The 69,857-nt window shown below is 53.9% G+C and overlaps 2 protein-coding genes across 2 annotated transcripts in view; both read left to right on the top strand.

Annotated features, from left to right (window-relative positions):
• Positions 1 to 10,427, top strand: part of PRDM15 (PR/SET domain 15) — a 46,813-nt gene extending 36,386 nt beyond the window's left edge. The window contains exons 17-22 of the mRNA XM_035028891.1: positions 1,067 to 1,198; positions 2,568 to 2,651; positions 3,051 to 3,226; positions 5,484 to 5,564; positions 6,818 to 7,027; positions 8,003 to 10,427. Coding sequence (XP_034884782.1) covers positions 1,067 to 1,198; positions 2,568 to 2,651; positions 3,051 to 3,226; positions 5,484 to 5,564; positions 6,818 to 7,027; positions 8,003 to 8,545 — 1,226 coding nt within the window. The 3' untranslated portion in view covers positions 8,546 to 10,427. The remainder of the gene's footprint in view (positions 1 to 1,066; positions 1,199 to 2,567; positions 2,652 to 3,050; positions 3,227 to 5,483; positions 5,565 to 6,817; positions 7,028 to 8,002) is intronic.
• A 28,056-nt stretch (positions 10,428 to 38,483) lies between these two features.
• RIPK4 (receptor interacting serine/threonine kinase 4) lies at positions 38,484 to 63,652 on the top strand. The gene is made up of 8 exons (XM_035028847.1): positions 38,484 to 38,665; positions 48,643 to 48,934; positions 53,861 to 54,009; positions 55,539 to 55,588; positions 57,822 to 57,980; positions 58,684 to 58,787; positions 60,066 to 60,324; positions 62,120 to 63,652. Exons 1-8 carry the CDS (start codon positions 38,484 to 38,486, stop codon positions 63,277 to 63,279), a joined length of 2,355 nt encoding a protein of 784 aa, XP_034884738.1. The 3' UTR covers positions 63,280 to 63,652.
• Positions 63,653 to 69,857: the final 6,205 nt, after the last annotated feature.

Genomic DNA, 69,857 nt, shown 5'->3' with positions numbered 1-69,857 from the left:
GCTGTCTAGACATGGACAGTAAACCCCTAAGGTCCTCTGAGGGCATAAGTGCCCATCTTGCCACTGGTGGAGGGGGCCCTCTAGGAGATTCACCCCCACGCCCTGACCTCCCCCAGTTCTCTTGTTCTGCACCCACCAAGGCCTGTCCCTGCCCGAGCGTCCAGGTCACGGCCCCTGTGGGGGGTTGAGGCACCGGGTGGGGGGGCTGTGGGTACTGTGGGGGGGTGATCTAGGTATGGGGGCACTGTGGGTACTGTGGGGGGGTGTCCTGGCCCAGGGTAGGGGATCAGGCACTGTTGCAGGTCTGGGTCGTGGGCACTTCGGGGGTGTTAGGGTGCAGGCACTGCGGTGGGTGTCCTTGGGTCCAGGCACCATGGGGGCTCCTGGATGCAGGTATTGTGGGTGTATTGGGGTGCAAGCACTGTGGACTGTCCTGGGTGCAGGCGCCATTGGGGTATTGGGGTGCAGGCACATCGGAGGGTCCTGGATGCAGGACGTATTGGGGTAGGGGTATGATGGAGTATTGGGGTGCAGACACCATGGAGTTGTGTGGGGTGCTGGCACCGTGGGGTATTGGGGTGTGGGCACCATGGGGGTGTGCAGGGCACAGGCACCGTGGGGGTGTGCGGGGCAGGGGCACCGGGGGGTTGTGCGGGGCGTGGGCACGGGGGGGTGTGCGGGGCGCAGGCACCGTGGGGGTGTGCGGGGCGGGGCACCGGGGGGGTGTGCGGGGCGCGGGCACCGTGGGGTTGTGCGGGGCGCGGGCACCGGGGGGGTGTGCGGGGCACATGGGCACCGTGGGGATATTGGGGCGCGGGCACCGTGGGGGTATTGGGACGCGGGCACCGTGGGGGTTTGCGGGGCGGGGGCACCGGGGGGTTGTGCGGGGCGGGGGCACAGTGGGGGTGTGCGGGGCGTGGGCACCGGAGGGGTGTGCGGGGCGGGGCACCGGGGGGTTGTGCGGGGCGGGGGCACCGGGGGGGTGTGCGGGGCGGGGCACCGGGGGGGTTGTGCGGGGCGGGGGCACGGGGCGGCGGGCGGGCTGGCTCACGTGCATTGTCGGCAGGCATGAAGACCAAGCACGCGCTGCGTCACCACATGAAGCTACACAAGGGCATCAAGGAGTACGAGTGCAAGGAGTGCCACCGCAAGTTCGCGCAGAAGGTCAACATGCTCAAGCACTTCAAGCGGCACACGGGTGAGCCGGCGGCTCGGGAAGCCGGGAGATGGGCGGGGACAGAGCTGCCTGTGGCTTCCCGCTTCCTGTCGCTTGGCTCTCGGGAGCCGCCTCTGTCAGAGACGGTCCCCTCCCTGCGAGACCCGTCCCCGCGCCGCCGCCCACGCACACAGGAGCCCAGGTCCCCGCTCGGCTCACCGCCGAGGCATCTGCTGAGCTCCCCCAGGTCTGCAGGGTCTGTGCCTTGCACCCAGCCATGTGCCCGAGCGTGTGCCCACGAACCGATCACCCGAGGGCCGGCTGTCCGTCGCGGCTTTGGCTGGGGCACGAGACGCTGGAATGTCTTACGTGTCTGTGTGTCCGCGGAAAACAACAGCGCACCCGCTAAGAGTGATGATGTGTGTTAACTTACATAGAAGTTTGTGATGCAGCAGGGAAAAAACAGCCTCTAGCAACAACTATGAGCTCTTTTCTCATAAAAGACGCGTGTGTGGACAAACGCGTGTGAGAGTGAGAACCAGGGGACACGGGGACTGAGGGAAGGTTACCCCTGCTGACCGGCTGTGTCTGTGTGAAACTTCTTCCCTGCGGTTCCCTGTGTCCCCACCCCCCCCCATAACTGGGTTTTGAGAGCTGCACCACCTGGTCCAGCTTCCCTGCGTGCCCACCTCCCTCACTGCCCCCCCCGTCCCCTCCGCGTGCCGGCACCCCATCACTGGTTGACCACGGGTGTCTTCCTGGAGAAGCTCTTCCAAGACTCACGCCGCCTTTTCTGGGAAGCGTCCTCACTCCCCACGACTGGGTCCTGAGCCACCTCCCGTCCCACTCTGCACTCCACAGCCACACAGGCTGCTGGGGTGTGGTCACCTCTGTCCCTGCCTGTCCCTCCACGAGCCATGGTGAGCCCAGGGCCCCGTGCACATGGGGCTTCACACACGCTCCCAGGACCGAGCGCCGTGGGCCTCTGAAGTCACTCCTCGTTTCCATTTCTGGGGAAACCCTTGTTTATGAGGCATGCTGAGGGTCCTCTTTTTGTCTGTACAGAGGGGTGCTCCATGCGTGCTTGCCAGGCCACGGGCGACTGGGATGACCCCCCCCCCCCGCCCCGACTGAGAGACGGATGAGCTCTGGGCAGCTGCAGAAATGCAGGTGCCGAGCAAGGCTGACCACATTGGTTCTGCCCATGCGGAGTGGACAGAGGGCCCGGAGCCCGTGGCCTCGCCAGTCCCACCGCGGGAGGCGCTCGCCAAGCCGCCCGATGCTCCGGTTGAGTGTGGGAGCCAGCGCTTGCTCTCTGGGGTCCCCTGGCCATTCTCTTCCCTGTGGCTTCTGCACACACGGAGACCCTCGGCCGAGGGAGCCCCTGAGGTTAGCGCACCCTCTCCTGCAGGGATTAAAGATTTCATGTGTGAGCTGTGCGGGAAGACCTTCAGCGAGAGGAACACGATGGAGACCCACAAGCTCATCCACACAGGTAAGCGGGGCGGCAGGCCAGGCGCTCGGCCCCCTCCGCAGTCCCTGGCGCGGCGCCCCGCGTTTGCAGGAGTGGGACAGCTGTCCATCTGCTCCGCAGTGCGGGCTTCTTCAGGGCATTTGGTCTGCCCTGCCTCCACGGGTGGCCCCTTAAAAATCAGCCCACCAGGACTTTCAAATGTCCACTCCCGAATTTTCAAATGCTGGAGCAGCGTCACCCTCTGTGAGGGAGAGGCGCCGTCCTGCTCATCTCGCCCGCTCGTCCCCACCCTGCCTGACTGGGCAGACGACCCTCGCAGCGCGGCCCGAGGGCGAAGCTCCCGCTCGCCTGTCCTGTGGGCCGCGGGATGGCCCCGCCCGTGACCTCTGCTTGTGTCTTCCTCCCCACGTGTGCGGGAAGTGGGCAAGCAGTGGACGTGCTCCGTGTGCGACAAGAAGTACGTCACCGAGTACATGCTGCAGAAGCACGTGCAGCTCACCCACGACAAGGTGGAGGCGCAGAGCTGTCAGCTGTGCGGGACCAAGGTGTCCACCAGGGCCTCCATGAGCAGACATATCCGACGCAAGCACCCGGAGGTGAGCCTGGGGCGGCACGCGCGGCCCCTCCCTGCCCCCTGCCCCGCCGCTCGGAGACCGACCGCACTGGCTCGTGGACCCCCCTCTGCAGACCCAGGCTTCCTAGAAGCGGGGCCCGGGCCGTACACTCCCCCTGCCCCTGGGAGGCGCCGAGCAAATGAATGAATGAGTGAGTGAGTGAATGAATGAATGAATGAATGAATGAATGAAGAGCTTCAAACATTTTTTGCTGAAGTTACAGGTGGTTCTCGCTGGAATTACAGCAAGACAGAAGCACAACCCTGGTCCCCTCCCTCCGTCCTTCCCATTGGGGTGGCTGACCCGGGGCGCAGAACGGGGGCCTCCCAGCGCCGTGGGGGCCGAGGCTGGTCTGAGCCCCGGGGGGAGCAGTTGCCCAGAGGCAGGCTGACCCTGCCCGCCTGGGCGTGTGTTCCAGAGGAAGGTCCAGGGCACTAAATAATTCACGTACTTTAAAGAGAGGCAAAGTGAAAAACACAAGTAGAAAAACACGCGGGTCCGTAGCTATCCGATCGCTTTGGGGGCAGAAGTCACGGACAAAAGCATCCCTCAGTCTGCCTGGCAGAAAGTACCCCACTCAGGACGCTGTAGGCCCGGCGGGTGAGCAGAGGAAGCCCGGACGCAGGTGTTGGCCTTCCTGTCGGCAGCCGATCTAAGCTGCTGGGAGGAAGGGTGACAGCCGTTCGAGGAGGAGACTCGAGGAACCGAGCGTGCACACACGTGCAGAGGAAACATACAAGGTTAAAACCCAAAAAAAGCCTTCAACCTCGCCGAGGCCAGGAAACGCGAGTGCCAACCGAGGATGCCATCTGTCGTCTGGTGGATCAGACTGACGGTGCTGGCTGGCTGGGGGCGGCGCGCTGGTCACTGACGTCCTCCTGGGGGCAGCACGGCCGTGTTGGGCCCCTCCCTGCAGCAGGAGCAGTGGGCTCGGGGTTTGAGACACACGTGCGAGTGGCCGTGGTAGCGTGTCCTGCACGTTGTACGTGCATATGCGACGCTCCCCGCTATGGAGTAAGTGGTCGCGCAGGGAACAGAAGACGGCGTCGTGTGGCGGCCGGTGTTGAAATTACCCATGCCGAGCCGCCCGCCAGGCCTCCCACTCTGTCGGCCGGCCGCGACACCGGGGCTCAGGGCCCAGGGCAGGCGCTGCAGGCCCCCATGTGCTGAGTCTGCAGTTTGTGCGAGTTCTCTGTCGCTGTTTGAGTTTCGGTAGTTACCGGTATTCACAAGGAGCGTGTAAGCCAGTCCCTGCAGCCCGGACGCGTGATACGCGTGGCTGGGTGCAGAGAGGGGCCTCGGCCAGCACAGAGGTGCTCAGCGAGCGCGTCCGTCCAGCGAGTCCTGTCAGCAGGGTCGGAGAGCACTCCCTAACGGGTTGATCACTCTGCAAGGTTAGCTTCCTGTGCCTGCTGCTCAAGTGGGGGCGGCGTTCGCCACGAGCCCCCCCTGAGCATGCCCGCAGCGGGCAGAACAGGCGTGCTGGCAGGGGAGGGCTCGCAGACGAAGGGCAGAGGATACGCGGCCGTGGCTCTTCTCCGCCCTTGTTTCTCCAGGCTCCGGCCTCTTCTCCTGGGGCCGTTCCTTTGGATCCTTTCACCCTCCTTTCATTCTGTGTTGTTCAGACACACACGTACGAAGCCGCCGCTGGTGGTGAGCCCTGGGGAGCCAGCCATACAGGACGCGTCTCACCCTCCCGGACCTGACAGTCGGGGGTGGGAGACGGGGGAGAATAGGAGGTAGATGAGAGCTGAGAGTAGTTACAAGGAACACATCACATGTCACAGAGGTGACCCCGGGCAGCTGAGAAGGTGGCGGTGGGGGGCGGGGAGGGATACCTGGGCGGGCTCTGCCACGGTTGCTCACGAGGCCTGGCGCTGTGAGTGTGCGTGTGGCAGGGAGGGGGCAGGGATAGAGGTGGTGGTGCTGCTTGTGTTTATGGTGGCATTGATGATCCTGGTTGTGCTGGTAGGGTTGCTGATGGTTGTCATGGTGACGATGCACGTGGTGCTGGTGGTTATGGTTGTCATGGTGACGATGCAGGTGGAAGTGAGGTGCTGGCGACAGTGGGTGAGATCACATCAGTGGCACCTGGCCACTTTCACTCCGCGTCCTTTGCGAGCATCGCAGCGCAGGTCCTGAGCTGAGCTGGGTCGGGAACCCAGGGGTGCCCGTAAGAGATAACAAGAGTCAGTTGCCGGCGCAGCATCCTGGGCTCATCACCTGTGCTCACCCATAGGTCCTGGCCGTGCGGATTGATGACCTGGACCACCTCCCAGAGACCACCACCATCGATGCCTCCTCCATTGGCATCGTCCAGGTACGCACCGAGCAGGCCCATGGCCTGGGGCAGGGAGGCTTGGACACGTGTTGTGCGGAGCTGGAAGCAGAATTCCCTCTTCTTCAGGGACCTCAGGCTTGCTTATTAAGGCTTTCAACTGATTGGATGAGGCCCACCCACAATACGGAGGGTGATCTGCTTTGCTTAGAATCCACTGATACAATGTTAATCTCATGTAAAAAAATACCCTCACAGCATCTTTGCTGGACAGCCAAACACGTGGGCACCCGAGCCCAGCCATGTTAACACGTAAAATTAACTATCACAGGTGATTTCCATAAAAGGCCAGCATAACTAGATTGTTGTAACTAAAATAACTATTAGATGAACTTAGTTTTTAAAGAACTTTTAAGCCAATGCCTTCGTAAAAATGGTGTTTTATTGTAAAGGGACTATGCCATGCTCTCGATTACTGTAAAATCACGGTCACACCTCTGTATTTGAAACAGTGCTTTGAGCATAGTGCTCAGGTGCTGGGTTGTAGTGAGTGAGCGCGAGAAGGCCTGTTCCCCTCCTCTCTGTAGTGCCCCAGACGCCCACGGCTCACGTCCTGCCCCCACGAGGGCAATCCCATGATGGCCTCGCCCTGGCAGGCTTCCTCTGGGTCTGTCTGCTGCTGGGTGGGGTCTCACCGTGTGGGATGGCACGAGAGGCCCAGAGGCGTGCTTGGTGACCAGGATGGCCTCTGACACCCAGCCCAGGCGTGGCATCGGCCTGGTTCTGGAAACTTGGTCACGCTGCAGCAGTGTGCCCTGGACAGGCAGAGGAGTGTGCAGGGCACCTGTCTGGGGTTGCTGGGGTTGCTGGGCACGGTAGTCGTCCCCAAAGGAGATGATGTAATGTTCTTGTAGTCACACCCGTTCTGATCCAAGGCCGTTTTCTCTCATGAATTTGCTTCAGCCTGGGGACAAGAGCACAGGCATGAATGGATTTTCAGCCTCAGGCTGAGCTCACGAGAGCTGAAATGGGCGTCAAAACTGTGTCTTTAGAGATGTTCACATTCCAGCACAAATGTGGCTTTTAAAAATATGACTTATATGTAATTTCCTTCACTTTTTCAAGAAAGTGAATCCAACAGGAACATGCCCCATCTCTGGAAGCACATGTGAGCAGACTTGCTGTGGTCACTCCGATTCCTAGGGCCGTGTCCGGGGACCGTGCTGGGACCTCTGTGGCCACCCTGGGGACACAGCCCAGTGACCCGGACGTTGCCAAAACTTGTGTTCCTGCAGCCTGAACTGAGTCTGAAGCAGGAAGATCTGGCCGAGGGGAAGCACGTGAAAGCCGCCAGGAGGGCCCACAAGAGGAAGCAGAAGCCGGAGGTGGAGGCGGCGGGAGCCCCGGGGCCGGAGGAGGCCGCCTTCAGCGAGTACTCGGAGAAGGAGCCCGTGCTGTCGGGTGTGGGGGACGAAACCGACTCTGCGGTGCAGAGCATCCAGCAGGTGGTCCCCTTCCTGCGGGGGCGGGACATTGGGGGGAGCAGCTGGGGGGCGTGGGGACCTCACCCGTACCCCTGCGGATACGCTGATGCTGGCCGGGGCCCCGCGGTGGCGGGCGCTCCATGGGGCACTTCTCCCATAAGCCAGCGTCAGCGACATACTTCCCAGCTCAGATCTAGAGGTCACACTTGTCACTGTGAATCGCGGCTTGACCGTGGCGCCTGGGCGGGACAGCCGCCCCCGCCCGCGTGGGAACCGGGTGGTTTCTGGGGTTATAAGAGGCCCACGTGTGTCCCCTTAGCGTGGGAGTGGGGCCCGCTGCATCTGCCCCTGGTGAGGTCACACCTGAGGTCCCTGGAGGGTCGGCGGAAGCAGAGATGCACGTGGCCAGCCCGTCTGCTGCTTTTAATGGAAGCCTCTGATTCGCTCTCTTTGGTTTTGAGGCTCGCGATTCTCTCACCGACGTGTGTCTCGTACTTGGTTTTGGGCGCTAATCGTAACGCAGACATTCTTGCACTTATTTGGCCGTTCGTTCCTCTCCGTGGAGAAGATGCTGCTTCTCCTGGATTTTCTCAGTCCTGGTGCCGCAGATGTGGGGGTTGCTCTTTGTAGCTTGATCGCTGGGGTTTTCGTTCGCCAGCGACAAGGTGCGGGAGAGGAGCGACCGGAAAACGCAGAGCGCGCCTTCTTCTGCCTTTCTCGTCGTTACTTTCCTCTGTTTTTGTCCTGGCCCGTGAGATCTTTTGTTTTTCGCTTCAGTGAGTGGCTCCATGGTCCCGTCTGTATCTTACTGCTCTGCTTCACTAGAATCATTTTTCTGGGACAAAACTAACTTGGTTTAATCCTTCACCAAAAGACGTTTCCTCTCTTCCTTCGGGCCAGGCGGGGGGCCAGGCATGGGGTTCCTGCAGCGGAAGGCTCTGCCGTTGGCCGTTCTGCAGACTGTTAATGGTCCTGCATTGTGTGTGACCCTTGCAGGTGGTAGTGACCCTGGGTGACCCAAATGTGACCACTCCGTCGAGCTCAGTGGGCCTGACCAACATCACCGTGACCCCTATCACCACCGCCGCTGGGACTCAGTTTACCAGTCTCCAGCCCGTGGCCGTTGGGCACCTAACCACCCCAGAGCGCCAGCTGCAGCTGGACAACTCCATCCTGACCGTGACCTTTGACACCGTCAGTGGCTCCATGTTGCACAACCGCCAGAACGACATCCAGATCCACCCCCAGCCCGAGGCCTCGAACCCGCAGTCCGTGGCCCACTTCATCAATCTGACCACGCTGGTCAACTCCATCACACCCCTGGGGAACCAGCTCGGCGACCAGCACCCGCTCACGTGGCGTGCGGTGCCGCAGACGGACGTCCTGCCGCCCCCCCCCCCCCCGGCCCCCCCCCCCGCCGCAGGCGCCCCCCCCGCCGCAGGCGCCGGCCGAGCCCCAGCAGCAGATGTACAGCTACTGAGTCGCGCGACCCGGGACTCAGACAGAGACCGACACACGGGTGTTCTTTTTTATTTTTGAGATTCGTTCGCTGGGTACCAAACCGAGGAAAAAAAACCTCATGGCAATGTGAGGTTGACTTAGCTTTGCAGAACTCTCTCCAGATCCCCCGCCTGGCATCACAGTCTGTCGGCGCACCTCGAGTGACCCCCGGCAGGTGGCCGCCCGTGCCAGCCGCACGGCCCGTGCCCAGCAAGGTGGCACGTCACTGGCCCGGCCCTGCTCGCGGCGGCCGCCCCCAGCAGAACTCAGTCTGGGGGACACGGGCTCTGGGAAAGTGGGGCAAGCGGGAACAGAGAGGCGAGCGATATGTCAGGAGGAACACAGTGGCTCGCCTGCCTCCTTCAGGGCGTAGTTGCCGCAGCGGGGGACGCAGTGAGGATCCCCACGGGGCAGCGCGCCGCGAGGAAACTCCCGATTTCTCGCTTCTGGGTGTTTTTGGCGAATGAGCAGTTAGACGTTAAAGTGACGTTTATTTTCTTTGAAATTTGAGTTGAGTCAAATTTGTTATACAACTTTGGGCCGAAGATGTGTGAGAAGGCACCCTGTGGCTGCGGACGACCCTCTGGGCGCAGTCGGTCCGGGCGAGGGGTCTCTGGGGTCGCTGACTCGGGCCTCAGAGGCGTCTTTGTAACATAACGTGGATCGATGTTTTGGGTTTTTTTTTGTTTTTTTTTTTTACTTTATTTCAAGCCTATGTTATGTATTCAAGACTGTCGTGGCCACGTTGTTTTTGATTTTTAACATGCTGAAGTCGTTTGCACTGTAGGAATGTTGGTCCGCGTGCAGCTCTGCATGGCTTCTTGAGCGCAAGGGACACAGCACCATGTGTGACAAGTCCCTTCTGGCGGCTCCTGCAGAGCTGCCTGGGGATCCTCTGCCAGCCAAATATATTTATTACGGCTGAGACTCAGCCAAACCCACCGAAGAACAGGGAAGAAATTCATGTTTTCTTTCTGTCTCAACTGAATTCCAAAGGTTGACGTGTTTTAAGACCAGTGTTCTAGAAAAATGTTGAACGAGCTTGGCTCTTCACAGCAGGAAAATAGAGGTTTTTCTGAAGTACAGAGGTACTGCCATTTCCTGCCAGGCAGCAATGAAAGCAGAAAAGTTTAGTTCACGTGGAGAAGCGTGAACAGCCTTCGTGGACGAACGTGCCGAGTAACAGCCACGTCTCCGTCCCTGGGACATGCGCTTTCACGCACGTGAGCACCTGTCAGAGGTGCTGGGCCAGGCTCACGCTCTCCTGCTGCTCAGCCAGGGACACAGGGGCTCAGTGTTTACCCTCCTGATACCTTGTAACGCTGTCCACAATGACATCATAACATTTGCCTTATTCTGGCCTCCTCACTCTTTATCGTGCATCCTATATTCCTTGGGAGATCCACGTGGAGGAAAGAACGACAAGGAGTCAAGAAGTGGATACATAGGCCGGAGGAATCTTGTGTTTCCGGTGAGGCTAAGGATGATTCGTTCTGCAAAATGCAAGTTTCCTAGCACTTCACTTTATTCCGATTAGCAAGATTCTGAGGCTAGGGCTAGAATTTGTTTCGTGCAATGCATGCCTTCAGAACTGCGGAGATGCTCACACACGCAGTACGTAAGAGGGCCTCCAGACACAGCTCAGTCACACTTCTGTCTCCTACCTGGCGGTCGAATTCATAGTGGGAGATTATTTGACTTTTTAATTTATGATAATTATTTTTATGTTATTTATGTATATAATTAACTGCTTTATACACAATAGTTTCATCAAATGAACTTGGGCTAGGAGTGATATATTTTCTAAAATATTGTCTTCATTCTCCAAATATAAATGGTCTGGGTACCCACGGGATCATCAAGAGCACCAAGGTTCCTAATGTATTTTTTTAAAAAAAATCACTGACAGTTTTTTTTTTTTTTTTTTGCTCTTGCAGCATAGAAAGGGTGAATGACCAACTAAAAATACAAACACAGTTAACCCTCTGTTAGCCTTTACCTCTTACTCCTCGTCCCGGTGTAATAAAGGCCTTTTAAATCACAATTTTATTTTTTTAAAGACATTGTTTTCGTGCCTGGAGTAAGGATGCATCAAATGTTTTTAAAGCACCTCGTGTAGGCTGTGTGGCCCTGGTGTCCTCCCACTGTTCCTTCACACACACCAGTGGAACGATCCTTCGCGTAACCACCAGTTAGAACTCTGAATAAAAATCGGATTCGCTCCTGAGTTTTCTGTAGACACACTTGGTCTTAATAGGGTCACTGTGGGAGGCAAAATAGGTCCCTGTCGTCTTAAAACCATTGCTATGAATTTGCATACAAGGGACTGGGGAGCAAAAAAAAAAAAAAAAAAAGTGCCACTCAGCCAAGAGAGTCCCCGACCGTAGATTGTTCTGCACATACATCCCTGTTTACTGATGGGAAGTGTTTAAATTTTCGACCGATCCCAGGTGGACAGCTATGTGCATAGGAGTGGCCACCAAGCTCTGTGAGTCCGTGTTGGTTATTCTAAGAAATCTTGGGAACTTACTCGTGACCTGTGGATTTGTAAAGTCGTGTAGTTCCGTGTCACTTTCACGGTGTGAATCTCGCGGAGCTGGATCCAAGGCCACGGTGGCGAGGAGGGGACTGGGTCTCTGGAGCGGCGCTCGCGGGGGACGCATGGCCTGTGTCGGGCGCCACCTCACCGTGCCCAACGGGAGCCTACCTTGGAGAATCCGGGTGTGGGGGGCAGAGTCACGGACCTTACGCGTTCTTTCCAGCCACGGCGTCCGAAGGCGTAGAGCTCGTGGCTTCTCAGCCCAGGACGGCATCGTCGGTGACGTCCCGTGGGATTTTGAAAGGCATTGAGACTGTTTTGAGAAGTTGAGTGTGTTTTGTGTCCCATCAGTTTGTATAATGACAAATAAAAGGTGCAGTGACCTGTGTTTTTCACTTGCTGGCCCTCTGCCCAAACTGCCCGTCCCGTGTCGTCACACACTGGGCGTCATTTGAGGACGGTTGTGGCTCCCCCTGCCCATTGTGTCGTGTTTCCTGCCCAGCCCGGAACCCATACAGTCTTCGGGGCATTTGAAATATTCCCGGACATACTGAGCTGTCAGAAGCTTTCACAGGGGGTTAAAAAAAGGCAATGAAGAAGGTGCATGTGGGCATTTTTTGCAAAGCTTAGATCAGGGGAGAATGGACAGGGAAAGTTGGACAGCCAGAGAGGGGAGAACCGAAAAGCAGGGCATTTCTTTGGCCAGGGGCCCTGGAACGATCCCTTACGTTATCGGACAAACATTTAATTATATGTTCCGATTTGTTAGGAGCGGTCATTGTAAAGTTATGAAACGCCCGAGGTGCCATCTGCTGTTTGGGGAGTTGAGCGATGAGAGCCTGTCTTAGATCCGTTAATCGTATTTTCGGGAGCTTCGGGGGGCAGCTCTCATCTGCCCTCCGGCCCAGGAGGAGCCCCTTGCTGTGTGTGCCAGACCCTGTAGCTGTCTGTGCAGCCTTTCAGAACACTTCAAAGGAAGAAGGGGGACTGCTGCTCAGACACATGGGACTTCTCTGTGAAGTACGGATACTGAGAAGCAATTTGCTCCACTAACCGCCGCGTGGTGGGACCGAAACTAGCAACAGCAATCTGTGAATAGTCTTTCCACGCACACGGGAAACCAACTCCCGTACGATGGGGGGACCTGAGCGCACCGACATTCAGGGGCCCTGGTTCTGGAACGACGGTGGGGGAACGAGCTTGCGTGGTGGTGCAGCAGGTGCAGCAGGTAGAATAATCCAGCAGTGGCCCTAGGTGGCCCGGACAAAGAGCCAGCACCGTGGTCCCTGGGCGCAGACCACACCCGCAAGCCTGGCGCTGCATGTCCTGCTTCTTTGAGCCGAGCAGCCTCCTCTTTCCCCACCGACAAGTTTGCCTGCCCACATCCGCTCCATACAGATGGATCCCCTTCGGTGGGACGTAGACCCACCCCGTGTCCTCACAGAGAGCCCAGCCCCACACACTTCCTGTCTCTAGATCAGCAGGGCCACACTAGGAGCTTATCCCGCCTGTGCTGTGGGGGGTGCAGAGGGGCGACGCTGGCTGCTTCCTTCGCTGAAGCAAAGTGCACCAGCTCCTCTCCACGAATCGGGACGTCTCAGCACCAAGCTCGGCGCGTCTAACCTGTGGGATTTATGACCCCAAAGCTGGCCCTCTCCCGCTGCGCCCACGTAAGCCAACAGCCCCGTCATCCATCTCCTCACCCAGAGCCAACCTGGACGTGTCCCTGTGTCCCACATTTACGTCTGAGTGCTTAGGGACCTGTCTGTTAGGGACCTGTCCTTGACTGTTCCCCTCCCCAACTTGCCCCCAACAGCCCCTCCACCCCACTCCCGTCCCCAGGAGTCTGTTCTCCACGCCACCTCGACGGCCCTCTAAGGGTGCCCTTCTACTGTGTCATCCATGCACCAAGTCCAGTGTCCTCCGGTGGGTTCTGAGTGCCCTCTGGACACAAGCAGGTCCTTTCTGTGGCTCGAGGCTCCCTCCAGCCGCGCCCCTCCTGGGGTCCCTGCACCTGGTTAATGCCTGCTTGTCCTTCAGATCCCGGCTCAAATGTCCCTTCCTCAGAGAAGCCTTCCTGCATCCTCCAGAAGCTAGCATTTCCCACTCTGTGAGCAAGCTGTATGTTTTCAGCACAGCACTCACCAGTTGGGGATGACTGAGTGCTCACCAAGGAGCGTTATTTGTCCCAATCCTCGCTTCCCTGCTATTCAATCAGCTCCAGAAGGAAGGGACTGTGCTGTTTTCTTCATCATGTTGTCGTTTTCCCGGGTCCACCCAGCGCAGTGAAGCCAGATGCAAGCCAAGGTTACGAACGCTTGGAGTGAAGGGCCGTCCCTTGCCGGTCAAGTCTCACATTCGGTTTGTGTGGTTTCGTAGGACTTACTGTGGACTGAGCCCTGTGCCTCATTCTTCCTACGCTCTGTATCCGTCACATACGATGTTCTCTTCATATATTCTGTCTCGTGTAGTACTCAGAAAACCCTGTTTGGTCAGAATGGGCTATTTCATGATGCAGTAACAAACAAGCCTAAAATCTTAGCAGCTTGAAACAACAAATAACCTTATTGCTAAAGCTATCGGACTCCTGAGTGACTTCTTCAGTCACTCAGCGAACAGCCCCCCACCACCCCGGCCCATGTGCCGCTGGTTGTCCTGCCAAAGGGAAAATAACTCTGGGGTCTTGAACATGCAATTCCCTGATCAGAGCACTCCTGCTTCTGGCCAAGGGGGACTAGGGACTGGGTTTACCCTCCTGTATTGAAACTAAAAGCCAAGCGAAACACATGACACTGGGAACTCGAGCCCTTGGCATCAGGAGTGAAGGACAGGGCTCCCTGAGAGATCAAAAACCAGCAAGGCAAGCCCTGTGACTGCCCAGCTTTTAGCTGGGAGAGTTTCCAGGCTGCAGTGAGAGGGAGCCCAGGCAGAGGACAGCAGTCTCTGAACCGATGGGATGGACCTGGCGGTCCAGGAAGGCCAAAGCAGCTAGAGTTTCCTAGGCGGAGAAAAGAGAGCTGTACAGAGAGAAAAGTACTCCAGAGATCAGCAGAGCATCCCCCTCACATGTTCAGCTGAGCACTGTCAGGGCACGCATGTGAAGAGGGTAACTGTTCCCACTGTGCAGAGTGAGAAGCCTCTAACTTGGGGCCCTTGGGGCAGAGTTCTCAGAAACATTCTGTGTAAACGCCATGGGAAATCGCACTAAGCTCTGCCCTGGTCCCACCTAACAAAGCTTAAAAGCAAAACATGAAAGCTTAAAAGCAAAACAAAGCTTAAAAACAAAATCAAACTGTTTCCAAGATCCTTAACTGACTCCCAGAACAAAGCCGAAGCACTTTTTTTAAGCTTTTATTTATTTGAGAGAAAGAGAGGGAGAGGGAGCACGAGTAGGGGGAGGGGCAGAAGGAGAGGAAGAGGGGCAAGCAGATTCCCCACTGAGTGTGGAGCCCCACACGGGGCTTGCTCCTGGGACCCCGAGACCATGACCTAAGCCAAAGTTAGATGCTTAATGGACTGAGCCACCTAGGCGCTCCTGAAGCATATTTTTATAGGAACATAAAAATATCCATCCCCCAGCCATGTAACATTCATGAGGGCAGCCGATCAAAAATTACCAGACCGTGAAGAATCAGGAAAATAGGACCCATGATGAGGAACAAAATTAACTAATAAAACCCAGCTCAGAAATGATAGAATTACTAGACAGGGACATTAAAAGAGTCAATTTAACTGTTCTCCATATGTTCAAAAAGCTAGAGGGAGAATTACTCATGTTAGAGGCATGGAGGGTGTGTTTTTAAAAACAGATCTGATTGAACTCCTAGAGGAAAAACTTCAGTGATGACATGAAAACTATGCCAGATGGTGTTAACGGAAGGTCAGACTCGGCAGAAGAAAGGATCAGTGAACTGACAGCAATAAAATCTATCCAAAATGAAATATGCAGAAAAGGCGCTTGGGGGGAAAACTGAGCAAGCATCAGTGAGCTGTGGGACAACTTCAAGCAGCCCAGTATATGGGATATTCAAGTCCCTGAAGAGTCCTCAGAGCAGGGAGGGGAGAGACTGGAAAAATATCTGAGGAAATCATGACCCTAATTTTTCCAAATTGGAGGAAAACTATAAACCCACAGATTCAAGAAGCTCAATGAATCCCAAGCACAAGATCATGAAGAAAAGCATGTAAAGGCATATGATAACAAAATTGCTTAAGACCAATGATAAGGAAAAATCCTAAGAGCTTCCAGAGGAAAAAGACACATGACTCCAGGGAACAAAGACAATGTTGACCGACGACTCAGCAACATAGTGCCAACCAGAAGTGAGGCAAGCAGCATCCTTGAAGTATTGAAGGAAATGCTCAACATAAATTCTGTTTTTTTAAGATTGATTTATTTATTTTAGAGAGAGAGAGAGCTAGACCATGAGCGCGGTGGGAGGAAGCAGAGGAGGGGGAGAAGCAGACTCCCCTCTGAGCACAGAGTCCAACATGGGCCTTGATCTCACGACCCTGAGATCAGAACCTGAGCCAGAAAAACCAAGAGTTGGCTGCTTAACCAACAGAGCCACGCAGGCGCCCCCAGTCAACATAAATTTTATACCCAGCAAAAATATCTTCCAAAAGAAAAAAAAGGTAGCTAAAGAAAGACTTTTTCAAATGCAGAGAGGATGGAAGAGTGAGGTGCAGCAGATCAGCACTCCAGCAATCCTAGAGGAAGCCCTTTGGGCAGCCGGAAGACTCCAGCGGACAAGAGAGCTTTGTTATGGTAAATGATCACACAGTGGAAATCCAAAAAAATAAAGATATTTATGTGACACAATCATATAAGTCTAATGCCTAAAGTTTCAATACATTTTTGAAGACCCTGGGGTACATATCAGTGTTCAAATATATAAGCTGGTGAAGGATTTGGTTTAAAAAAAATCCTATTCCCTGGACTGCCTCCACCCATCCTGATCACTGCCTTCCAGCTTTCTAGCATCCTCCCTGTCACAGGCTATTGGAGACTCCTGATGGATGAAATGAAAGATAGAGGAAGTTTCCCATAAAGACCATAGTAAAAAAAATACCCATGTCTCATGTTTTTAGTCTCTTGGGATCCCAAGTAAAAATCTGTCTCTGCAGCAGGTTATCTTTTTGGTAGCCCGCACATGGATTTTTCTACTTCTTTAGAAATACCTGAAACGTGTGTACTAGATTTTTAGTTTTTATGTACATCTTGTAAGCATCAATAAAAATATGTAACTGAAATGAATTGTATTTCAGTATCCAGCAGACCAGTTTAGGACAAGAGTAGTAGTAGCCTGTTGTACTGACCCTTGCTTGGGCAGGGGCTCTGTGAACACGAGCTCACCTAACGCCTTTAACCTTCTGAGATGGCTGTCATCTCATCATGGGGTGATGTGGGGTTTCTCAGCCACAAGGTTCACCTCCTTGCCAGTGAAATATCATTAGACCATTTTCTTAATGTATCTGTAATGCCATATTTGTGGAATCAGGTTTCTTCCCCTGTATTTAGAACAGTGTCGGTACTTTTGGCGAAATTGTGGTATGAGAAGCTGCTAGCCCCCTACTTGGGCCAAATAATTTCTTTTAAGAAAAGAACACTGTTGGTGGGGATAACGCACACTAGGCAGACATTCCTTGGCTCCTGACTAAGAGCATCCCACCAGGATTTATCAGAATGTTCCCGAAATAACCAGCATCTGAATGTGATACCTAATAGTACAGAGACTTTTCTTTTTTAAACTAGGACCCATTTTTTTTCCTTTTTAATTTAAAAGGCTACAACAACAAAAATATTAAATGACTTCACTGGCTCCTGTTGGTTATGGCTCCCATAAGCGAGCTTTCCCACTCTGGCTATAATTAACCGCCGACCCCACCCCTGCCTCCAAGTGGAGTCAAAGCCTAAATATTTCAAGTGATTCCTCACCAGCGACAGGCAGACTTCTGACTCTCCAGGGCTCGCGGCACCTCCCGTGTACAATGCAAATGTGAGAACTTCTGTTTGGTGGACAGCTCATCCCTGGCTCCAGTGACTCAGGGCTGAGCCAAGCGTCTTTCTCCTCAACTGGGGGCCAGCTCAAGTTTTATAGCCCTTAGCTGCGATTTGGCACCACGATTTCCAACCAAGAACAGAAATCTGGCTAAACTACCCCGGACATGATTTATTTTTATTAATGAAGCAAGTGGAAGAGATTTCACAATGTCACACAACCATGTGAGTGTTCCTGTCCCCAAACACCTTCATGTTGGATAATGGAGGGTACGTCTTCTTCTGTCCTCACTAAAGGTCAAGAAGAGCGAGGAGAGTTAATGTCTCAAAACCTCTCACTTTGTAAACCCACCAACGAACTCCCTAACCAGTCCTTGTCCTTCTGCGTTTTCTCCAGACATGCTCTCCTCTCTGACTCGACTCTGAACCTTCGGGGGTTCCCAATATTGACTGTAAACTCTAAATTTTACTTATTGTAGTTAAGGGTCTTCCTGACGAGGGCTGTGTGCGTGTTGTTGAAGTCTGGCGACTTAAAAACTCTGAATCATTTCACTTAAGTTAAATGTGACAAGTGCATAGAGAGCTTCTAGAATATATTGACTAGCGTCCTGTCTCCGGCAGTAAAGATCACAGAACATCTCCGAGAGGATAATGTTTTTAAAATCCTCACTTTCCCAGGGGTGATAAAACCACGATGAGTCTGCACCACCTGCCTGTGTTCCGACGAAGGGAAACTGAGCATGCCTGAACCACCGTGGAGGCAGGAGTCCGCGTGTGGGCATGGCAAGAGGCACAACGGCCCCGAGACATCTGAACAAAGAACATTGCTCAGATGTAGAGTCCTTACCCACACCTTCATACCCGATGTGACTGCAAGGCTGGGGGGAAACTACCTGTTACTCACCGCAGGTTCTATCTTTAATCTGTGCATGAATAATAAGCTCATTTTTGCACAGGCTAAACGCCATCTCTTGTTCTTGCAAACAAACGGTTCATCATTGTGCGTTTCTGTGCCTTGCTTTTCTTTCTAGGCATGTTACTCCCTCCATACATCTTTGAACTTGATTTCTTGACTGATCAGTTTCCCAGGGGAATTTAAATTTTTGACCAATCCGGCATCCAAAGCATTGTGGTTACATCAAAGCTGAATGCGTTTTACAAACTTCAGATATTAAGCTTGTGAAGAGACTAAGTTCATTACTGTCCCATGACGCTGGGGGGGACACGAAGCTTCCCGGGCTCTCTAGCTTGTGTGGTGCTCTGTCTTCCCTTCACCTTGCCGTGCACGTGTAAACACTGCTTACGTTACCAATCTTTCCTTCGCTTTTAGGATGCCTTGCAAAGAGTAATGGTACCTCACTCACAGCCAGGAAATCATCACCCAGTTGAAGGAGCTCTTTTTATAATACACAGGACGTGCCTTTAGGGTGGGAAACATGCCCTCAGGAGAACGTTCGGCTTGTCCCTCTTGTCCAGGAACGTTTTCAAAAATGGTTAAGTTTTTGATCTCGAGAAACAATAGATTCCAGAACACAGTAAAATCAATTGCTTTTTTTTTTTTTTCTTGTTAACAAATGAAATACCCTTGCAAAATATTTTTTCTGTGGTCCGGATTTAATTAGGACAGTCGAAGTATGACATTTTGAAGGTTCCTGAATCACGGTGCTGTGCTTTAAATCGGCACTCCCTTTTGAATCTGAAGGCAGGGCATGACTGGGTGTAGAGCACGAACAGCTGTTCTGGACAGACTGGCAGGTAATTCCTAATTAATCATGGAGGTGCAGTAGGCCTTGAGTAACTTCTGAACTGAATGGGCAAGGCTGTGACGTCAGCATCACGTCATTACTCTACAGGGAAGGGTCAGCCTGGGAAAGCAGAGGAGACGGGGGTGAGGGGAGGAGATGGGGCGGTGGTTGGGGGGAGCCCCAGTAGGCCACATTCACAGACTTGCCTTCCTCCCAGCTGCCCCTGGGAAAACACTGTCTGCCAGTCTGGTCTGAGTTCTTTTTCACGTTAATTATATTTTGATTTGAAGTTCTCTTAAGAAAGGTCTAGAAAATGCATTACTTGCTGTTAAGATTCCGGGGGTGGGGGGAATGGGAGCTCAGAAATGGGAAGTTTTAGAAATGTTTAGAGTTTTTAAGAGAGAATGGCATATTTTATTGTAGTTACTGTTTTTATTCGTTTAAAGGAATTGGTCTTTTTTTTTCTCGAGAAGTCAAGTGCATGTACTTTTGGATATCCATCCAACAAATAGCTTCGTCGGGTGCAAGCTTAAGGAAAGCCATTTACCAGAAAGCTAAAGTACCTTTAAAGGTATTCGTCTTCCTAGCTTATAATTTTGGGTGACACAGACTTTTTTGGGCTTGACAGATTCGGGACGCCCTCAGACTATGTGCGGAATCAGGGTGATCCTGCTCTCCGGGGACAGCAGCAAGGGGCGAATTTCGCCTTCTTCTAATTTCTAGGAACCTCCCTAATTTTGTACAGATGTGGGGAGCCGAAGGCCCCCGCCTGGTGCAGTTACAAACCACTTAGGTCCCGGACATCTGTGATGAATTAAAATGGTCAGAAGGTGCTTGATCCTTGCCCACTCCACTTCCAAATGGGAAGCACGCATGTTGGCGCATTCTAAGATCAGGCAGCACATGGCTGGGCTCACATGACCCATGATAAAATCTGCCGTTGGCCTAATGATGCTTTCCAAATTTGAGGCCCTGTTCACAGCAGCTTTTCTTGTGGGAAATGCCAGTTGAAATAAAACATTTTCTTCCATGCAGTCTCTCAAACACACACACACACACATTCACAAATTCAACTCAAGTTCCAAGATTTTTGGCTAGCTTTTTTTTTTTTTCAAAACTTATTTTATTCATTTACATACTTTAAGTATCTCCATGCCCAATGTGGGGCTTGAACTCATGACCCCGAGATGAAGAGTCCCGTCCTCTATGGACTGAGCCAGCCCCTCGATGAGCATTTTATTTTATTTTTTTTTAATTTTTTTTAAAGATTTTATTTATTTGACGGAGACAGAGATAGCGAGAGCAGGAACACAAGCAGGGGGAGAGGGAGGAACAGGTTTCCTGCCAGGCAGGAAGAGACTCCTGATGTGGGACTCGATCCCAGGACCCTGGGATCATGACCTGAGCCGAAGGCAGACGCTTAACGACTGAGCCACCCAGGCACCCTTGATGAGCATTTTAAAATAGATTTTTTTTTTAAGGTTTTATTTATTTATTTGACAGAGAGAGACACAGCAAGAGAGGGAACACAAGCAGGGGGAGTGGGAGAGGGAGAAGCAGGCTTCCCGTGGAGCAGGGAGCCCGATGTGGGGCTCGATCCCAGGACCCTGGGATCACGACCTGAGCCGAAGGCAGACGCTTAACGACTGAGCCACCCAGGCGCCCCTTTAAAATAGATTTTTAAATATTCATTGAGTTTGTCTTTGCAAATGGGTGTTAAACATGAGTAAATTAGAGTACAGGTAGAAACGCCTTCTGAAATATTTAGGTCTGCTGATTTATTATTGCAAATCTATATTCAAACAAATTTTTGTTATTTTTAATTGTAATGTTATTTTATTTTTTTAAAGCTAGTTTAAGTTTGTTGGTCTATTATTATTTTTTAAAGTTTATTTATTTATTTATTTATTTTTGAAAGCTCTACACCCAGCTCGGGGCTCGAGCTCACAACCCCGAGATCTAGTCACAAGTTCTAGTGACAAAGCCCCTGCAGCGCTATTTTATCTGAATCTGAATCTGAAGCATTTCTATCTGTGCTTAACCTCCTGGTTCTATGTGACCCTCACTGATACTTCTATGTCACGTCGATTTTCAGGGAAACGTGTGAATGCTAGCCTTTTTAAAATCTTTTGTTAAGTTATACTTCCATGATGCGTTCAGGTGGAATTTTAGAGTGTGTGTTTGTGGAGCAAACACTTTGCCAGTGAAGGACCCCGGGGAGCCAGGAGAGAACACATGGTGAGATACGGTTCTTTGTACCTTTCCTAGAAGCACAGATCAACTTTGTGGGGATTTTCAGACTGAATACAACGAGACTAGAATAGTCCACTCTGAAGATGCTAAGAAGTCAGATTTTAAAATATGATTAATTAGAGTCTGCCCAAGCCATGGAAAGAATTACTAAGATGAATCCCCAGAGAAAGTGAACACTTAATTTTTTAAAACAACGACAGTGACTCTCTATCCTGAATTTCCCTGTAATGAGGGATTTTATTGTGCTGTTCCTTGGCTCGCGGCCCATGATTGGATGCTGAGTAGTTCAGCATAGAAACATGTATGGTTTGCACAGCAATTACTCTCTCTCTCTCTCCCTCAATTCCTATGTCTGCCCAATGGCTGTTTGCAATGCTTTGTGCCCATCTGCTGTGTGGGGCGCTCCATTCTCCCTGTGCTGGGGACTTGCCTGGGAGAGCCCCTTCCGTTCTGCTTCTGGCCTTCCCTCGGTCCACGGAAGGAAGGAATGAGGAACCCTCCAGTGGGGCCACATCACTCACCCCTGCATATTGTTGGAGAGTCAGTCCTGGAAGTACAGGCCCATCTGGGCTGGAGGCTAAAATATTTAAAAGAACGGCTTTAAAATATGCCAGAAGTACCCGGCAAGTAATTAGAGTTTATTGGAAACAGGATACATACATTTATTCAAGACAGTAGACATTACTTTAAAAATCTTTGATGCTAAAGTAGGCTTTTTAATTTTTTTTAAGATTTTTTAAAAGGTTTTATTTATTCATTTGACAGAGAGCACAAGCAGGGGGAGCGGCAGTCAGAGGTAGAAGGAGAAGTAGGCTCCCCGCTGAGCAGGGAGGCTGACGTGGGGCTCGATCCCAGGACCCCAGAGTCATGACCCAAGCTGAAGGCAGATGCTTAACCAACCGAGCCATCCAGGAGCCCCTAAAGTGGGCTTTTTAAAAAAATATTTTAGGGGCACCTGGGTGGTTCAGTCGTTAAGCGTCTGCCTTCAGCTCAGGTCATGATCCCAGGGTCCTGGGATCGAGTCCCACATCGGGCTCCCCGCTCAGCAGGAAGCCTGCTTCTCCCTCTCCCACTCCCCCTGCTTGTGTTCCTGCTTTCGCTGTCTCTCTCTGTCAGATAAATAAATAAATAGGAGAGGGAGCATGGGCAGGGGTGGGGGGGGAGGAGCAGAGGGAGAAGGTCAAACAGACTCCATGCTGAGCACGGAGCCCAAGGCGGGGCTCGATCCCATGACGCTGAGATCATGACTTGAGCCGAAACCAAGGGTCGGACACTTAACCCACTGAGCTCCCCAGGCACCATTAAAGTAGGCTTTTTAATAGGTAATACAAATGTCATAGTGGTTGCTTGCAGAGTTTTGAATCAAAGTTAGAAAAACTGTACTGTTTTAATGCTTCCCTTGATTGCTTTTTCATTCGTGGCTGGAGCCCGGTGCCCAGCGTGCGGCATGGTTTGTGCGTCTCGTCTCTGAGATGAGCGGCCCTTCAGCTGTGGTTTCTGTGATAACCGGGGAGCGTCAAGGGCAGGTCAGAAGACAGGGCACCTGCCAGCCTGTGGTTCAGGAGACTGGTGGCCAGGCTGCAGAGTGCCCATGTGGGACGAGTCTTCTCACTATCGTGCAGGAAAGTAAATAGGTGGGTTTTTACGTAACAGAGCCCAGAGCATCTGCAAGCAGGGCCTGAGGACAGGGCCCACGTCCTGGGTCTCTACCTCGGGTCCACGTCCCAGCTCCCGGGCTCGCGTCCACCTGGCCGCCCAGCTCCCTGGGCTCCGGCCCCGGCAGTGTGGACCAAGCCTCCCTCTCCTAGGTGCGCCTCTCCCCTTTCCTGCACTTGCCCATGGACACTTGCTAGTTGCGGGAAAATTCTCTTCTCAGAAAGTGAAAGTATTTCAACATTGATCTACAAGTGTGGAAAAATGAGAGCCTTTTAAAAAGTCAATCACATATTTAAAATGTTTAGTTAAGGGGCACCTGGGTGGCTCAGTCAGTTGAGCGTCTGCCTTCGGCTCAGGTCATGATCCCGGGTCCTGGGATCGAGTCCTGCATCGGGCTCCCTGCTCAGTGGGAAGCCTGCTTCTCCCTCTCCCTCTGCCTCTCTCTCTCTGTCAAATAAATAAAATCTTTAAAAATAAATAAATAAAATGTTTAGCTAAACGTTCATTAAAAATTATTAGTTAACGATCATTTATCAATATTGCTTCATAAATGGTAATAAAGCACTACATTAACACCAGATGCCAGTAATGAAGGAAGCTGGGGGGGGGGGCAGGTAGGGAGGCAGGGACAGAGGGTACAAGGGAATTCTGTGCTTTCTGCGTGATTTTTCTTTTTTTTTTTTTTAAGATTTTATTTATTTATTTGACAGAGAGAGACACAGCGAGAGAGGGAACATAAGCAGGGGGAGTGGGGGAGGGAGAAGCAGGCTCCCCGCTGAGCAGGGAGCCCGATGTGGGGCTCGATCCCAGGACCCCGGGACCACGACCTGAGCCGAACGCAGACGCTTAACGACTGAGCCACCCAGGCGCTCCTCTGTGTGATTTTTCTAAAACATCAAAACAAAAACCTAAAATTGCTCTGAAAATGAAGTGTGTTAATTTTGTTAAAAGGCAATTATTTTATATGTATACGTATGTATGTATATATACACACATGCATGCATGTACCTCTGTGTGTATACATGTGGGTGGGTGTGCGGCGGTGTGTGTGTGCATGTGTGTGCGTGTGTGGGTGGGTGTGCGCTGGTGTGTGCGTGTATGTGTGCACGTGTGGGTGTGTGTGTGCCGGTGTTTGTGTATGTGTGTACGTGTGTGTGCGCGTGTGGGTGGGTGTGCGCCAGTGTGTGTCTATGTGTGTGCACGTGTGGGTGGGTGTGCGCCCGTGGGTGTGTGTATGTGTGTGCACGTGTGGGTGGGTGTGCGCCCGTGTGTACATGTATACGCGTGCGTGCGTAGATCTACGTCAAGCATCCCCGGGAGATCAGAAAGCCTGGCTCGGTGACTGTCTCTGGGTAACCTGTACGTGCCCCCTGCAGCTTAGCACTGTGGCTCGGTGTTTGCCCGAGCGAGATGCAAGCACATCATGGGGGTGCCCGGGAGCGGGCGCCCCAGGGTGTGTGGGAGGCGAGGGCGTGGGAAGACGGGGTGCTGTGCCGCCTCATCTGCCCCACCTCTTCTCTCTGGTCCTCACTCTACAGACGGACACACACACCGTGGGCCCTGAGGGGCTCGGGACCCTGTCGGTCGGGAACCGCCGGGCGCTCTTCCCTTGACAGTTCCCCGTGTCCGTCTTCCCTGCTCTCCCTCTGGGGTTCCTCCTCGTTGGGTTTTGTGCTGACCTACTCCGCGTCTCCTTCAGCGGCTTACCCCTTGGCCTCTTGCTGTACTCTCCGGAATACTGCCTTGGCCTTGAAAATGGTTTAGTTGGAGTTCTTTCTGGTGTTTGGGTCCTCTTTCTTCCCACCACTGTGTTCGAACTCCCCTGGGGTCGCCAGTCTCCTGTCGTCAGTACCCCCGCCCTCCGGCCTGTATCGCACTGTGTCCTCCAGCTTCCGCTGTCCTCGTGGCTTTCTCCGTCCCACACTGGACGTGCTCCCCAAATCTCTGGCAGTCCTGAAGGTTCTTTGGGAACAGGAAAGCTAGAGGCCCCATGTGCTTCGGCAGTCACTTCCCCAGAGGACCCCAGATGCCGGACGTGGACCGTGAGGGGCTTCTATGTGTGGGGTCCTCCTGGCTGCATTCTGGGCTGGGGGTCTGGTGTGGCTGAGTGGGGAGACTCTGGCTCAGGCTTGCACACACACGCACACATGCTCACATGTACACGCACACATGCACACACACGTGTGCACACACAGGGTAAAGTCCATCCGACCTTAAGAGGGAGGCTGTCCACAGATAGTTTTACAAAAGTTAGTTTTTTTCATGCATTCTACAGTCGTTCCTTTGATCTCCTCCTGCTTCCGACGAGATAGATTTCACATTTGAGCCATTTTCCTGAAAAATCAATCTTGACTTTTCTCTCAACAAATTCAAAAATGAGCATTTAATTTATGCACCATTTGTTTACGCTTTAAAGTACCCATGAAATCAGTCATCATAAAGCAGGGTTGTGTTTGAAAATAATTTAAAGATTACATAATTCAAGGCGCTTTCTTCTGAGCTCCGTCCAGCTGCAGAACCTCGCGTGCTTCCATCAGAGAGCATGTCTGGACGTCGCACGGCCCGTCTCCTGGGACAGGAGGGGTGTGTTTGTGCCGCCCACACTTTCCAGACCTTCCGACCCGGAGTCAGAACGGGAACCAGTTAGAGAGAGCAAGCAAACCTTGATTTCTGCAGAGCCCACTCCACATAGTTGCGCAAGTAACTCGGACCCACTGCTGCCTCGTAACTTTTAAATGACAGATTATTATAGAAACGTGAATATGTTTTCTCTGAGCTCTAAAATTAATAGGGAAAAATAAAATACAACAATCCCCCCATTGCTTCTGGATGGAAGTAACTGAGCAGGTGGGGAGAAATGGTAAGGGAACCCTGAATAACCTCTTTCACCTTTTGTTCTTAGAAGGGCCTAAAGGCTCACTCCACGAAACACAATGCAGCTCATTTTGGTAGGAATGGGAGTTTCCTGTTTATATAAAATGAGTTGGCAGGAGGTGCAGAGGAAGAAGAGAGAACAGTTCTGCTGGGGGAACCACCCCCCCCAGAAACATAACTCCCATTACGATGGATAATTGGCCCAATTCAAAGCATCTTGGCATGATCATTTTTTTTTTTATTAATTTTGCTTATTATTCTGTGCTATTCCCCTTGCAAACTCAGGGCTCCTTAACATCTCTGTTCCCCATGACACAGGTGATGATAGAGTTTAGGCATCACGTTTGCTTTCTCCCTTGACATACCAGCCCCGACTAATAACACCCACAGCATAACTACTGGGAAAGGTCCGAGGTCGTTCTTTCTTTTTCGGAGTTCTTTTGTCTTTGTCGTGCTTTTTCCTCGAAGAACTTTCTCATCCCCACACCTCACCTGACTTGGAGAAGCTCCGTCCAGCTGGTCAGGCCACCCACCGCATGGATACACACTTGGTTCCTCTTATCTTATTTTTGATATATTTTGATATGCCTTTGACATATCTGGTATATTTTTGCTTTTTAAAAGTTAATTTTGTTTCATCAGCATGGGAGCTATTTATTGGGTCCCAAGTCCAATCTGTAAGATGAGGTGTGTACAAAGAAGTTGTGTCTCCATCCCACGCCCTCCAAAAATGGGCATCCTCCGAAAATGCTTATGGATTATTCTCCCCCTGCTTATTTTTTAAAATAGAAGCAGATTAAGAGGTGATAGATTCATAGACAGAAGACAGATGAGAGAGAGTAGATAGATAGTTGATAGGTAGGTAGAGAGAGAGAGAAAGAGAGATGATAGATGGCTGGCTGTCTTTCTGTTTCGCACCAGTCTTGGATCAACGGTAACGCACATCTCACGCTTCCCTCCGCTTGCTCTGTTCACAGAGATCTCTGCCATCACTCCAGAGCCGGGTACCGAGACTGCCCTGCCCCCTCTTGGAGACAGCGCAGTACTTCCCCGTGTGGATGAGGGAACATCACCCACTGATGGGGCTCTGGGTGGCTTCTGATCTTTTGCTTTTACAAAGTGTATGATATTTTAACAGAAATGGGTCTCATTATGGAAATGGCTGCAACTTGCTCTTTCCTTGACTATAATTTGATATTATTCTATGTGCCCACTTTTATGGGATGAGTGGAAGGTGGCGCGGTTGCAGGGCATCCCTGAAAGCCCAACCAGGAGGGAAGAAGTCAGAGGCCGCAGTGGTGCAGGGCACAGGACATGCACTATTCTGGGGACACATTCATTTATTAATCCCCCCAGTTCTGTGAGGGAGGGACCCTGGTGTCATCTTCTCATTCTACAGAGGGAGAAACTGAGGCAAGAGAGCCTGGGGCGCCGTTGGGAGGTGGCGGGGCAGGGCTGGAAGGCCACGGTTAGCTCACATTACTGCCTCCTTCAGGCTGGATGCCTGGGATTTCACTGAGACCTGGACTGAGAGACCCAGGAGGGCAGAGCCAGCCCACGGCCCCCTCATCCCGACAGCAGCACCCGGCCCACAGCAGGTGCACCACAAATATTTGTTGACTGAATGAAAGAGCGTGTGCCTGGGAGTCGGGCTGGCTCCCCGGTGGGGCCCTCCTGATTCCCCTGCCCCACGGCTGCAGTTCCCACACTCCGTCCACAGATGGCAGATGGCCACCTTGTGGAAACGCTCCCTTGAGAATTTGGCAAAGCCACCAGGGTGTGTGTGAGAAACAGTACCCGAGGAGCATTCCTTTCCAAATAGATGTCTTGGGGAGAAGAGTCTTGGCTGGGGATGTCTGATCAGGAGCCGCGATAGGAGAGACCCCGTTGGCAGAGGCACACACGTGCAAGGCTCGCGGCCCTGGGGTGGGCGTGACTCACGGTGGATGAGGAGGGGGCGCAGCCCCATCCTGGGCCCGGGCGGTGGGAAAGCTCAGCCCTCCCCAGTGGCAAGCAGAGCCAGGAGGCCGGCCAACCTCCAGACGCCTGTTTTAGGATCCTTTCAATACAGCCGGCTCAGCTGCAGAAAGAGAGCACCTGACTTCTCTACCTCTTTTTGTCGGAGGACCTGTCCAGACAAGTGAAGTCTCCTGCCCTGACTGCTCATTTCACTGACCTTGAACAGTAGCATCAAGCTTCCCCGCAGTGGCTTAGAAATTGCTTTTTTTTTTAAAAAAAAAAAAAAAGCAAAATAGGGAGCACCTGGGTGGCTCAGTCAATTAAGCGTCTGACTCTTGCTTTTGACTCAGGTCGTGATCTCAGAGTCATGAGATCGAGCCCCGCATCGGGCTCCACACTCAGCCAGGAGTCTGCTTGGGATCCTCCCTCTCCCTCTGGCCCTCCCCCTGCTCTCTCTCTCAAATAAATAAATCTTTAAAACAAAAAAAATAGAAAATACGACACAGTCTGCAAAAACGTGAGTCTACCGTTTGTGCCAAGAAGAAGACGGGCCTGGCTTTAGCAAACGGGATTGTTAAACAAGAACCTTTAAGGCCCTGCCTGAGGAGCAGAAACCATGGGTCCTGTCTTACACATACCGAGATTTATCTTTAGGAACGGGCTGACACGATTTGGGAGGTTCACAGGCCCCAAGATCTGCAGGTGATTAGGCAAGCTCAAGCCCCTGGGAGAGCTGATGTTTCAGTTCAAAGGCCATCAGGCAGGAGGAAGGCTCTTACTTCCGTTCAGGCCTTCAACTGATTGGACGAGGCTCACCCACATTACTGGGGACGGTAATCTGCTCTCCTCCGTCCACTGATTCCAATGTTAGTCTTATTTAAAATACCTCACAGACACACCCAGAATGTCTGACCAAATATCTGGGCACCCTGTGGGCCAGTCAAGTTGACATGTAAAATTAACCATCACAGACCACCCCCCAGATGACTTATTGACCAGCTACAGTCAGCCCAGAGTGCACACAGAGAAATTTAGTCTAATCTCTTGTTTTTGGACAAAATAAGGATCCTTAGGGGTGCCTGGGTGGCTCAGTCAGTTAAGCGTCTGCCTTTGGCTCATGTCATGATCCCGGGGTCCTGGGACTGAGCCCCATGTTGGGCTCCCTGCTCGGCGGGGAGTCTGCTTCTCCCTCTGCCCCCCCCCCCCCGTTCATGCCTTCTCTCTCTCAAATAAATAAACAAAATCTTAAAAAAAAAACCCATAATGTCACCTCCATAGGTACTGGGGTTTAGAAATACAACATGTCTTTGGGGGCGGGGGGACACAGTTCAGCCCAAAAGAGTGGGTCTCACCAGGTCCTGTGGGCACCCAGCCCCCAAGTTCTGCCCCTGCCACTCCCGGGGGTTGTGGGAGAGTCTTGGGGTTTGGGCCATGCACCTGACAAGGCATTTTCCTTACCTCTGTGGTCGGGTCCCTCCAGACTTGTCTGCTTGGTTGGGCTGCCAAGATCCTTGATACAGCTCTGAAGACCCCACGGGCAACTCACAGCTTTAAGAGGTCCTGACAAAATGTGGAGTCCTCCTCTCAAGGAGTGAGTGAAACGTTCTGGTCATTGTTGCTGCCCCATTTTTTTTCAGCTGTCTGTCCTCTGTCCCCTGGGTCCAGGAATTGTCTGGGGGCCACTGAGGGCCCAGTCTCTGTGCTCGATTCCCCACGGGCCCCACCACCTAGGGCCTTGGGCTCCACGGGTAGGCCCTGCCCAGCTGCACCCTTCCCTCCAGGTCCGCCTGGTTTATCTCCGTGACCACCTCACCCCCAGGGCTGTGAGTTCAGCAAGGGAGGCCCACCAGCTCTTCCCGGCCGGTGGTTTAACTGGACAGGTCTCCCCTACATGTTGGCTACAGGTCACTTTCTGATCCCACTCTGTTGCTGGGGTCTGCTGACCTGCTTTTTGAAGTCAGCTCTGCCTTTGGGCAACTGCTCAAAATAGGCATTCAGCTGCTGGAAAGGACCATTTGGCTGGGTTTCTGGACCCCCCTGGGCCTCTTGCCAGCCGTTGATAAGATGGGTCCAGTCCCTGGGGCGCCTGGGTGGCTCAGTCGGTTAAGCATCTGCCTTCGGCTCAGGTCATGATCCCAGGGTCCTGGCATCGAGCCCCGCATCGGGCTCCCTGCTTAGCGGGGAGCCTGCTTCTCCCTCTCCTCCCATCTTGTTTCTCTCTCTAGCTATCTCTGTCTCTCTCTCTCTCTCAAGTAAATAAATTTAAAAAAATTAAAAAAAAAAAAAAAAAGATGGGTCCAGTCCCTGCTTTGCCACTAAGATTGCCATTACTGACACGAGATCTGGTCCTGATTTTTTTAGCCCAGAGCAGAGCTTTATCTCCAGCTATCAGCTCCAGGCCTGTGCTCACCTGGGAAATAAAAGGCTTTGAGGGACACACCCATGCGCTTGAGGGTGACAGCCCCCTTCCTCCCACTGTGTGTGTTTACCACATGCTCTCACCCATTTGTCCACCGAGGGACACTTGGGCTGTTTGAACCTTTTGCTCTTGTGAATAATGCTGCTAGGAACGCTTGTGTACACGTTTTTGTTTGAATTCCTGTTTTCACTTCTTCTGGGTAGACACTGAAGTGAAATTGGGCTGGGTCATGTGGCCATTTTATGCTTCACTTTTTAAGAAAGTGCCACACTGTTTTCCCATAAATACTTTTCAGGTTGTTTGATCCTAATGAGCTAATAAACGGAAGTGCCGGGCATTTCTTTGTCCCCGGGGGCCACTGTAGAAAGATTACGGAGGGACAAAGGGCTAAAAAAATCAGGACCAGACCTCATGTCAGTAATGGCAATCTTGGGGACATTTAGGCTGGGGTCACAGCTATCTTGAGAGCCTCGGGCTCAGGGAGCACATCCTGTGGGGCCCAGGCGCTGGGGGCGCTCTCTGGGCGAGCACGCAGGACTCACCCCTGAGTCACGAGCCGCCATGCCTTTCAGGAGGAGCCTTAACAGAGACATCCTAACCCCCCAGCCTCCAGAGCGGCTCCCAGGGGGTGGCAACAAGCTGGGCTGGACGGGTGCTGTTTTCGGTGGGTCGCCCAGGAAGGCCTGGGCAGGCGGTGACATGACGTTGAAGCAGGTGAGGCCCACTGGGGGTGAGCACCAGCGCATCCCAAGGGAGGAGCCGCACCTGCCAAGGCTCAAGGAAGGCGCTCAAGCTGTGGAAGAACAGAAAGGCCAGTGTGGCCAGGACAGAGAAGCATGGTGGTGAGTGACGAACCTGGACAGGGGCGAAGGGGGGCGGGGGGGCCTGCCAGAGGAGCGGCCCAGAGTGGAGGAGTCAGGTACTCATCAGCAAGCCCTAATAAACAGGCTGATACGCCTAGCTGTGTGCCCCATGAGCTGGTCACAGAGGGATCGGAGTCTGGGACTCGGTGAAAGACAGAGAGGTGGGCCCCAAATGGGTTTAAAGCGGGCATCTTTAAAGTTCAGCTGAACTTTCCTGACCGACGGGACAGCTGGTGCAAAGGCCCTGGGGAGCCTCAGTCAGAGGACTTGGGGTGGGGGTGCAGCGGGAGGACCAAGAGCCGCAGAGACTGGAGGGTGAAGCTGGAGGGGCGTGCCCATTTCCATCCTAAGGCAATGAAGTCGGATTTGCATTTTCACAACCTCCCTGAAGAACGGCTGGGTGGGGGTGGGGGGGCTCTCTAGGATCCAGACAGGAAGTGACCCTGATGACAGGCCCGGGGGCTGGGGTGGGGGCCAGAGTTCCATCAAGATCAAGACATGCTTTGTAGGGCAGAGCTGGTGTTTTGGTGATCAGACTGTGATGGCCGTTTTTGTCGGAGGGAGGGTACACATTGAGGCCAACACACTGTGTGTCCAAGGTGGAAAACTATAAATCAAGCAGGCAAAATGTTAAATAAAATGTGTTCCGTCTTCCTGCTTTGACAAATACACTCTCACAACAACTTGGAAGGCCAGATTTGAACTGCAAACTCAGACTCCTGGCCCTCTTCCTCTCCACCCCCAGCTTCATAGCAAACAGAGAGAGGCCCCCCCCCATATGCCAACCCCGTGCAGCAGCCCAGCCACGCCCCCTGCACAGAGCTTCCGCTGGCTGTGCCTTGGGCAGGGGGGTGCTCACACCAGCAGTGGGCTCATCCTATGGAGGATGGACCTGGGGACATTTAGGCTGGGGTCACAGCTATCTAGAGTTTGATCGAGGTGGGTGGGCATCTCCTGGCCCCGAGTAGATGGGCCAGGCAGGCGTCTTGTCCAAGTCTCGGGTGGGACCGTTGATGGTGATTGGAATCTTGTGGGACGGAGGAGGCACGAGGTTCTGCAGATACTTCTTGGTTCCTGGCCTTCAGAAGAGAAGGCAGTTTATTCATGGAAATGGGGCACTCTGGAAAGAACCAGTTTGGGGGTGAAAAATCACAGGCTCATCTCAGACATGTGGAGGTACCTTAGAGATATCCTAGTACGTGTGCCATGCTGAATTTTGGGGTCTAGTGCTCAGAGGATAGGTCGGGCCTGGAGATGCACATGTAGGAGTCTTGGCTGAATCGATGAAACTGAGCTGGTGGGTCTGGATGAGATCAGCTTGGGATAAAGAGGAGAACGTCCAGTCAGGGAGGAGAGGGCCTGGATTGGGCTTTAAGAAGCCCCGACACTTAAAGACCAGGGAGTGAGTAGGAGGGTGCACAGGAGATGTAGAGAGGTATTACAGGAGATTCAACAAGCATCTTCGTAATGCTGTTCTTGTGCAGGAGGCTGTGAGCCTGAGATGGTGTGTCCGTGGGGATCACTGGAGTCAGAGAAGACGATTCTGGAAAGGGAGGTTTGTGTATAAGAAAATATTTGCTAAATATTAAAATTAATAAAATAGTAAAATTCGTATGGAACCACAAAACCCCCCAAATAACCAAAGCAATCTTGAGAAAGAAACAAAGTTGGAGGTAACACAATCCCAGATTTCAAGATGTACTACAAAGCTGTAATCATCAAACAGCATGGTACTGACACAAAAACAGACACATAGATCCATGGAACGGAATAGAGAGCCCAGAAATGGGCCCACAACTCTATGGTCAACTCCCTAACAAAGGAGGCAAGAATACACAACAGGAAAAGGACAATCTCTTCAACAAACGGTGTTGGGAACACTGGTCAGCCACATGCAGAAAAATGACACTGGACCACTTTCTTACATCATACACAAAAATAAACTCAAGGGGTGCCCAGGTGGCTCAGTCGGTTAAGGGTCTGACTCTTGATTTCAGCTTGGGTTATGATTTCAGGGTCGTGAGATCCAGCCCCATGACAGGCTCCATGCTGGGCACAGAGCCTGCTTAAGATTCTCTCTCCCTCTGCTCCTCCTCCCCCTGCCCCCCGCCACCATACTTGCTTGTACGTACTGTCTCTCTCTCTCAAAAACAAAAACACCCAGAAGAAACACAACCAAACCTCAAAATGGATTAAAGACCTAAATGTGAGACCTAAAAAAATTCTAGAAAAGAGCACAGGTAGTAATGTCTCTGACATTGGCCAGCAACATTTTTCTAGATATGTCTCCTGAAGCAAGGGAAACAGGCAAAAAGGAACTATTGGGACTTCATCAAGATAAAAAGCTTCTGCACAATCAACAAAACAAAAAGGCAACCTACGGAATGGGAGAAGATATTTGCAAATGACATATCCAATAAAGGGTTAGTATCCAAAATATATAAAGAACTGATACAACTCAACACCAAAAAACCCAAATAATCCAATTTAAAAATGGGCAGAAACATGAACAGACATTTCTCCAAAGAAGACATCCCGATGGCCAACAGACACATGAAAAGATGCTCAACATCACTCAGCATCAGTTGGCGAGGATGTGGAGAAAACGGGACCCTCATGCACTGTTGGTGGGAATGCAAACTGGTGCAGCCACTGTGGAAAACAATAGGGAGGTTCCTCAAAAAGTTAAAAATAGGGCGCCTGGGTGGCTCAGTTGGTTAAGCGACTGCCTTCGGCTCAGGTCATGATCCTGGAGTCCCGGGATCGAGTCCCGCATCGGGCTCCCTGCTCGGCGGGGAGTCTGCTTCTCCCTCTGACCCTCCTCCCTCTCATGCTCTCTGTCTCTCATTCTCTCTGTCTCAAATAAATAAATAAAATCTTAAAAAAAAAAAAAAGTTAAAAATAGAATTATCATATGATCCAGTAATTCCACTACTGGGTATTTACCCCCCAAATACGAAAACACCAATTTGAAGGGATATATGTGCCCCTATGTTTACTGCAGCATTATTTACAATAGGCAAGGTATGAAAGCAGCCCAAGTGTCCATCAGTAGACGAATGGATAAAGAACTAGTATATATGCACAATGAAATATTACTCAGCCGTAAAAAAAGAATGAGATCTTGCCCATTTGTGACATGACAGACCTAGAGAGTATTAAGTCAGACACAGAAAGACAAATATCATATGATTTCACTTATATGTGGGATCTAAAAAACAACAACAAATGAACAAACAAGCAAACCGAAAGCAGAAAAAGGCCCCTAAACACAGAGAACAAACTGGTGGTTGTAGGGGTGGGGGAGGCATGGGGGGGGGATGGACACAAATGGGGTGGAGGGAGTGGGAGGCAGGCTTCCAGGTACGGAGTGAGTGAGTCAGAGCGTGAAAGGCACCGCACAGGGAACAGAGCTAATGGGACTGAAATGGCGGGGTAAGGTGACAGACGGTGGTGGCACTTGTTCTGAGCGCAGTATGACAAACAGAGATGCTGAATCACTGTGTTGTACACCTGAAACCAACATAACGTGTGTGTCACTATACTTTCAATGAAAAGAAGGGAAAATACTTGCTGGATAGGAGCCAGGAGTTAGAAGTCAGTCCCTCTCCCCCTCTCTCCCCCCAAACCCCGGGTGGCTGTGGAAATGCGGGCGGCAGAATCTTGCTCCGGGTGCCCTTCAGCACTTAGGGAGGCAGACTCGCAGCGGTGAGCAAGTTATGCTCTTCAGCAAAGAACATTCAAATCGTGCAGGGAAATTCTCGGAAACAGCCAGCAAGTTGCAGCAGGAGGAGAGCAAAGCCACCTTCCTGGGGCGGAGCCTGCTCGGCGGGAGGGGGCTGGACCCGGGGGAGCCTCCCGAGGGTGGGGGGAGGGGAGGGGGCGGGCGAGGGCTGGGGGAGGGCTGGGGGAGGGGAAAGGGGAGGACCCGGCGCGGCGCGGACGAGGCGCCCAGGGCTCCGCTGCCCCTCCGCGTGGGCGGTCCCGCAGGGGACCCTGGTGGCGCTGGGTCATCCTGGGCCCTGGGCTCGGTGGCCCCACGCTCGCTCCGGGACTAAGGGAGCCGGTGGCCCAGGAGGCCCGTGTCAGGGCGGCGCGCCGCTCCGGGGACCTCGAGGAGGACCAGCTCACCGGGCAGACGCCCACGGCCGAAGTGACACACGCCCGGCACCGTTTATCCAGCACCCGGCCCCCTGGAGCCCCGCGGCCATCCTGAGGCAGGGACCCCTCTCCCCGGGTTCCAGGGCCGGCCAAGTCACCTGCCGCAGGAGGGACCCGCGCCTGCCGGCTCCCCGGCCGCCGGCCCGGTCGGCTCCCCGCGGCGGGACGCAGGGGCGGCGCGCGGAGAAAGGGACATCCCCGCCGAGCCGGGCACACCGGGGCCCCCGGGCTGGGGAGGCAGGGGGGCGTCGGTCGAGCTGCGCGGGCCAGGCGCCCGAGGAGGAGGACGCGGACTTGGCACTTCTTCCGAGTCCCCGGGGGCTTGCCCTTCCCTCCGCGGTGCCCTGCCCTCCTCACCCGAGCTCCCGGACGGGTCGACTGTCACTTCGCTGAGCGTCTTGCCCTCGGGGCTCACCTCCCCCACTTGCGTCCGCCCCGAGCCCCTGGGGGGTGCCCACCTGCTGCGCTGAGTTCCTCGCGCGCGGGGTCCACCCCGGCGCCGTGCACAGACGTGGTCGCTAATCCTCACGAGGGCCACTTCCCGAGGCTGGGAGGCAAAACTTGCGCCAGTATTTTTCTTTAAGTCAGTCCACTTTTATTTTTACCTAAAATATACGAAACGTGCAACTTCATGCCTTGATGAAAGGTTTTCATTGACATAAATTATTGACGCTGTAGTGGGTTCAGTCATTTCAGAGAATATGAGTGCTTATAAAATTAAGGATGAGGTTTCTCTGTTTATTAAGAAAATTGCTGGGGCTCATTAAGATGGAAAATTCAATACATTTTGCCTTATTTAATATTCTGACAACTTACTGTATTTTAAAGCTAACATTAAAAGCTTTAAATTTCAATTTATATATGCTTAATCTCACATAAAATGACACGCATTATTAATTTTTTTAAAGCTTACAAGTGATAAAACATCTACAGGTAAAAAATGACCATCTTTCTGTTTTGTGTCCTTTCAGTGATTTAAAGCGTTTCAACTAATTGATTTGCTGTGTTCATCTTAAATCTTTTCACCTGTCACTTGTACTTGCTATGTATTTATGTTAAATATTTGCACAAGAAAAACCCTGTAAATATTTTATACATACCTCAATATAATATCAAGTCTTTTTGTTTTTTGTTTTTTTTTTTCTGTCAAAAAGAGTAGGATATCTTCTACATCTTAACTGTCTTTGGGGTTTCTTGGATGGCCCCAGAGTAGCCACAAAGGCTTATCACCTCACATTATAAAATAAACAACAGGGAAAAAATCACTGAATTATTGAAACTGTGAGTTACTTTTTTTTTTTAAGATTTTATTTATTTATTCATGAGAGACAGAGAGAGAGAGAGAGAGAGGCAGAGGGAGAAGCAGGCTCCCAAGGAGCAGGGAGCCCGATGTGGGACTCGATCCCAGGACCCTGGGATCATGACCTGAGCTGAAGGCAGACGCTTAACCATCTGAGCCACCCAGGCGCCCGAAACTGTGAGTTACTTTTATACTTAGAAATGCCAGCCTTACCTACCTAGGGCCAGTGACCATTAACACAAACAACAGTCACTCTCCTGTAATCCCACAGGGTCTAGAGCCTGGGCTCTGTTCACGATTCCTGCAAGGGACTTTGTTTTCCTTTTACAGATTAAAAAACTGAACTTCAGAGTGGGTTGAGTGGCCTGCGTGAGGAACACAGCCAAGTCTAAGGAAGAGCCGTGCCAGTCTATCCAACCCTGGCCTTGATCTTTGCCCCAATGAGCTTGCTGTTGGGGACTATCGTGGTGGCTGTGGGCTCTGCTTGTGGGCTCAGGAACCCAGTGCTGAGCCTGCAGCAGACACTCCATAAATATTTGTTGAGTGAAGCACCAGATGATTAAATAAATGAAATTGCTGTATTTTATTACTAGACCAGTGTGAGCTGTTAGTCACTTATGCTGCTGGGCCTCATACAGTAGGATTCTGGAGCATAGGAAGTCTGGAGAAAGGTGTCTCTATCTGAGTCCCGGAAACAGCGTCCGAAAGTGACTCATTTTCTAGTCGATTGATTGTTTTTCACCAGCAAAACCGTGTTTACTTTCAAGTTATCTTTGTATCTTTAAAATCCCCATTATTAAAATGTTCATGTAAATGTTACATTTGCTACAATCAATAACCATTTGTCCCTCCAGTCTCCAGGAGATCAATTCTGAGTTCAAGATTATGTGGAGAAGGACCAGTCCGCCTGGTCTTCCTAAGAGGCCGACGGGGAGGGGTGGTTGGGGGGGTGGGGTCTGGAAGTGAGCACGGGCCAAAGAGAAGCCCTGTGGGGGAGGGGACAGTAGGCCGTTTCCAAAGCAGCACTAGGGCTCCATTACTGGGGATAATATAAAATTATCATATGCCCAGTGGAAGGTAAAGCCTATAGAAGCTAGGTCTGAGGCTTCCACATGCCAGCTAGGATCAGCATCTCCTTCCTTGGGTAACACAAAGATACAGTTAGTGTCGTTAAAATGCTCCCTCCTTGATCCTCTCCCCCCATCCTACCTCCATTGTTAATCTCATTAGACCCAGAAGAAACCTTCCCTCAATGTACAGTCCCGCAGGAGTGAGTGGTTTTTAGGCGTGGAAGTTTGCAATCACACTTCTCGACCTCTGACTCAGATATCTTTCCAAGATCCAAGCTCATTCAAGGCTGGGAATCTTTTTCGCCCAAAGGTGGAAAACCATCTTTTCTCCCCAATTCGTTCTACGTGTACCAAAGATACTGTTGTTTAGAAAAGGATGGAGGTACCCTGCTGTCTTTAAACTGCACTTTAGATCTGCTGTTGGGGTGATTAAAAAAAAAAAAGTTACTTCCAAAGTGTAGAAACGTGAGACACTAATTTCCAGGGAATTATGCTTAGTGAAAAAAAAGCCAATTCCAAAAGATCCCACACGATGTCATTCCCGTGTGCAAACATAACCTATTTTGAAATAACACAATTTTAGAAATGGAGGTTAAGACTCGTGATGGCCAGGGTTTGGGGGTTCAGTTCTACAAAGGGGCGCCGGAGGGGCCATTTCCCGATGGTTTGTTCTCGATCTTGACAAGCAGCGGTAGATACACGAACTTACCCAGGTGATAACATTGTACAGAACTTAATGCACGCCAACGAGGACAAGTAAAAGCGGGGGAATCTGAGGAAGATCCGTGCTTTGTATGAAAGTCCATCTCCTGGTTGCTGGATGCTTTTTTCCTTTTTTGGCCAAGTTCTGCCAGGTGATGGCGCCGGGACAACGTAGCAGAGTCGCTTATTCCCTACAACCGCGCAGAAAACCAGATCGCCTCGGCCCCAAGCCACGCGCCCACCCACTCAGGCCAGCCGCCGCGCGCGCCCGCCGGAGGACGCAGCGGCCCGACACGCCCCTCGGCGCGTCCGCGGGGCCCCGGCGCCCGGCGGGAGGCGGGGCCGGCGGGCGGCGGAAGTGACGTCAGCGGGCGGGGCGCACACCTGGGCACCTGGGCGGCCGCGGCGGCGCGGGGCGGCGGCGAGACGCGCGCGATGGAGGGCGAGGGCGGCAGCCCGTGGGCCCTGGGTCTGCTGCGCACCTTCGACGCGGGCGAGTTCGCGGGCTGGGAGAAGGTCGGCTCGGGCGGCTTCGGGCAGGTGTACAAGGTGCGCCATGTCCACTGGAAGACGTGGCTCGCCATCAAGTGCTCGCCCAGCCTGCACGTCGACGACAGGTCAGCCGCCCGGGCGGGGGCGCTGGGGCGGGCGACGCGGCCGGGATCCGGGGGCCTGGGATTCCGGGGGTTCTCGTCCCCACCTGGGTCGTCTCCGGGGCACGCGGAGGGACAACCGAGCGCCCGGCGGTGGCCGCGCCGCTTGCCGGGCCCGAGGGACGCGGAGGCCAGGGTGGCGAGCTACCCACCGGTCTCACTGAGCGCTCCGGGTCCCCGACTGCGGCTCCTGCGGGGGACTTCGAGGGGCCGCGTTTGGTGGAAACGTTGCGAGGCGCCCAGTGGTGTTACCTGGCCTCGCGTGAAGGCTCGGATTTTCTGGGCTTTGGACGCGCGCGCCTCGGAGGCGCGTCCGGCCCGCCGGGGACCCGCCTGGGCGCTGCGGTCTGCGCCCGGCTTAGAAAAATTGCCGTGTGGGGAGCTGGGCTTTGTGAGTTAGTTAGACTCCGTTCGACTTACTTAGTAATTCACGTTGGAGCACAAATTGGTGTAAGACGGTAATTACTTCGGTCGGAAGTATTGGTCTGGCTTGGCCAGGCTTCCTCGGCGCTACGGGGCTCGGGCTTGGCCTTGGGGTCCGGCCGGCGCCCCAGCGGGTCGTGTTCCGCCCAGCGCCTCCTCGCCACACACTCTAGTTTTAGCTGACTTTATTTCGACACGCAGCCTCTGGGGAGGGGTCTTTACATTGACCTGCTTTGTGGTCGAGCTAGAGCGCCCTCCCTCCTGCACGCCAACCCCCACCCCCAGCTCCAGCCCCAAAGCCAACACAGAACCTGCCTGTCCCGGCCTAACAGGGGTGCTCAAGTTAATGACGATTGGAAAGGACGCAAAGCCGCCCCTTAAACTCAGTCGCTGGATTGTGATCTACACATCATTTGGGGGGTGGGAGTGGGAGAGGGGGGTGTCGAGAAGCAGCTCTTTTTTTTTTGATTCCACCTTTTACATTTGCGTTTTAGGAGTTTATAGGTAAGCTTCGGTTGAGCACATTTAAATGATCATTTGGTGAAAGTTTGCATTCTGCCTGGAAGTTGTGTTGAATTCTGTGTGGAGATCTCCCTTACAGAGTCAGTCCCGGACACAGACTAAAGAAAGCAACTCCCTTTAAACCGCACACGGCCCCTGCTGTCTCAAACACCTGGTTTTTAATCCTTGGCTGACGGAGTGTTGGCGCCTCCAAACCGGTGGGATGGTGGCGATGCCCTTCTCAGGGGCGGGCTGAGTCCCCAGGCCTAGGATGGGAGGATTGCTGTGCTTCTGCTGCGGCCGCATGCAGTAGAAAATCGGCCCCGTGTGCTTGCCGCCTCGTATTTTCATCCCGGCCTGAGAGATGACACAGTGCAGCTCTTGGAGGCTCCTTGCTGTAAGCCTCAAACCCAGCGTTTTGTGGAAACCTCCGTAGAGTGGTGACAAGTGCCATAAAAATAGCACCAAGAGGGGCGCCTGGGTGGCTCAGTTGGTTAAGCGACTGCCTTCGGCTCAGGTCATGATCCTGGAGTCCCAGGATCGAGTCCCGCATCGGGCTCCCTGCTCGGCAGGGAGTCTGCTTCTCCCTCTGACCCGCTTCCCTCTCGTGCTCTCTGTCTCTCATTCTCTCTCTCTCAAATAAATAAATAAAATCTTTAAAAAAAAAAAAAATAGCACCAACAAAGGTGAAGTGCTGTGCACCACCCCCCCACCCCACCCCCCGCAGCTGCTGCAGATCCTGGGAACTTCTCTGGCCGGGAGGGGCGCTGTGGTTATTTTGACAAAATCCAAACCGCTTTGAATACCAGCTAGTGGTTAGATCCCGAAAGGCAAGACCCTAGCGGCCTTTTTGGGCTCTTGGGGACATGTGTCGGATGGAGTCTTCTGGTCAAAGTGAGCTTTATTCATCAGCAACGTTTTTCACGCCACTTCTTGTGTTGGAAGAGCCAAGTAGGCAAGCTCGTCCCCGGGCTGTCGCATCAGCCTGCATCCACAGACTCTGTGATTTCCAGCCACCAGGCCCTTGTTTCTTGGGTGGCCCAGATGGAGGTAGGGTTTCTCCACTCGGAGGCGGATCACTGAGGATATCGCATAGCCTGGGTGAAAAGTGTTTTGTCCTTTAACTGGAAGCCTTTCCTGCCCTGCCCAAACCAGGCAGGTGGTGGCATGTCCCGGGCGGCCAGGCCGAGGTCAGCATCGCCCAACAGGAAGAGATTCACCTCTTGCACTTTGCCGGCCCGGTAGGGCAGGCTGGAGTTCTGCATTTGCAGCGGTGGCTGATTTCTCTGCTCTTGGTGGGGCCAGTTCCCCCCGGTTAAGGACTGACGTATTCAGCTCGGGGTTCTGGAAGGAATGTGTCGGCACCTCTGGTTGCACTGCAGGCCTGCAGAGTTCCGTCTAGACCTCCAAATGGTGGTTTTGCTACCTGTCCTGCCACATTTTGGCAGGTCGACCCCGACGGTGCTCTTTTGACGAGCTGCCTCCCGTCCCCACCCCGCTATTTGCAAGATGTTCCCTGAAGTGGGGAATAGGATTTTCGTGGGGTTCTGGGAGCAGCCCCCACCCCCGCTGCGGCCCTGGCCCCAGCCTTTATGCCCCGTCTTTGGCCAGATCCCCAGGACCCGCCCCAGGCCCCTCAGAGCTGCAGGCCACCCTCGGGCCTGTGAGTATGTGCAGGGGAGGTCAGGGACTGCACCCTCGAGGATCCCTGGGGGCAGGGGCCAGGGAAGCACCTGCCAGAGGAGCTTCCAAGGGGATCTTCAGGGATTTCACAAGTGATACCGTATCGATCTGTGTTTCCCACTCCCTATGGGCATGTCCGGTGGCTTTGGGGAGATGTGTGACCTCCCTGGCGAACCCTGGTGAGGGGGTCATGAGGGCCAGGGTGGAGTCTAGGGATGGGCATGTTACCACTGCAGCAAGCACAGTGACCCCACAGGCCCCATTCCTCCAGCCTCCGCCCCTCCCTTGGGCTAAGACAAAGCCCTGAATAACAGAGCGCGTGGCCCCGGCAGCGACGCCATTGGCACCAGCTAGTCCGGACGAGCCCGAGCAAACCCCAGGTTTGCAGCTACAGAGCTGACAATCTGACAAGCCCGTTTCTTGTCGGTTTTAAAAATAGCAGTGTGGGAACCCTCGGAGGCTCCCTGGGAGCATACTCGGGTGGGTGCGAGGTGAGAAGGCCTAGCCCAGAGGCACCAGCTAACACATGATTAAACCACCCATTTTCCCTGCCGTCTTTCCCAAAGCTGGTTCCCGGTCCCCCCTCTCAGGAGCTCTTTGTTCCTGGCCCCCTTTCACCACACCCGACCCTTTCTCTCCCCCTGCAGTGTACTGCCCCTCACCACCACCATTTCATCCCATTCTTTCCCCTTTTCCACGGCAAATGCTCCAGAGAGGGAAGCCTTGGTGTCCCTCACCATCGGCCTGTCTTTGGAATTTCTGACTGAGAGTGAGGCTAGCCCGTGGCTTCTTAGAAAGTATCTTTAGTATCTTTAAGAGATGGTCTGTCTAATGCTATTTCTGCTATTTTCCCCTGCCGCGATGCTCTCGCTGGGAGGGAGAGAATACCCATCGGCCAGCCCTAAGTGAGCAACAAATTGAATTAACGTAAGTGCTATTGAAAAAGAATATTGTACAGATTGAACCCCGCCTTGGTCCTGTTAATGCTCAGATATTTTCCATCTGGGACCAAGAGAGGAGGTCCTGGCGTGGGGGGGAGGTGCTTTGTCCATTCCTCCTGGGAAGCAGAATTTAAAAAGCCTTCCCCAAAGGCTGAAGAAAAGGAGCCCCTTTTGAAACAATCCCAGGAGAGAAATGTGACGCCCGTCCTGCCGAATTGTGCCTGATTTTAGATACTCTGTTCGCGCATCACAATTCGCAGGGTGCTTTAACTAAGACTGAGGTCAGTGGATTCAGGTGCCTCAAGCTTGACTCCTAACAGCGAAGAAAGGGATTTGATGGTGCAGACCGTGACCCGCGAGCCATGGCCTAGGTGGAGGCTGGAGTTCCGTGCGCTGGGGGCTTCCGGGAGCTCTGGATCTGTAGTTTCTTCTCTGTTGTCTACCTAAACCAGAAACACAGCTTGGAGGGAAAGTATATTTAAACTAAATAATTGCTGTTGACAACAAAACAATTGGTGGTTTCTTTCTGTGTGAGGAGCACTCAGTCCTGTCTGGTGGCTCCCTGAGAGGGCTCATTCCAAGCTCATTGAATTGCAGATGCCGCCCAGGTTATCTGCCTGGGCTGGGGGGGGCGGGTAGCTTCCCTAAGCCCATGGCTCCTGCTGGGGTGTAGGTGGGGGGCGGGGTCCCTGGGGCAATTAAAGAAAAGCTGAGAGGTTGGGGTCATTTGGATTTGGGCTGGGTGCTCACTAGATAGTGAACGGGTTGCAAAATTTTTGTACCAGCCCTTCTGAACAAAACCAATGCTAGCGCTTAGGGGGCCCCGTTCAACCCCACTCTCCAGGCCTGTGTGAGGCATCTCCTCTCTGTGTCCCCTCAAACCTCCACGAGAAGGTTTGTCCTGCAACCCCCCTTCCTTGCCCCAGGGAGGTGTGGTGATGGGTAGGGTCCTCTCTGCTTGAAGGCATGCTGATGGTGTCGTCCGAAGACCGTTTTCCAGGCTAGCTGGTTTTCCTGGATGAAATGTCCTTGCATGTGTGGTCAGTTGCGCAAAGCCTGCCTGGCATTCTTCCGGAAAGGGCACGGGGCTCTTAGAACACTCAAGCTGTGATCGGCATTTGGGAGCAAACCAGCACCGGGGGCCCTTTCTGAGTTTTTGAACTAAGGTACGTGCGGTGGGTCTCTGTTGGGGGGTAAAGGGCCTAGGGATCAGGGGGAGCCGCGCACCTGCTGAACTCGGCTGGTGGGGAAGCAGGCGTGAGTGATGTGCTGCCAGCTGGCTGTTAAGTCGCTAATGAGCTCAACAATCAGAAGTCACCCTGGTTTTAGGTATTACACCCTTTGGGCAAATGGAAGAAAACACTTTATTTGCAGAGTAGCTCAGAGCTTCCAGTAAATGAGAAATTCCACCTTGATGTAATTGACTTTGTTCTCAGAATCCGCACGGGTTATCAGTCAGGCTTGGGTGGAGGGCTCATCTCTGGGTGTCTCCCTCGGGAAGATGACCCTCCCTCGTCACTGTCCAGCCGGTAACACCCAAGCCTGTGCGCCAGGAGGGGAGCCTCCCACCGCTCTCCTGCTGCAGGTGGGTCTCTGTGCATCCCCCGGGGTGGGGGGGCAGGGCGGGCAGGACACAGGCCCGTGCCACAAGGATGCGGTGCCCCATAGACACACACCTGGAGGGGAGGGCGGCAAGCCAGCCACTTTAAAAGAAAATAAAAGGAATAGGAACAGACAAGTTCTAACACTGATTCTTAACCAACTAGGAAACAGAAGTGGCTGCTGATTATTACGTCCACTTGCTGCTTGGGCGCGAGTGCTGTTAGAAGTGGTAGTTAGTGGGAGTAGTGAGTGTTAGAAGGTAGTTGTCCTGGTTTAGTGCAGATAACTAGGTCTTCCGAGGAGGAGGACAGGGGAGATGGGCCCAGGGGTATCATTTTTCTGTCTTTAAATGACCGGCGTTTTCCCGACGCTTGATGATGCTGGCACCCAGCCGCTCCCTCTCTTAGATGCCCGCAGACCCAGGGCACGGGGTTAGGGTCTGCCTCTGTGTGGGTGGGGCCGGCTGACCTGCCCCCCCCCCCCCCCCCCGCCCCGGGCGCCAGAACCTGTGGCTTCAGAGTTTCCACCGGAGGGAGGGAGCGGCTCTGCAGCCCCGCGCAGGGACCCCCCCCCTCCCCACGCAGCATTGCACTTTTGTGGGCATTTGGCTTTCCACTGATTGGCCATTTAGCCAGAGTGCTAAGAAAGCAAGCCATGCTGAACTCAGTTTTGTTTTATAGTAATGGCATCTTCATTCCTGATACGTGTTTCACTGGTTCCTAAGGCCACTGGGATTCTTTGCTCCTTGAGTGTGTTCGAAACCAAATTCTCCACTTTCTCCGGGGTGCTCCCCGAGCATAGATGAGAAGCCACCCACTGACTCCCGGCAGAGATCCAGGGCGTCCTTGCTAACTCTCTCCTCCACACCCATCAATCGTCCAGTCTCATTGATTCTCCAAAACATGCCCTGTGTTGTGTCTGCCCCGTTCTCTCTCTCTCTCAGGCAGAGCTTGGGTGCTACTGTCTTTGACGAACAGGGTAACCCGGGGCTCCTCCTTGCCAGCCGGCACTCCTCCCTGGGAAATGTTTTCTAGGTGTATGGGATGCCTGGCAGCATGTAGTCTCAGAGAGGAGGTCAGTCAGAAATGAACTCATTTGGTTGGTACAGTGTTGGGACTCTCCCTCAGGCTAGCACATGAGAGCAGGTGCAGGTGTGGGGAGGGTGGGCAGGAGCCGGTGCATCCAGGCTCTGGAAGATCCCCTGCGGCGGGTTCTGGGCTGCTTGTGCTGGAACCTGCATTTTGGGGAGTCCCTGAGGCCACCCCAGCCTGCGGCATGCAAGGCAGTGTGCAGATGCTGGACCTGCTCAGTTCCCAACTGCAGTAGGGTGCATCTGCGTGTGGTTCTGGACCTTTCCTTTAGGAGTTTATTAGAAAGCATGTTCCCCAGCACGCACCTGGGACCTACTCTCCAGGAAAAACAGATTAGCTTTTTTTTATTGGATAAATTTGACATTGTGTAAATTTAAGGTGAATCCTGTGTAATGTTGATACCTTTATATAATGCAATATGGTTGCCCTTGGAACGATATTTGTCATGTTACATACTTACTGTGTGGAATAAACTATGTTTATTCAACTGTATGTGGCTATTTTCGCACTCGTGACAGGTTTGTACCCTTAAACGCCATCAGTCTTATCCCCCCACCCTCTTTCTCCTGGTCACCACCATTTTAATCTTTTTCAGATTCCACATATAAGTGATATCACATAGTACTTTCTCCATCTGGCTTACTTCACTGAACATAAGGTGCTCAAGGTCCATCTCTGTTGTTGCAAATGCCAGGATATCCTCCTTTCTCATGGCTGAGTAATTGTCCATTGTGTGTGAACCACACCTTTTTTTATCCATTTATCCGTTGATGGGCATTTGGGTTGTTTCCATATCTTGGCTATTGTGAATAATGCTGTGATAAACGTGGGTGTGCAGATCTCTTGTGGAAATCCTGTTTTCATTGCCTTCGGGGATCCTCCCAGATGCAGAACCGCTGCATTGTGTGACAGTTCTACTTGAACTGTTTTGACGAACATTCAGTTTGTTTTCCACAGTGGTTGAAGGCATTTACATTCCCACCAAGAGCGTTTCAGGATTTCCCTTTCCTCCACATCCTCACCAGCACCTGTTTCACGTGCGTTCTTGATGCCAGCAGTTCTGACAGGTGTGAGGTGATAGCTCATTGTGGTTTTGGTTTTCATTTCCCTGATGGTTAGCGATATTCAGTATCTTTTCATGGGCCTGTTGGTCATTATGATGTCCTCTTTGGACAGATGTCTGTTTGGTTCTTCTGCCCATTTTTATTTTTTTAAGATGTTATTTATTTGCGAGAGAGAGAATGGGAGACAGAGAGCGTGAGAGGGGGGAGGGTCAGAGGGAGAAGCAGACTCCTTGCTGAGCAGGGAGCCCGATGCGGGACTCGATCCCGGGACTCCAGGATCATGACCTGAGCCGAAGGCAGTTGCTTAACCAACTGAGCCACCCAGGCGCCCCTCTTCTGCCCATTTTTAAATCAGATTTTTTTCTTTAATTAAGTTGTGTTTATTATCTATTTCGGATATTAACCTCTTATCCATATATGTGGTTTGCAAAATTTTTCTCCCATTTTGTTCCTTGTTTCAAAAGCAGAAGCTTTTGAGTTGGATGTAGTCCCATTTTGCTGATTTTTGCTTTTGCTTGTGTTTTGGTATCATGTCCAAAAGATCATTGCCAGGACAGATATTAATGAGCTTCTTCCAATGTTTTCTTCTAATTTTATTGTGGCAGGTCTTATTTTTAGGATTTTGATCCATGTTGAGTTAATTTTTGTGAGTGGTGTGAAATAGGGGTACAACATCATTATTCTGCATGTGTTCTTCCAGTTTTCTGAGCACCCTGTGTCAAGAAGATTATCTTGTCCTTATTGGGTGTTTGTGGCTCCCTTATTAAATATTAGTTGACCATAGAAACAGAGTAAAATTAAAATAAAGGCTGGGAGTACTTACGCAGGAAATTCCAGACTATAGTGGTTTATTTTAAATTTGGCCGAGATGCGCTTAGCTTGGTCTATACTGGGGGTTCTCAGACTTGGCATTGTTCTCATTAGGGCTGGATAACTCTTTGCCTTGGGAGCTCTCTTATGCATTGTGGGATGTCGAGCAGCATCTCCAGCCTCTACCCACTGGATACCAGTGGCAGGCCTGAGCTGTGACGCCCAAAATGTCCCAGACTTTGCTCAGTGTCCCTGGGGGCAAAGCTGTCCGTACGTGAGCATCACTGATCAATACTCAGGGATCCTCTCCCCAAGGCACCCATGTACAGCTTCTTGGCAGATGCCCACATGAGACCCCCGACCGCAGTGGTTGGATGTGTGGGCCGAGGGGTTGAGATCCTCCTGCAGCACCCGGTGGCCAAATGGGAGCGGGGCCTGGGCGTCTTCATCTCAGCCAGCTTTCTGGGTGCGTTCGACCTTGTCCCGTTTTGACAACTACTGATCTAGATGGCACATGATCAAGCCCCGTCCTCCTGTGATTCAGCCCTTTTACCTGCATGCACTCTGGGACTTTTGCCCCATAACGCTAACACAGACCGGGATACGGGGACTCCAACCTGTGAGTCCCTGGCCTCACCAGACAAGACCTTAGACCGGGGGCTGGCACACTCTGTGGAGGGCTCAGGAGCAAACGTTTGGAGCTCTGCAGCCCATCGACTCCATGCCACAGCAGCTGGTCTCCATCTCGAGCAGGAAAACAGGCACAGCCGTGTGGCGTGAACGGGTGAGACTGTCTTCCCGTCAGAACCAAGGGCAGGCTGTGCATAGTGCTTGGGGGTCTCTGAAAAGGTTGGACATAGAACTGCCCCATGACCCAGCCGTCCTGCCCAAAGGGTTGAAAACAGGGACGCGAACAGGTATTTGTACCCCAGCGTGTCCAGACATACAGCTTCATTCGTCTGATGACTGGGTACATAAAGTGTGACGTGGTCCTACGACGGAATAGTATTCAGCCACGAGAAGAAATGAGGTTTGGACACACGCTACAACACGGCTGAACCATGAGCACATCATGCTGAGATGCTGAGTGGAAGAAGGCGAGACACTGGGTACTGCACTTCTGTGAGATGCGTAGACAAGTTCGTACAGGCAGGAGGTAGCCTGGGGTGAGCGGGGCCGGGAGGACGGGGCTCCTGCTGAATGGACCCAGAGTTCTTGTTGGGCCGATGAACAAGGTGTGGGCGTAGAGCGTGGGATGGGGCACAGGCCTGTGAGTTTACTTGATGCCTTCGAATTGTACACTTACGCATGGTTAAAATAAAAACCCTGTTAGGTGTATTTTACTACAACTTGTACAACAGTTTTAGAAAAAGTTGGCTTCCCCGGCTGACATGCCTCTGACATAAGTGTAGGGCTGGATTCAGGGACACTGGGCCAGGTGGAGTGTTGGCTTCACAAAGGAGGTGACGAGGGGTCTTCGGACGGTGCTTTGTCTCACGGGAGCCTCTCTTCCCTCGTCCCAGGAGAAGGGATTGCCAGCATCAGCCGCCTCGCTCGGTGACCCCAGCACACAGTGGCTCAGTGCTGCTCCTGGGCTTTCCAAAGAGAATTAGCATTTCCTCCTCCTCATGCACAGTCACCCACAGAGCACAGAAGCGTCTGGATAGCCGTAGGACTGATGACCTCGGGAGGCCCCGAATGGGATCATGCGACGTGCATGTGGGTCATTTTCTCCACCCATGGAGCTGGTGGCCTCTGGGCCGTGGTGCTATGTGTCAGTGGCTGGGTGAGGACCACGCACGTCTCACGTCTTCCAACTTTTTCAGGGAGCGCGGGGAGCTTCTGGAAGAAGCCAAGAAGATGGAGATGGCCAAGTTCCGCTACATCCTGCCCGTATACGGCATATGCCAGGAGCCTGTGGGCCTGGTCATGGAGTACATGGAGACGGGCTCGCTGGAGAAGCTGCTGGCCTCCGAGCCACTGCCGTGGGATCTGCGCTTCCGCATCATCCACGAGACGGCCGTGGGCATGAACTTCCTGCACTGCATGACCCCGCCTCTCCTCCACCTGGACCTCAAGCCCGCAAACATCTTGCTGGACGCCCACTACCACGTCAAGGTAGGACTCGCCCGGCACCGTGTGCGGGGCCCAGGCGGCCGAGGCGATACAGGGTGGAGAGGGCATGGTGCTTGGGGGAAGGCACTTGAAGCAAAGGCCTCTGTCAGCATAAGGACTCCAGCGACTCCCAGTCTTGTCGTGGTCACCGTAAGCCCCACAGAATGTGTAGCTGGGAAATGGACCCTTATGCACCTGCTAGATCCTGGAGCAGGAGTCTAAATTCTGGGCACTCTGGAAAAAAGAGCTTACGGGGTTGCAGATTCGGGTCTTACTGGATGTCTATTGAAATCCGGTTAGGAGTCAGACTGTGGGTGGGCTGTGGGTAGACTGTCTCCATGGGACCCCGGGCTCTGTGGTGACGGCTGCATCCCTTTCGGTGGTCTCAGGGATGGTGGTGGTGGGAGATGCGAGTGTTCCAAAATGGAGGCTCCACGAAAGAGGCTCCGAAGGGGGCTCATTCTGTCCTCATCATGCGAGGCCTCTGAGGTCTGGTTTTGTTCTTCTTTTTGGATAAGTTTATAAACCACAGAAAGGCATGAGGGATAACAGAGCTAAAAACCAGGTACCAGCCACCTGGAATCACAGTTAATAACGTTGTCAGGTTTGTATTTCTTTGAATATGTCTCTCCTTTGGAGTGCCTTTGTGTCCCGGGTCCTGTGGTGGACACCAGGGCGGGACACGTGTCATGGGTTTTCTCCCTGTGGTGATGCACGCCCGCTCCGGAGGCCCGGGGCCGTGTGCTGGCCTATGGGATGCACCTGCCGCCGCGCTTTCCCTGCACCTGGCCCGAGAGTGAATGAGAAGAATCCCAGAGCAGTGGCCTGAATCCCTTCCTCTTCCCTGTGGGAACCGGTCAGGGAAGGGACTCACCTGTTCAGACACTTAGCTCTTCCTGGCTGGTCACATGGCACTTTCAGGGTCCCCTCCTTTGCTGGCCCGAGGGCCAGGAGGGACTGGAGTTCAGTCTGGCCCTGCCCCCCGGACTCTGTCTGGAAGGAGGGGTGGGACCAGGTGGCAGGCACCTGCAGGCAGCTCCCCGGGCCCCAACTTTGCCGCAGGCCCGGCCAACCCGAGGCCGACGGGGAGACCACTTTCCACTGCGAACTGTCCCTTGAATGGATGTCGCCCAGAGATCAGATTGCAGCGGGCAGATGGAAATGCTCTCCTGCTAACAGATGGTCTGGTGTGAATGGGTGCCATGGAGGCTCCCAGGCTTTGCTGGAGCCCTGTTTCCTTCTGGCTGGCATGCTGGCTTCCCGTGTGGACCTTCTGCCCCTGCTGACATTACAGGGTTGTTTCAAGGAGTGTGCGGTCCCCTGGGCACCCAGGGAAGCGTGCAGCTTCTGAGCTCGGGCTTGGACACACACAGGACTAAGGAGCAGTGGCAGACCGTGTGGTGTGCCAGAGGTCCCGCCCCCGACAAGGTGCCCTGGGTGGTGGCCTGCTTCCTGCTAAAGCTGCGGCGCGGGGGGTCACACCAGAGGCCAGGGTGGCCCGGCCATCGGTCACCCATCTGCGGGGACAGTGGGTTCTGTGCCGTGCGGGAGATACGCACAGACCGAGCGTGCGGCACAGGGGTGTCACGAGGGTGGAACAGGTATGGGGCCGAGGTGCCCCGCAGGCTGCCTGCGGGGTGCGGGGAGGGGTTATTCGCAGAACTCCAGCTGAGGGTGGGGGTGCCACGGGGCCGGGGTGCTGGGTCTTCAGAGAGGATCAGGCTTTGCTGCTGGCAGGAGGTGGGGGCACAGGCAGAAAGGTCATAGAAAATTGTAGGCTTCTTAGCGGGAGGGAAAGCAGGAGGCTAAGTTAGATTAGGGGAGGGGGTGCTGAAGGGCGGAAGTGGGGGTCTCCCAGGAGGCCACACCAGGTGTGCAGTGCTGTCACCTGGTGGGTGGGGTCACTGTCTGTGTTGCAAGGGTCAGAGGGGACGAAGTGCTGACAGCTCAGTGCCTGGCCTGCGGACGTGCTTGCTGAGGGCAATGCTCTTGGTACCATTGGGGTTGGTGGCCAGATGGTCATTGTTTGCTCCCCGGGGATGCTGACCTTCGTCCAGGGAGGCCTCCAGTGCTGGGTCCGCAGTAGACACCTGATACTTGCTCTTCCCTGCGTGACACGCTGGGGGCTTGCTTTCCTGGTAGGTCATCCTGCTTTGGCTCTGAGCTTCCTCCGTTTGAACACTTTTTTCTCCCTCTCCTGTGTGCACGCTGGCTTGGCAGCCTGGCGCTGATGGCCGTTTTAGTAAACGTGTGAAGTTTTCTGGAAGAACCCAGTGCCAGTGGGTCCCAAGGAGCCTGGGGCGACGGGCGGAGCAGAAGCCAGGCCCTGTCTCCGCTGGTGGGACGCGCAGTGACCCTGGGGCTTCCCCAGCGCCCAGAAAGGCCCCCAGGGAGGGGGGCCTGCTCTTCTGTGACCACCGCTCAGCCGCCAACAGACAGATGACATGTTTCCATCACACATTTCCTGACTCAGAAATACGGCGCGGAGGGCAGTGTTTGAGCTGCCATGTTGACTGGAAGCTCTGTATTGATTGATTGGCCCCCGGATTTCGGGGCAGTTTGCAGTCTGCGATTATCTGGAGTGATGAGACTTGAATCTGGGATCTTGAAATGAGATCATAAGTTGTCAGCCTCCCCCCTCCCCTTTGGGCCCCTCAAGACTGCCTTTCTGTACCCAGCAAGGATGATTGGAGCTCAACCAACTACCTACCTTGCAAAATGCATTAAAGAGACTTAATATTAAATTAATATTTGATGTTAGTATTAACTAAGTGAAATACCAAGGGAGCAAGCCCATTTCAAGTTGAAAACGAAATAGTTTAGTTTATTGTTTTGTTTTGTTTTTTTAAATAGGCTCCACATCCAACGTGGGGCTTGAACTCATGACCGAGATCAAGAGTCACATGCTGCACCCACTCAGCCAGCCAAGTGCCCCCTGAAATGGTCTAGTTTAAAATCTCAGGCTCCTTCAGGTCCAGTTTGCCCAGACCAGACCATATCCAGAGGGACCCTGAGGGTCCTGTTCCCCTGTGGTCCGACAGGCCTTTCTCTCTAAGCCAGCACAGCCCTGACCAGCCCCTTCCTTGGTCTCGTCCGGCTGGGCCCAGAAGGTGAAGGGCCCATGTCCTGGGGGCACCTGTGAGCACTGAGCAGTACTGAGGCGGGCACTGAATGTGAAAATGTGTTCGCAAATTATGGGGCGTTTGCTGTATACACGATAGACGCTGGGATGGCCTGGGCCCTGGTGTCGAGGATCAGGGCAGTCAGGCAGGCCCTGGGCAGGACAGGCGGGAAAGGGCCCCACCCGGTGGGGAGGGGGTGGGGCGCGGAGGTCAGCAGCCGCCAGAGAATTCGGATTTCTGATTTGCATTTTGATGCCATAGCTTTTACATGGAATTTATGCTTATTTTCTTACACCAAGGACGTTTTGAGGTGGCTGGCTGTACCTGCAAACAACTCGAAAGGCCTTGAGCCGGCCGGGGGCGGGTGGGGGGGCACGGGGTGAGGCCCCTATAACCCAGTCGGTCTCCACTTACGAATTTAAAAGGTTGAAGCGGCTGAGAGTTTGAACTGAAACATTGGCACTCGTCCACTTGGAGAGGCACAATGCCCGGCTCTTTCGGCCCTGAGCTGCTTTGTGGATCTGCCAGGCAAGGCGGTGGGCGGGGAGTTTCTTGAAGACCCACACGGCAGGCAGCGAGCAGCCAGGGGCCCAGGAACCGCCAGGCTGCACATGGAGAGCCCGGCCCCGTCCTGCCCCCGTTCTGTCCCATCCACTCTCCACAGGTGTGGTCAGGGAGCCCTTGCAGGACCGGGGGACCGGGCGTAAATTCTCCCTGTGTTCAGCGGTGCTGACTCCAGGCTGTGGGCTCCCCTCGAGGGCACGGCGAGCCCAGAAGTCAGGCCCGACTCAGCCCCATTCCCTATCCCTCCATCCATGCGTTTGAGGAGGGGCCCTGGAGTTCATTAGAAGGCTTCACAATAATTCATAAGCCTTGGAAGAGACTTTAAAGGGGCAGTTTTCCATGTGGGTCCCGAGTCCCTTTGTGCCAGTGAGTGTGACCTAAGCCCACACACAGCGCTTCAGCTGCCGTCCAAGTTTCCTGATTTACACAAGAGGGGGGAGCTGTGGGGAGATGGTGACGCCCCCCTCACTGTGGGGTCCCGTGAGCTTCCTGAGCTTTCCGGACACCTTGGCCCAAAGGAGAGGAGGAGACAGAGGTGTGGGGGGGCCTCTATAGCTGGGGTCCGGGGCTCCTTCAGGTGGGTGGGCCTCGCACAAGGAGGAGATGTGCGTCACACCTTTTATGTGGATGCCTTGTGTTGGGTGAAGGAGCCAGCAGGTGTCCGTTGATGACACGCCATTCCAGGTGGAGGCATGCCCCCTCGAGGTTGCATGGTGTGTGTTTTGTTTGCTTTAAGGGGCATCTGAAGGCATATTTCCCTTTAAAGAGCGTGCTGCCACCTGCCCACCTCCCCAGCGGGGCTGTGGCCTAACCAGTGGCCTCAGCAGCGGGCCTTGCTTGTCACATGTCATCTGAAAACCTGAAAACTCGAAGGACTGCTTTTCTCCTGTAGGCCGATTTGGGCTGTCCCCAGTGGCAGGCGTTAAGATTGTAATCTTCTTGAGTTCTGTCTCCCAGTGAATTCCTTCCTTAAAGCGTAATCTTTCCCCTGCCCGTCAGGCTCCCCCTGGCCGGGACTCGGTTCTTCCGAAGCCGGCTCTGCCTTCCTGTCTTCCCCGGAGGAGCACAAGGCTGGCCCTCCGGTGCGGGTTCCCGAACGCACCTACACGGCCTCGCTGGGACGGGGCCATGCGACACTGCAGAGGGGAGGGGTTGATAAAGCCCCCAGACAGCAGCCCTCGGTGCCTCCCCCTGCGCGGCCCCAGCAAAGCTTGCTGAGCCCTGTCTCATTGCTGTGTTGCAGATTTCCGATTTTGGGCTGGCCAAGTGCAACGGGCTGTCCCACTCCCATGACCTCAGCATGGATGGCCTGTTCGGCACCATCGCCTACCTCCCTCCGGAGCGCATCCGGGAGAAGAGCCGGCTCTTCGACACCAAGCACGATGTGTACAGGTATGTGACAGGTGTGCGTGCGGCCCAGCCGGGACTCTGCACCTTGATTCTTCGTGCCCCAAGTGCCAGCTTTCCTAGGGGCTGCTCGGTGTGGTGAGATACAAGGTTCAGTCCAAATGAAAGGGTTCGGGGTTTTTAGCTGGTAGGTCCAGGCTGCCCCAGGTGTGCGAGACCGCCGTCCCCTGCCGGCCGGGTTGGTGCCAGTTAGAGACAGTTATGGAACCAGACCAGTGGCTCCTGCACTGTGAAAGCTCCGGGGTTTCCATAAAGTGGGGTTTTTATAGCTCGTCCGCCGCACTCAGTGCTCTGTGTCTCCATGTGCATGGATTTGGATGCCTAAGCCGGGCCCCTCTGGCCCAGCAGCTTATGCTCCTGATGTCACTTACCTTTGACAGAGGAGTGCAGACTCGCCGGGGGCTGTCCACAAACTAGCGTCCGTGGGATTTAGGTACTCGAGAATAATCCCCACGTCACTGGAGCCGTCCTTTTTCCAGTTGCAAAGGTCTTACCCAGACCTGTTGGAGGAGAAAAGAGGGAGGGAGGGAGGGTGCACCTAAGCCCCTCATTGTGGCTCTTGGCTTACGCATGGTGACTGTGACCCTGAGCCCCAGAGCACGAAGCTTCGCCTTTGTGACATCGCCCATGCCCGGAGTGCTGGCAGCCGGTTGGACAGTCAGCCTTGTGCGTGTGCTGTGGGCTCTGAGCTGTCCATCCACTGTCAGTGGTAGCGGGCGGCGGGGGGTGGGGGCAGTCCCAGCTTGTAGAATTTGGGGAGAATAAGGTTCTGTGTTTGTTTTGGAGTTGAGAGTTTCAGCTTTTGAACTTGCAGCCTTCAGTTACTTTTCCATGGAGAATTCTTGGCATCTCTATCAATAGCCACTCTCAGCTCAGTGCAGCATGCTGGTGCGGTGTTTGGGCTCCTGGTTTTGTTTTGTTTTTAAAAAATGTATTAGACTGTGCTTTTTTGGGAGGGTATATTCAGAGTAATTTTATACACTATATAGATAGATAGAGAGAGAGAGAGAGAAAGTGTATGTATAATTTCTACCAACCAAGAAAGGGCCCCCGGAAGGTCAGCCGGCCCGACTCTTGTGTTCTCTGCCCAGCCTTGTGTGACACCTCAGCGAGCAAGCTCCTCGCACCGCCCAGAGCCGGCGTCAGCGTCTTGCGCCCTGTGCCTGCCGGAACTTGGGGGCAATTAAGCAGACACAGGCCCTTCTGCCCATGAGCCGACAGTCCAGCCACAGAGCGGCGTTCCTTTCCCTTTGCCCCCACCCCGCCCCGCGCGGTTTGAGCTGGCACGAGGCTGCGTGGCAGGGTCGTGTCTGTTGGGTGGCATCTGAGCTGCCACCCTGCTCCGCGGGGAGAGTGCCTGTGTACCAAGCCCGTGAAAAACATCTTGGTGTCCTCTCTCCCTCCCTCTCCCACTCCCTTGCTTTTGAAGACTCCGGAGTGGTTTCCTTCCAGCCTGCTGCCGTGTGGGTGGGCCTCTGGCTCACAGCTACTGACCTGGCTGATTTTCCTTCCAGCTTTGCCATTGTGATCTGGGGTGTGCTCACACAGAAGAAACCGTTTGCAGGTGAGTGGCCTTGTCCTTGGGGGCAGTGTGTCCGTCTGTCCTGGGACAGTGCGGTGTGCCGTGCGTGGTCCCGTCTCTGAGCTGTGCCTGCAGTCGCCTTCCTGCAGGGATGGGGGGCTTGCTCTGGGCCGTGAAGCCGGCGGGACCCTCCTGGGGGGGCCGTGGAGTTGCTGCTCCATCCCGCCCAGCACGTCCTCACAGAGCCACGGCCCACACGGCAGGCCTCTCTGTCCGGAGACGAGCAGTCCTGCAGCATAATTCACGGACAAGGAAAGGCTGCTGTCTGAACGGGTCTGTTCAGTGCGTTTCTTTTTTTAGGTGCCTGGTGATTCTTCCGTGTGTGTGTGTGTGTGTGTGTGTGATGTAATATACGTGACATAAAACTTACCCTTTTATCCATTTGAAGTGTCTAATTCGGGGGCATCAAGTGCATTTGCTGGTGTATAGTCACCCCCACTGCGTACTCCCAGAACATTCCCACCCCCCCCGAAGGAAACCCCCTGCCCATGCAGCAGCCCCTCCCCAGCCCCTGACGACTGCCTAGCTGCTTTCTGTCTCTCTGGATTTGCCAGCTGTGGATACTTCCAGCCAAGTCTTTCTTTTTTAATTTAAAATGATAAAATACATATAAAATGTACCATCTTATCTGCCTTTAAGTGTACGGTTTTGTGGTATGAGGCACATTCACCCTGCTGGGCAGCCAGTCTCCAGGATGGCTGGGTGGGTTTGGCACCGATGTGTCCCCAGCGCCCCCCTCGAGGGCTGCGACGTCTCGTCCCCCTTCAGGCGACCGCTGTTCCGATGTCTGTCCTCAAAGTGCTAATACCTTGACGTGTTATAGAAACCAAGGACTTTTTACCCTCATCGTTTTCCTCTACGGGCATATGTGGGTCACTCATGCTGTTTTGCAGTTTGACCAGAAAGATCTGAAAATTCAGAGCAGAGTCCGTGTGTGGCCCCAGGTCTGGGAGTCCCGTCCTACCTAGTGTGCGTGTGCGTGCCTCTTGTCTGCCTCCCTGACTCCTCCGCCTCCGTGGAGGCCGTGGTCTGAGATTGTCTGACAGACATGATGCCCAAGGCCAGGCGCATGACATGAACGTCCAGAGCCAAGGCCTGAGTGTTTTATCGCTTGGGACGTAGGGGAGTTCGAGGTACGGGAGTAAACGGTGTTTCTTGAACCTTTTCCATCTGTTTGGCAGCAGAAAGTCTTCCAGGCGTTTACTTCACTTTCATTTTACTCAGAGGGCCTGCTAGGCTTTAGAAGCGTGTGTTAGAGAAATAATGTGTAGCTGCCCGAGACAGCTGTTGAACAAGATTTAACGGGAAGGCGGCATGGAGCGGCGGAGGAGGATCCTGGCAGGTGGCGGTGGGGACTTGGGGCCAGTCTTCCACACCTGCTGACATGGGTCTGCTGCCACGGCAGAGCTCCCGTGCTGTGGACGAACTGGGAACTGCAGGGGGGTGGGGGGCGCTGGGAACAGGAAGCTCGGGGTCCAACCTGATGGACATTGTGGTTTTAGGCTGAGCAGAGAAAAAAGTCTGGCTCACTGAGGGTCACCTTGGGCCCCTTGGTCTGTGCCCAAGGTTATGATGATAGTAGTGAGTCCATCGTGCTCATGAAGGTCGCAGAGGGGGACAGGTGGGGCCCCACATTATGAACTGCAGGGGAAAAGGCCCCCGTTTACGCACCCCAGACCTGAGCACGCTTTGAGGAGGCCCGGCGTCCTGGCCAGCATCGCTGTGGCCAGCTCCCTGCACAGGCCCCCCAACCCCGCTGGGGCCTGCGCCTTGGTGTAGAAATCAGAGTTTGGGAAGAGTTCTGCGTCATCACAGGGAGATTTGGGTTCACTTGGAGGCTGGACCACATGACTTCATGATTTATAAGTGTTGCCTCCCTTTGGCACGCACGGGCCACTTTGGAACATGTCTCATCAGTTTTCTTCTTTGAACCCCGCTTTCCTTTGAGTTGGATGCCCAGAAAGATCTGTCCTGTGATACAGCACCCTGGTTCCATTTGGTATATCGTAGGGAGTTTCTAAAACCTGGAAAAGGGAGCACAGACATGCCCTGGAAGATCCAGGATTAGAGAGTGCTCCGTGCTTTGCCAAGGAAGTGGAGTGGTCTCCCGAGTGACGTTTGGGGATGGCGTTGGTGACACACCGCCCTCCTCCGGAAGGTGAAACGGCCTCCAGGCCCGCGGAGCTGCCCTGACTTGCGTGCTTCTCCCTGGCAGATGAGAAGAACATCCTGCACATCATGGTGAAAGTGGTCAAGGGCCACCGCCCAGAGCTGCCGCCCATGTGCCGAGCCCGGCCGCGAGCCTGCGGGACCCTCCTGCGCCTCATGCAGCGGTGCTGGCACGGGGACCCACGCGAAAGGCCCACCTTCCAGGGTGAGTGCGCGGGGCCCCCTGGGACCTGCCGCTTGACTGCTGTGCTGGTGACACGGGAGAGAGTAGATGGGCAGGAGTGGGACGGAGAGCAGACCCAGGTGCACGGACAGGCTGCCCACTGGCCCGGGGCCTGCCGGCGCCTGGGGCTGGGGCGGGGCGGCTGGCACGCGGGGCACAGTCGCAGCCTGCTGCCCAGAGTGTCCCATGCTTGCTGCTGCGAGTTCAGATACGGCGGTGCATCTTTAGGGGACTGATGGGACCACTCCCTTGAGGCTTTCTTTGCGTTTCTCTTGGGGTCTTGTGCCCCTGGAATGGATGTATCCTCGTGGTAGGAAAGCGATTCTGATGAAGTTAGGATTAGTCATTACATTGAAAACACACTGGGGAGACTATAGGGGCCTCACCTGCCAGGAGCCGGCCACCCCACCACTGTGGGCACATGCGCTGGCGGCGAAACCAGGACGCCGTGGGTCCTCCTTGGAGTCGGGCAGACCCTGCTAGCGGTGGCTGACAGGAGGCCCCGGAGTGGCCTGTGACGTCCGCTGGGCCAGCGGCCTGGGAAGCCGCGGTGCCGGCCAGCCCCCTGGGGTGCGGCGCCCCAGCTGCTGCCTCTTCGGTCCCCGCCCGAGGTCGCATGTTTACGTAGTGAATGTGGAAGTCATTGTCCGAGTGACGTGCCCTGTTTTGTTGTCACCCCCAAAAGAAATTACTTGTGAAACCGAGGACCTGTGTGAGAAGCCTGATGGTGACGTGAAGGAGACGGCACAGGATCTGGACGCGAAGCAGCCCCTGGAGCCCAAGAGCCCGGTAACAGCCACCTCTTGGACATCATTTCTCGGGGGTCACTCTCCTTTCTGCAGGCTCCCCTGCCAGCCCGGACCGGCCCCTCGGGTCATCTGGCACACGGAGCCCTGTCCCAGGCCAGTTGGCCTCGTGCTCGGGAGCCAGCCCTGGGGTCCCACATGCAGGAGCAGGAGGGCAGGTCGCATGGCCGGCCTGGCAACCCTGGGTGCCTTTCCTGCCCAACTGCATGCCGTCTCCACCTCCGGTCTGTGGTTCAGAATGGACAGTGTGGGCCCACACTTGACTTTGGAGGGCCAGTGGTCGGATGCTCTTTGAGCCAGGGGAACCGATGGCTCTCGTGGGAGGGGGTCTGGGCTCTGCTAATCTGGCTATCTCTGCTCCCCTGACTTGGACATCTGGCCACTTTGTAACTGCCGCTCATAAATGGTTTGCTCTAGGAGAACCACATAGTTCCGTGAGGTACGATGACTAACCCCAAAGGCTAGGGCTCAGTAGGCCCCGGGGGTGGCGAGGCCGCGGCAGACTCATAACGGGAAGCCTGACGTGTTATCTGATACTGGGTGATGTATCCCAGGCCATCCGTGCAAGGCCGTGAGATAAGTACGCGTTCAAGGCATGCCCGCTGTCTGAACATAAAGGGGCATGTGTGTGAGCAAAGGTGCCTGGGGGAGGCGACCTGGCCACTGATAAGGAAGAGCAAGGCGCCCAGTTCGAGGGTGTGACTGCACCGAGCCACCAGGTCAGAGCAGATCTGCAGTTCCCAAGGACACGGAGGACTGGGGACAAGTGGGCTTGAATTGGGGCGAGTCCACAGCCGCCCTCGGGCTTAATCCCTCACTGGAAATCTGCCTTTCTGGAAGCCCAGTAGGGACATCCTCGAAAAGGCCCTGTCGGTGCATACAGATTGGATTGGCCCTGTTGTCGCGTTAGCTGGGCCCGCCCCTTGCACTTGCCCCCATGCCCCAGCCCCTGTCCCGTATCCTTCCTTTCTTACCAATGCTGGCCTGCCGGGGTGGACACGGCCCAGCGCTCAGGCTTCACACGCTCCCAGCGCCGTCATGTCCCACCCCGCTCGACGGGCTTCCCGTGTCTCTCCAGTCCGTCTTTGCTCACAGTGTGTCTGTGCCCGGTGGACTCTGGGCTCCCTGCTGCTGTGCATGTCGCGAGGGGCCGAGCACCCTGTGTGGCTGCCCGGGGACCCAGTGCCCCCTCGCCCTCCTCCTGCACAGCCTGTGTCCTGGGTGAGGCTCATCCACCCCCCCTCTGCTTGGTTTGCAGAAGCCCGTGTGCACGCCTCTCAAGCGAGCATCCGCGCCAACCTTCGACAGCGACTACAGCCTCTCTGAGCTCCTGTCCCAGCTGGACTCCGGCACCTCTCAGACCCTCGACGGCCCGGAGGAGCTCAGCCGCAGCTGCTCTGAATCCAGGCTGCCGTCGACCAGCAGTGGCAAGAGGCTCTCGGGGGTGTCCTCTGTCGACTCTGCCTTCTCCTCCAGAGGGTCACTGTCCTTGTCATTTGAGCGGGAGCCTTCAACGGGCGGTAAGCGAGGACCCCATGTCCTGGGAAGTGACGTGCTTAATGATGGGGCTGGGGGCAGGCAGTGTGTGTAGGAGTCCGTGTGCAGCTAACAGGACCGGGCACCCAGCTTCTGGACCCAGTCCTTCATTTCTGTATCCGGGAACTAATTGGTCTGGGGCGTCAGCGCATAGCTAGCTCACTGAGCACACATCCAGAGAGACGTGCTGGCTGAGTGGCTCTGTGGGGTGTCACTTCAGAGTAAGGGGAACGGGCCATGCCCCCCGCGGCTGTGCAGGAGGTCTAACCTGTGCCAACCCCAGGTGCCAACCTCTGACCTCAGGTTTGCAAAACCCTGGGTTCTGTCAAGTGATTCCAGCAGGTGAATCAAACCCCACACTTTTGAGATCTCTCTCGTAGAGGCCAGCCCTGTACCCTCTTTTTCTGAAACCCCTTTACTTTCTTATTTGTGAGCTCCCCATTTATTTTAGCCATGCATTATAATGGGTGAGTTGTCCCTAGAGGTTTTAACATATTGGTCCCGTCATCTACCCTCTGTTGGGATGGGGTTCTTCTCAGGTGATCTTACATTTTTATGTTAATTTTGATGGGTTTTCCTTCAGAAGGGGGTTTTCCTGCCCCTGGCCCAAATGCTGGTCCCTGGGCACAGGGCTGGTGCTTGCTGGAGCTCCCTTGCAGCCCTCCCTCCTTCCCCCCGCTCCCACCCTGGGAGGGTAAGATGCGGTCCTGTCCTGCGCTCAGGGTGCTGCAGCCCCACAAGGCAAATACGGATGTCCACGCTCAGGGCGGTGGTGGCATAGGGGTGGCCGAGTGCCCGAGGGCCGTGGACAGAGTGTGGACCCCAGCAGGAGGGGAAGTTTGTTTTTCCCGGGGGATCAGGGAATTCTTCCTGGAAGGGAGGGCTTTTCCTGCATGGTGTGAACCTCGTGGGATTTTTAGAGTGGAATATTTGGGGCAAAAGAGGGCATTCTGGGTTGAGGAAATGTCTTACAAAGACAGCTCGCTGGGCAGGGCCCAGCTGGACAGCTTGACTGGGTGATGAGACTGAACAGGAAAGAGATTCCCCATCTCTGGGGGAGAAGTATGTCGTAGAACTCTCTCTGGGTCTGATACTCTCAGAGGATCAGTTCCTGGCTCCTCTCCAAAGCCCGTGTAAACACACGAACCCAGACTGGGCGGACTGGGTGGGTTGGATTTTCTTGAATTCCATTCTGTACCCCCCACCCCCAAGCAAGTCCCCTGGAGGGAGTTTCACGGAGGGAGGGGTTCTTGCTCCACGCAGATCAGAACCCAGACACTGTAGTAGGGCTAACCTTTCCATCATGAATAACGGTCCTTCTGAAACGGGAGAATTCAGTCCTTTGAGGATTGTTTTAGGAAACCTTCACGATGTCTCCAGAACAAGAGGCTGCATTTGGAGGCCGGGGCGGGGAGCAGCCAGTGGCCCGGGAAGGGCGCCCCTGGCCTGGGGACTGGGGGCGCCCGCCTGGCCTTTGCGTCTCTTTCCCGTTTCTCTTCTTGATGAAGGACCGTCGGCAATCACTGCCGTTTCTGAGCACACACGGCTGAGGTTTTCATCCTGATCTGATGACGACCCTACAGGACAGTAGGATGACTTTCCCTTTGCCCGAGGTCTCCCCGGTACATCTGAAACCCAATAACACGGCACAGATGGCTCTTGAGTGATTTCAGGCACATGGCGACCCAGAGGCCGCGGGGGAGGTGTGGGCCACGTCGGGGCTCCAGCCAGGCCCTGGGAGTGGCCCGCGGCCTGAGCCTCGCATCCCTCTCCCCACAGATCTCGGCACGACAGACGTCCAGAAGAAGAAGCTCGTGGATGCCGTCGTGAACGGCGACACCAGCAGACTGATGAAGATCCTGCAGCCCCAGGACGTCGACCTGGTGCTGGACGGGGGCGCCAGCCTGCTGCACCTGGCCGTGGAAGCCGGGCAGGAGGAGTGCGTCAAGTGGCTTCTCCTCAACAACGCCAACCCCAACCTGACCAACGGGAAGGGCTCCACCCCCCTCCACGTGGCCGTGGAGAAGAGGGTGCGGGGTGTCGTGGAGCTCTTGCTGGCTCGGAAGATCAGCGTCAACGCCACGGACGAGGACCAGTGGACGGCCCTGCACTTCGCGGCCCAGAACGGGGACGAGTGCAGCACTCGGCTGCTGTTGGAGAAGAACGCCTCCATCCACGAGGTGGACTGCGAGGGCCGCACGCCCATGCACGTGGCCTGCCAGCATGGCCAGGAGAGCATCGTGCGCATCCTGCTGCGCAGAGGCGTCGCCGTGAGTCTGCAGGGGAAGGACGCCTGGGTTCCGCTGCACTATGCCGCCTGGCAGGGCCACCTGCCCATCGTCAAGCTGCTGGCCAAGCAGCCCGGGGTGAGCGTGAACGCGCAGACGCTGGACGGGAGGACGCCGCTGCACCTGGCCGCCCAGCGAGGGCACTACCGCGTGGCCCGCATCCTCATCGACCTGCGCTCCGATGTCAACATGTGCAACCTGCTGTCTCAGACGCCCCTGCACGTCGCTGCGGAGACGGGCCACACGAGCACTGCTAGGCTGCTCCTCCACCGGGGTGCCAGCAAGGAGGCAGTGACGGCAGAGGGCTGCACCGCCCTGCACCTGGCTTCCCGGAACGGGCACCTGGCCACCGTCAAGCTGCTGGTGGAGGAGAAGGCGGACGTGCTGGCCCGGGGGCCCCGCAGCCAGACGGCGCTGCACCTGGCCGCCGCTGGCGGGCACTCGGAGGTCGTGGAGGAGTTGGTCAGCGCTGACGTGCTCAACCTGTCTGACGAGCAGGGGCTCAGCGCACTGCACCTGGCCGCCCAGGGCAGGCATGCCAAGACGGTGGAGACGCTGCTGAAACACGGGGCGCTGGTCAACCTGCAGAGCCTCAAGTTCCAGGGCGGCCACGGCCCCGCTGCCACACTCCTCCGGCGAAGCAAGACCTAGCCTGCTGCGCCCGAGACTGGGGCCCCCGTGGGCTTCCTGTCCCATTGCTGTGTTCCACTGTGGGGACAGAAGGATGCTGTGCCGGCCGGTGCCGCTCGCCTTGTCTGTGGCCTGGCGGAACATTGACCGAGCGGGCCAGCGAGAGGCAGGTGGCTGCTGACTCCGGGTTCACATGCGGCGTCTGCTCGGGCGTGTCACCCTCCGAAGGCAGTTGGTTAGAACGCGCTCGGCTGTCGACCCATTCACCGATCGGCACGCCCGCCGTCAGACGGACGATGGGTCGGAATCATTTCGTTGTGCTCCTTGCTCCTCGCGTGGGCCCCTGGGTGCTCGAGCCGTGGCTAGGAGTGAGTGCGAGCTGTCTTGAGCCGAGCCACCTGTGATGGCCTGGAGCGCAGCAGTCTGGGGAAGCAGGGGCGGGAGGAGCTGTGTCTTTTATCTTCCTACCCAGCGGTAGGCAAAAGAGCCTGTTTCAGAAAGTTTTAGTGGAATTCTTGTTTTGTAGAATATCTTTAATAGACGAATATGGTATTAACTGTTGCTTTAAACTTGTTAAAAACGTTCACGTCCTTGGGTTGTCTGGTCTGTGAAGAACTGAATATAAAGTAATAAGGTTGGTTTTTAAAAGCAAGCCAACAGTCATCCGACCTGCTCTTTTATGTCCAAATTTGGCAGTCCTTGTGGGTGGCCACCACGTACCCTGACGGTGCAATTTGCTCTTGCGCATTGCTGGTCGCCTCCAGTGTTCTTTGAGCTCTAGAGCGCCATTTTGGTTTCGGACTGCCATCAGTGTTACCAGCTAGATGGGCCACCTTGCTTGGTGGTTTTCTTCCAGCTCTGAAGTTGGTGAGGTGGTGGTTTGGACGGAGTGCTACCGTCTTGGGGCCTCGCGGGTTGTCTGAGCCACGGACAAACGCCTACACCGCGTGGGAGCCTTGGCTTTTAGGGCATAACTCCCGGGGGCGGCTCCAGGACACAGCGGTGCACTCTTGGATGCGAAAGACTGGTTTCTAGCCCCATGCCTTCCTTGGCTCGTGTCCCGCGTGGCAGCCCCCGAATGCTGTTCTTTGAGTAGGTTCGCTGCGGGACGCGGCCGTGTGCTCAGACGTGCCCTGTGGCCTGGTGTACAATACAGAGATTGATGTTAATGTACCGTGTATGTTAATATGAATCTGTGCACAGGATACTTCTTTTCTATGACAGGAAATATCCACTCTGCTTAGAACTGGCTATGTTTTAATACGCCTTGCTCTTTCACGACATTGAGCTACGGTTGTAGATAGGATGTGTGGAAGACACATCGTTCTGTCTGATGTCAATAAAATGAAGCAGTCTTCTACTTTTTTGGTGTCGCTGAGACTACTTCTTCTTCTAAAAGAGCGTAAATAATTTGATTTCTGAAAACCAGAGATTTGAGGCAGTCGTGTGCTTGGAGATGCCCTTCTAGAAGGGTACTCTGGGTGCCCTGAATTAACCTGTGATGGGAGGGGACAAAGGAAGGGGGAGGGTGGCTCCAGACTTCCTGCCTCCTTAGCTAGGCCCTTCCCCATGTGTGAACCAGCAGAGACATGATCTAACCTTAGTAGAGGAAGCTCCTCACACCAATGTTTTGATGTCTTTTTAAGCGTTTACAATTCTTATTTTTGTTAAACTTAATTTTGAAATAGTTTCAAGTTATAGGAAAGTTAGAACACATAGAACTCTGGTGTATCTGTTACCCAGAGTCCCCTGTTCATTTACATTTACCTCATTAGCTTGATCATTCTCTTTTCTTTCTCACCCACCCGTTCACCTACCCATGCACCTATTTATCCATCCACCCACCCATCCACCCACCCACGTATGCATCCACCCATCCATTCACCTGCCCATTTACCCATCCATCCATCCATCCATCCACCCGCCCATCCATCCATCCATTGACTTGCCCATCCATCCATCTGTTCACCTTCCCATTTACCCATCCATCCATCCATCCATCCATCCATTGACTTGCCCCTCCATCTGTTCACCTGCCCATTTACCCATCCATCCATCCATTGACTTGCGCACGCATCCATCCATCCATCCATCCATCCATGCATCCATCCATCCATCCAACCATCCTATACGTGTCCTTCCATCCATCTGAGTAGGTTGCAGAGAGTGTGCCCCATCATCCCTAAATACTTCAATATGTATTTCCTAAAAATAAGGACCTTCTACTATATACCACAGGGTACCCATCAAAATCAGGAAATTAACATTGATACAATACCATCATCTAATCCACAAATCCCTTTCAAGTTTTGTTGACTGTCTCAAAAATATTCTTTATAGAAAAAACAACCAATGGGAGCAACCAGCGAATCTTTCTTCCCCCTTTCTGGTTTAGGACACCACCATACTTTGTTGTCCCGACTCCTGAGTCTTTAGTCCTCTGTTCCTTAGTCTTATCTTTTACAACTTTGCCTTTTGGGGGGCAGTACAGTCAATTATTTTGTAGAATGTCCTCAATGTAGGTTTATCTTAATTCTCACAATTTGCTTTTCTTATGTATTTTGGCATAAATACCACCGATGTGATACAAGGTATGAAGCATAGCTTTCCCTTCTCCCTTTTTAATATTTATTTGTATCAGTATGCAGTTAAGGGTTCCCATTTAATCAGTGGGCTTTACTCCATTATTGTCATTTATTTTCACGTTCAAAGTATCCCCAATTTGGCCAATTCCAGTGCCTTCGTGCTGGTTCTCATGTCCCTTTGATGCATCCCTGTCATTCTTTGAGCACTTCTCGCTTTCTGACACAAGGGGCGTTCAGACTGATCTTGTCCTTCCTCCACCCCAGCCTCAGATACCATCAGGTCTCCAAGGAAAGTGGTTTCTTTTAGTGAAGAATGGTATTTAGACACCAAGATCTGGGGCTTAGATGTGCTCACTGTTCCAGGGGTGTCATTCCCTCTAGGCTTCAGCAGACAGATCTGGAAAAGATTGATAAAACCGACATATATATGTATGCATACAGATCTCTATCATATTAGGAAGCATAGTTTCACATCAGTGCCTTCATTTACAATCCAACACCCCGAGGTTTCATCCCACGTGTCCATATTTGTGTCCACTTTCTCTGATGGTGAGGAGGTTAGTCCCTATCGTCCTGAACGTAAATGTACCTTTGCTCAGCCCCTGCGTGTGTGATAAATCTCCCTGCCACATTCGTTGGCTGCTGCCTCAGCCTGTGTGCCTTCACATGGGCTGAGCAAGCCAGGGTTCGCTCAGCCTTGTGCTCCGTAGTGCACCAGCCAAGTTCCCCACCCCTGCAGAATGAAGATTCCTTTAAAAAGCATTTTATACCCAGGGGGCACCTGGGTGGCTCAGTCGATTAAGCATCTGCCTTTGGCTCAGGTCATGTTCCCGGGGTCCTGGGATCGAGCCCCGCATCAGGCTCCCTGCTCAGCATCAAGACTTACGAATCTTTTCTTACTAAGACTCTGCCACTCGGCTTAACTTTAATTTTTTTTTTTGCACGAGGTACCCACATCATTTCAGTTCCTGTCTTGAGGTAATGATAGTTTAACATTACATTTTTTCCCTCTTCACATCTCAGAAAATGGGCATTTTCCCCTCTTTTCCCTTTGATCCCTATCCCATGCTTTTTTATTTAGGAGCATCTTTTAGTTTGAGGATTGCATGAACTTTTCTCTTAGACCCTCTGCTCTTTGACCCTTTGTTCCTGGGAGGAAACTAAAGTGAGTCTTGTATTTCATGTGTTCTGCTGTTGCTCTAGGGCTGAGGGTCCCTTAGGACACCCCCAGCTAGTCCCTCCTGGCCCGTACCCCTGAGCAGCATCAGAGAGGCATACCAGCCTTTCTTCAGCAGCTCTGGGATGTGGAGATGGTAGGTTCTAGAAAAGAAGTGGTTCATTCCTGGCTGGAGCAGGTACAGAGCAGCACCCTCATACACTGACATTTAGGTTCATAGACTCCCGCTCACAGTAGCCTGGGATGATGTCAGAACCAGGGGGGACACGGCACCAAACATTTTCTTGTTACTGACCAGGATATGCAGGTTGGGGACCACCTGGCAAGTAGTGGTAGCAAAGGTCTCAACCCCAGCCTCTGGTTCAGATCTGCCATGGCTCACACTCCACAGAGCTGGGCATGGAGGACCCAAGTCTGAGTACCACTTTCTTCCTATGCCCGTCCCTGCACACTTCCAGCCAAATGAGAGATGCGGGCCCCTGGGCTCAGGTGCATCTCAACTTTACTGGCAGCACATCTGCTTTCCAGATGTGTCCCTGAAGCCAGAGAGAGGTTGGATACCTGGCTTCCTTAGCAAACAACTGGTTCACCACTCCCAGCTCTGATTAGCTAAGAGTCACCATCTTTATCCAGGTCAGTGAACCTCAATCCAGTTCTCCAGGGACTCTGCTGGAGGCATCTCACGGTGCTCAGCTCTAGCTGCTTATTTCAAAAGCGCGGGTGTGGTGGGCAGCGTTATTAAGGCCTCCTGTTGACACTGCAGCTGAAGGGAATAGGTGTTTGTAGAAGTGGACGTTCAGAGGAGAGAGAATCCCTGCCCCTAAGCTCACATTTTGGTGGCCGTGTTCTTGGAAACAGAGACTCTTAACCCTGGATGAGTTTTCCTTCCCTCCCCCTCCTTCCTTCCTTCCCTCCCTACCCCCGCCCCCCCATCATTATTAATTATCATGTGAAGTCAGGAGTTCAGAATGCTGCCACATGGGCCCTGCGCTGGACACACTCTCAGGGGAGAGCACCAGTCCTTCTGCTGTGTCTGTGTCCTAACATCTGAGACCAGGCAGATGCCGGGATTGATAGCGATCATTACATGAGGAGAGGCAGCGGATGGGCCATCTCTTCCATGAAATGGTGCTGGTCACTGATTTAGGCGCACTACCTCATGAAATGCCAGTGTCAGGAATGGCTGGATCCAGATGTTCACAGTGTCACCTTTCCTTGATGTTGGCTTTGCTAATGAGCAGAAAATGGCCTGACATCTCCAAGCTTGAACAATCTTGGCCCAAGGATTCCAATAGTATTAAGAGCTTTTTCTCCCAGTGGTTTTCCTTTCCCAAACCCCAAGTTAAACATAATTCACAGATTCTTAGACACCCTTCCCCCACCACCCTCACGTTTTAACAGCTGTGAGAGAGTTGATGGCATCTTACAATTGAAATTGGCAGCATATTTTCTCCTTTGGAGGTGCTGAAGATAATGGTACATTTTACAATTCATGGTATCTCAGAAGTTTTGCAGTATGGTGGCCTCTGCGCCTGGCTGTCCCATCCCTAAAGCCCATCATGGCAGCCAGGGGAAGAGAGTGTTCTGGTCAACCAAGCTGGGTCAGGCTGGATGATCTCACCCATGAATGTGGGGTTGGTAGTTTCCTAAAGGAAAATCAGGATGTTCTTACTGGAAAAGGGGGACTAGGGGCTGGGTAGTGACAGCCACATGTGTCCTCCCACGGGGGACCCTCTGTGGAGAGCCCACAGAACACCTGGAGCCACCTGTGAGTGGCTTGGAGTTGTGTGGAGGGTGTTTCTTTGCATTTTCTCAGGAAAACAGATAGTAGGCTCCCCGATCCAGAGCGCCCCCTCTCAGCACCCCAGGAGAAGGGCCGTGCATGTTCTAGAAAGGTGTTGCTAGAAGCCCAACAGCAGAGATGCTGCCCAGTGGCTTTGAAGACGCAGCAGGTGGGGCAGAGAGACAATCTGGGGACCACCTGCTAGATGCATCAGAGGTGGGGGAGAAGACCCAGGTGCCAGTGCTCACTGGAGCCCCCACATGACGTCTAGAATGAGGAAGAGAGTTACCTTCAGCCACTGAGCTCTCTCAGGAAGTGGAGGCACGGAGCCAGCATCCCTGCTGAGGGGATGGGGTGGGGGCCGTGTTCCTAACCCCAGCGACACCTGAAAGACCGCCCACCTAATTGAAGGGACGAAGCCATGGAAAAAGAGGGAAAGGCTTGTAGGAGCAGTCCCCTTGCTCAGGGTAGCCACTCTGCTAAGCGCAGGAGGGAAAGAACATTCTGGAGCCTCCCAGGTAGGTAGCTGCTGTGGGCCATGATGAAGAAGAGACTAACAAAGAGTAAGTTGTCTCCCTGGCCAATGGAAAGTGCTAACATCTCTATTAAAAATGTTTGCACTAAAAGAAGGAAGCTCCGATTTTAAGAGTGTGTTAGATGCTGGGCGAGAAAGAAAGAAGAATGCCCTGGGGACAGGAGGAAGCAGGCTGCGGGACAGGGGGTGCTCCCTGCTCATCGCTCCCCCACACAAGGGTAGGCACGGTTAAAACAATACATGTGGGGTTGTGTGTCGTTCTTCTCCAAGTGTGAGTGGTGCTGCCCCAGAGACTGGGAACCCAGGTGCTGGGAGGCCCCCCTGTTTTTATATGACAGCTTCGGGGTCAGACCCTGCCGCTTGGAACAGGGCCTGGAGGTTGCATCAAGCCTCGGTCCCTCTGTGGCAACCAAGAAGAATGAGGTCTCCCTGCGGGCGACTTTCTTCCTCCTCCCCGCCTGGGCCAGCCGTGCTACTGGAAAAACGAGACCAGGGGAGGCGGCACCCGGAGGGGACTGA

This window comes from Mirounga leonina, unplaced genomic scaffold (genome assembly GCF_011800145.1).
Source record: "Mirounga leonina isolate KUSES-001 unplaced genomic scaffold, KU_Mleo_1.0 Mir_205, whole genome shotgun sequence".
Lineage (NCBI taxonomy): Eukaryota > Metazoa > Chordata > Mammalia > Carnivora > Phocidae > Mirounga > Mirounga leonina.
The sequence above is the reverse complement of the archived record's forward strand: the minus strand, read 5'-3'. Positions and strand labels throughout refer to the sequence as shown.

Coding starts and splice junctions, on each gene's coding strand:
- RIPK4 (XM_035028847.1), top strand. CDS start 38,484: ATGGAGGGCGAGGGCGGCAGCCCGTGGGCCCTGGGTCTGCTGCGCACC. Junction 48,935..53,860: donor ACGCCCACTACCACGTCAAG/GTAGGACTCGCC, acceptor GCTGTGTTGCAG/ATTTCCGATTTTGGGCTGGC. Junction 54,010..55,538: donor ACCAAGCACGATGTGTACAG/GTATGTGACAGG, acceptor TTTTCCTTCCAG/CTTTGCCATTGTGATCTGGG.